General features: G+C 37.0%; 3 protein-coding genes across 4 annotated transcripts; all 3 read right to left on the bottom strand.

Annotated features, from left to right (window-relative positions):
- Positions 1–3669: 3669 nt before the first annotated feature.
- Positions 3670–13934, bottom strand: LOC127441372 (suppressor of cytokine signaling 6-like). The gene is made up of 2 exons (XM_051698706.1): positions 13620–13934; positions 3670–7496 (listed from the first exon to the last, which is right to left on the bottom strand). Exon 2 carries the CDS (start codon positions 7476–7478, stop codon positions 5772–5774), a length of 1707 nt encoding a protein of 568 aa, XP_051554666.1. The 5' UTR covers positions 7479–7496; positions 13620–13934; the 3' UTR covers positions 3670–5771.
- An 18679-nt stretch (positions 13935–32613) lies between these two features.
- Positions 32614–43475, bottom strand: LOC127441042 (cysteine-rich secretory protein LCCL domain-containing 1-like). The gene is made up of 15 exons (XM_051698188.1): positions 43317–43475; positions 42174–42481; positions 38442–38560; positions 37748–37880; positions 37225–37340; positions 37030–37130; positions 36064–36231; positions 35801–35861; positions 35640–35706; positions 35318–35448; positions 35190–35233; positions 35018–35090; positions 34830–34899; positions 33673–33806; positions 32614–33301 (listed from the first exon to the last, which is right to left on the bottom strand). Exons 2-15 carry the CDS (start codon positions 42429–42431, stop codon positions 33250–33252), a joined length of 1527 nt encoding a protein of 508 aa, XP_051554148.1. The 5' UTR covers positions 42432–42481; positions 43317–43475; the 3' UTR covers positions 32614–33249.
- Positions 43476–46095: 2620 nt separating this feature from the next.
- On the bottom strand, positions 46096–51956 carry LOC127441057 (peptidase inhibitor 15-like). 2 transcript variants are annotated; one of them, XR_007897269.1, is made up of 7 exons: positions 51460–51956; positions 50116–50234; positions 49704–49836; positions 49497–49612; positions 48332–49305; positions 47046–47121; positions 46096–46561 (listed from the first exon to the last, which is right to left on the bottom strand). XR_007897269.1 is itself a non-coding variant. In XM_051698214.1 (5 exons), the coding sequence occupies exons 1-5, from the start codon at positions 51727–51729 to the stop codon at positions 49170–49172; spliced, it is 774 nt and encodes a 257-aa protein (XP_051554174.1). In that variant the 5' UTR covers positions 51730–51956; the 3' UTR covers positions 48071–49169. The 2 variants fall into 2 exon arrangements, 1 of the variants encoding a protein (XP_051554174.1); XM_051698214.1 differs by lacking the exons at positions 46096–46561; positions 47046–47121 and having other exon boundaries at positions 48071–49305.
- Between the last annotated feature and the right edge of the window lie 5430 nt (positions 51957–57386).

The raw sequence follows: 57386 nt of genomic DNA, 5'->3' as shown, positions 1-57386 counted from the left end.
AAACCTAGCGTATCGATTTATTTTAAACCACCTTTGATTTGCGTGTCTTCCTTTCTGTGCGCCCGCTGCTGACCGCGCGCTCTTATTCAAGTGACCGCGAGAAAAAGGCACTTTTCGATGATAACACAAAACAAGCAACTCTGTTGTTAAGGTGCAGTTTACCCTGGCTGTGCACAAAGCTGATGGTTTATATTCATGAACGCGACAGAATCTGTGCAACAGTATGGAGGACTTTAAAAAGTTTAAGTCTTGCATCCATTTAATGTTTAATGATAAATCGAAAGATGCCTTAATACCCTAACTATGTGCACAGTAACCTTTTGTAATATTTGGTTAACCGCGAGAGGTCACGAACGGTTATTCTGTTATTTGAATTAAGAACGTTTATTGACATGGATGCGTCAAACACAATCTCAGATTAGCAGGGAATAAAGTGCACAGTGAGCTATGAGCCTAAATAGCACAATACATAGATCTTCAAATGATAAAATCACGTTCAATTCGAACAAAAATAATCTCTGTCACTGCCGGCAACATAGTAGGCCTATTCTTAATCAATGGAAAATGCGTAATTCTGCCCGGGCAGGTTCACTTTCCATGAGGCAGCGAACGCTACACTTTATAAGCCTCTTCGGGATGTTTTGATTTTGAATGATTCAGCATTTAACTTGTGTAATTATTGTCTGCCCACCAGAACACTCACTGTTTATCAAGCACTGAAACTTTGCCAGGTGAAAAACAATCTGGAGTCATGTGCAACAGTCACATTAAGTCCTCTTTGCAACCTGAACTTCATGAGAATGTCGATTGGTGACACCAGCGCTGAAAAAGCTTGATGCAGTGCAACAAATGGTGAAACAGAACACAGGTGTCTCGAGATGCGTTAATAATTATTGAAATTCTTTTTTAAGTTAACAGTGTCTAAAAAAAATGCAACGGTCCTGCGCGGTACGCTGAAAAAAGTGAGTTGTGGCACAACGATCAAAGACGTCCATCCAGTGCGCGTTTACATGTCCTCAACGCACGTGTGAACAGCCCATAACTTACCCTATAGACTACTTGAAGACTGATCCGATCCTGGCCCAAAACCTGTAGGTTTGTCGGGTACTGTCGGACTCAGATCGGGTTGAAGACCTCTAAACACATGCAGAAAAACTGAATAGTGATTTTGGTATTTGAATATCATGCACATCCTTATTAATAACGCATGATTTTGGATTGGTTCATAATTAAAAAGTACATATAACTGGCCATGTAAGACATTGCTTCAAACTTTTCTTGTCATTTGTTTCATTTAATATTTAGTCCTTTCAGATGGAAAACATTTATACATATACTATATGATGTAATCCAAAGTGCATTTGAACAGCGGTGAAACATTTTCTTATGATGTGTTACATTCATATGAGCAGACAGAGAAGTAAGTTTGAAGTAAGTTTGGAGCACAAGAAATAGAAATAAACCTTGTGTAAATTGTCAGCTTTACACTAAGCTAAAATGCTATTTCTATCCATTTTACATGCACGTTACCAGGCACGATATTATATATTTTTATCAAGAAAATTCACGTTGGATTATAATTTATTTTTTTCTAGTAAGACCTTTGATATTAGGGCAAAAATCTTATTCTTGATATTAATTTTTTTTTATTGTTTTCCTGTAAAAATATCGAAAAAATCCTTAAAACAAGATCAATTTGATTTATCTTGTTTTAGATACAACACTGCATAAGATATTTAGGCTTTTCAGAGAATGTATTTTCAACATGTGTATTTTGTCTTACTGTACTGGCAGAGTTTTTATAGTCAAAACAAGTGAAAAAAACAGTGCTGAAGAAGTAATCCAAAGTATTTAGAATATGTTTCTGACCTTGAGTAATCTAACGGAATAAATTACAAATTACATTTTACAGCATGTAATCTGTAGTGGAATACATTTCAAAAGTAACCCTCCCAACTCTGCAGGGGGCGATATGCATGAAGAATTTGAATCACCAAAAACACAAGAAGAATGTGAAAGTGATCTGTTTCTCACCCACACCTATCATATCACATCTGAAGATACTGGTTTAAACACTGGAGTCTTTTGGATTACTTTTATGCAGATTTATGTAATTTTTGGAGCTTCAAAATTTTGGCACCCATTCACTTGCATTGTATGGACCAAAAGAGCAATGCAATTCTTTTAAAAATCTTCATTTCAGTTCAGCAGAAGAAAGTTATACACATCTGGCATGGCATAAGGGTGAGTAAATGATGAGAGATTCTTCATTTTTGGGTTAACTATCCCTTTAACTCATAACTCTGCCTGGCCAAAAAAAAAAAAAAAAACATTTGCATACTTTAATATTTCATTGGACCGCCTTTAGCTTTCATTATGGCGTGCATTTGTCGTGGAATTGTTTCAACAACCTTATGCAACGTCACAACATTTATTTCCGTTGTTGCATTCATTTTTAGCCGAGATCTTGTACTGACGACGGGAGAGTCTAACCACTCCATAAAGTCCTCTTCAGCACATCCCAAAGACTTTCAATGGGGTTAAGGTCAGGACTCTGGTGTGTGAAAATGATTCCTCATGCTCCCTGAACCACAATCCTTTCACAATTTGAGCCTGATGAATCTTGGCATTTTCCTAGAATATGACCGTGCCAATCCATTGATGGGATAGCCTGGTCATCCTGTACATTCAGATAGACAGCTGACTTCATTTTATTGCCGCATAACGTTGCTGATCGTAGACCTGACCAATTAAAGCAACCCCAGATCCTAACACTGCCTTAAATCCAAACAGTGACTTTTTTTGGCCAGGCAGTGTATATGAGTGAAGATTTGTTCATAGAACATGAAAAGTAATTTAAAATTTAACAATTGACTATAACTAAAAACATAAGGCTTATACACATGTTGAGAAACTGAGGCACAAGAAAATGTATAATATATATATATATATATATATATATATATATATATATATATACACACACACACACACACACACACAGTTGAAGTCAGAAGTTTATATACACTTAGGCTGAAGTCATTAAAACTAACATGCACTACATATACGAAGTTAACTGTGCCTTTAATCTGCTTGGAAAATTCAAGAAAATTATGTCAAGCCTTTAGGCAATTAGCCAATTAACTTCCGATAGGCTAATTGGCATCAATTGGAGGTGTACCTGTGTATATAGGTGTTTATAAACTTCTGACAGCAACTGTGTGTGCATATATATATATATATATATATATATATATATATACACACACACACACACACACACACACACACACACACACACACACACACACACACACACACATACACCATCTTAATATAGAAATTTATCTTAAACATTTGCATGTTATTTTTTCTACTTTGCAACTCAAAAACAAAAGGGAGCATTTATCCATTTAAGAGGAAAGAGCAAATATAACTTTTAAGTTCACAAATTCTCCAAAAAGCACACAATTAAATCTAACAGAAATAACATGAAGTGATGGAAAGGAAATTAGTCAATGCAAAATCTGTGAAATATAGTAAATATATTGGTGTCACAATGAAAGTACATTGTTTAAATATGGGGTGACTGTTGGGTTTTTACAACAATAAATGCGGTTTAAAGTACAGCTAAAATAGGAATTTTACATTAGAAAGAATTGAGAACAATTTTGCATATACATTTTTATTTTGAACTAGAGAACAAATTCAAGTTACAACATATCAGTAATCAAATTATGTTCCCAAAAAGAATTGATTTAATATTTTAAACTGTACCTTAGTCCATAATAGGTAACATTTCGGTTTTCAAAACAATGATAAACAATTCTAATGAACACAATGCAATGAAAGGGGGGGAAAAAAGACAATATATGCCTGTTAAAAGGTGACTTGCTATAAAAGAAAAAATCATACAGCCCATAATCAGTTAACTCTACAACAAAGATGAGTTTCAGTGAGGCACAAAACCATCTAACCTTGGCATCACATGTCCTACCTAAAGAATGTAAAACAAAGGGGTGAGAATGTGATCTTACAAATATGGACAGCTAATATAGCCTTTTTAAATTCAATAGAAGAGTAACATCCTTGAAGTACATAGGGTAATGTGGTGACAGCTCATCAATTTGGCATACATGTACACTACCATTCAAAAGTTTGGAATCACTGGGACATTTTTGTTCTTGAAAGACACTGATGCTTCTGTTCACCAAGGATGCATCAAATTGATCAAAAAGTACTGCCCAAAACATTAGCAATGTTAAAAATGATCATTGCTGCTTGAAATGGCTTTTTTTTTTTTTTTTTTTTTTGCCCATGATGACAAACCCCCCATTTTCAGCAGTATAATCTGCTTTTCAAAAACCTTTACATATTAGAAAAGTTTAAAAAGGTTGTGATATTTGATGACATCTGAACATCACAATAGTTGCCTTTTTCAGTTGCTGAAGTACTGAGTGCACTTGCATTTCCTGCAAGATAGTTTACACTTTAAAGTCAAATTTCGGTTAGAAAAACGACCCAATAAGAAACAAATTTTTCTAAAATCGACCAGTCTATTGTTCTTTTAAGAGATGAAGGCTATTCTATGCACTACTGAAAGAAAAGAAAACTAGATCTGACCAGAAGAGACCGAGAAATGGATGGCCCAGAACACGACAACATGAGGACAAGTACATCAGACCCCACAGGTCCTTAACTGGCAGCTTCATGCCAAACAACTGTCTCATCTGCAACATTGAAGAGAAGACTCTGGGATGCTGGTCTTTTAGACAGAGTTTCAAAGAAAAAGCCACTTTTGACACTGACAAATAAAACAAAAGGTAGAATTGGCAAAATAACTTAATGATTAGACATTAGTATGGATGGATGAGTCTAAGTTTGAGGTGTTGAGCTGCTTGCTGTTAGAAGATTCTGATCATAAAGTCAGTGAAAAGTGTCCTATAAAAAAATTACATCTTTGTGAAGAGTTACACAAAGCATGGAAGGAAGCATCATCTGAATATTTCACTAAAATGACTATTCTAGAATGCCTCAGGAGACATTGTTGCAAGTGGAGGATTCGTGAAACATCAGAAAGTTTAAAGAATACAGCACTTACTTAAAGAGCAGCAGTCATTTGTAACATCAGAAATGTCTTTACTGTAATTCTTGATCAGTTTAAAGCATCCTTGAAGAAAAATCATCATTAATCCAAACTTTTCAATAATAGTGTAGGTAGATTTTCCCTTTGAATAAAATCATGTCATGACATAGCAGTTGCTAGTAAAACAAAAGTTATGCACTTAAAAATAAGGACAAGAAGGAATGTCATCTATATGCTCACCAAAACCACCTTTCATAAACCTACGGCCATTAAGGCCTCTGTGTATTGTTGCCAATAACTTCTTAATGCCCTACAATAAGATGGAGCTTGGAGTTCTGTGCTAATATTTCATAGTGTGGGATATGCATAAAAAACACATAACTCTGTATCTGGGCTTGTGTTCCTGTAACAAAAACAAAATGCTACAGTGCTCTATGAAAACATGCAAAAAAAGGCTCCAACGTTGAGATCAAAACACTCTAACAACAACATTCTGCCTTTGCGTCTCTTCACAACTTAATTATCTACTCAACTACAGAAAGACACTGTATTAAGCCAACAAACATCATCTTTTCTTTCAACATAATGTGTAGTTTAATGGTGACAAAACCCTTGAAATGCTTCATTGTGTCATCTCAAAAGTGCAAGTAGCAACCAAGTTCTGTAAAGTTTGGTTTTACTGTGTTCAGTAGTGCTTTTCCTGCAGGTAATCTTTCATTTTGTTCGGTAAAGGCAATTTCTGGATCAGATCGATCCTTGTGTATTGCCGAATGACAAATCGGCACAAGTACTGCAGGGACCGCACTTGCATAAACCTTGAAACAGGATTTGTCAGTCTAACCGGGTAGGTTGCAGACCCTGGTAAGCGGGATCTGGAATAACAGAATGCTCCATTCTCCGAATCTTTAACCGAATTGTCAATGAGATCCACAATTGATATGTGGCCCTCAATGTCAGGCTGCTCATAGAAGCTGAAACTGCCGTTTGAGTGTTCAATCCGCGTGTGGAGTGTCTTACCCTGCGAGCGAAAGCTCAAGCTTAAGAGATACCGGTCATCTGAACTGTCACGGACTAAAAAAGAGCCATCCGGAAGATTTGTCAGTTTTTCCTCTGCCTCCCATCTTGTGATGGGGCCCCAGTACCATCCTTGCTTGGCTAGCTTCTTCAGTTCAGCTGTGAGGCTAGTGACCACCATGGGACCGCTGCTCTGCACAGCATCATAGACCCGCTGCACTCCTGGGGCCGAGTTGGGGTCAAAGTTGAGATGGTGAATGACTCGCTCTGCAACCTGAGCATGTGTACCACCAAACCCAGCAAAACTTCTCTGGAAATAGCTATTGGGCAACGGAGGTAGCAAGGGGGAAAGTGGGGCTTCAAGTCTGGAGCCCTGCAGCAAGACATTTGCAGTGTTTAAAAAGAGCTGGTTCACTGGGGACTCCATGAAGATGTCAGGTGACAGGAGATCCTGATCAACAGGCTCCTCATCTGCATGAAGGGATCTGCAGCTCTCTGACTGGGGCACAACATCCATGGGCGTGGTGCTATCTAAGCAAAAAGAGTGTGAACCTTCCTCATCAGGATAGAGTCCATCATCTAAAGGCAGTGTGTACTGAATATAATCCTGAGTTGCAAGACCAAGGCCTACAGGCACGTGTTCATCCATGTCAAGATGCAAATCACCGTTCTGAGAGTCAGAATGGTGGTCTGGCACACATCTGGTGAGTTTCAATGAATCGCTTGATTCTTCAAACAGTCTGTCTCTCTGGAGGTCTAGGAAGTCTTGGCGCACACCGTTGAGAGCTGGGCTTGGATCTGAAGAGTTAAATAACGCGTTCACCTTCACGTCCATTTTAACGCATGTCTCCTCTGAGTTTGCTGGTCTGAGAGGCCATGGGGTGGGACTGTAATGGTGACTATGGACGGAGGTGGAACGGGAGGAATGCTGGGATTTTATGTCACTTAGACTAATGGGTGCAGAAGAAGAGGAGAAGGTGTCATCATCTACAGAGCATACAGATGGAGAACCACCTTTGACCTTTGGTTTCTGTTTCGCTGATAGTCTCCTTTTCAAGGTTCCCATGAGACCCTCACTCTTAGATCGGACTTTGGATCGTTTTTCATCCTCGTTATCCAAGTCACTGCTGACAAGATCTTTGCTGTAGCATCCTCCAAACAGAGAATCTTCAACAGAGAAATTGGCGGCCAGGTCTGGCTGTGATACGGCATATTCGCTCTCTTCTTTGCCTTTAATGTTAAATGACTTTCTTATTGTCTTCAGACTGATCTTCTTCATTCTGAAAGCTCCCCCTTGATAATTTGGAGGGGGATTATGCACAACACTCTGGGGATGAGGGAGATGATTGCGAACACTTATACATAGCTCATCACACATGCCCCACGACTGCCATACCTACAAAACACACAGGACAAAAAAATTGATATGCAATGAATTCTCATCACAGACTAATCTCTCAAATTATTTATTAAAGTCAACATGAAAAAGCATTGCAGCCCATTTTACTTCCATATATGAGATATTTCAGAGTGAAATAAGGGTTTTCAATGAGATTTTATCTTAGGCAAATGTCAGAAACATAATTTGAGATTTGACCGCACAATATAAGGAGACAAAGGCTAGTTGTCAAACTTTTTACTACAGTGAATATTTCTCAGGGCACAAATATAAAGAATTCACTGAACTTTTTGTCAATAGTAGAGATGTGCACGGCTAGTCGACATTCTGTTAACTGTTCGACATGCTTGTACTTGAATACCAAAATCACTATTCGGTTATTCTTCATGTAATAAAGGTGTCTGACAAACCGTCGGGTTTTGGGTCAGGTCCGGGACAGTTTATTTAGAGCCAAGTTCTGGCTGTTCACAGGTGTTTTTGCATATGTAACTCAAAGCACATGACAATACTAGCGTTCACTGCCTCACGTAGATGTGAACCTGCCCAGGCAGAGCACATATCAGGTTTGACACTTAAATTACATATTTTCCATCCATCTATGTATTGTGCTATTTAGGCTCATACCTGTAGCTCACTGTGCACTTTTTTCCCTGCTATTTAAAGCAGTGTTTGATGCACATATTGCAATAAACGTTCTTTATTCCTGAGCAGAATAACCATTCATTAACAAAATATTACAATCGGTTACCATGCACATCCTTAGTCAATAGTGGGGCATGTTGTAACCACTATATGAGGCAAGTTGTTACAATGGAATCTGCTATAGGCTTTTCAGCTAAATCTTAACAGTAAACAATTATGAAACTGCATTGTCTAGGCCAACAAATATAGTAATTGTAAAAACAAATTGTATGAATTTGTATGGAAATCCATAGGCCTAACACTTAAAACACATGACAACTTGCCATTACACGATATTTATAAAAAAAAAAAAAAAAAAAGATTCCTTTGTCCTGACCAAGGACGGATTAAGAACTGAGAGGCCCATGGGCTGGTACACCATGAAGGCCCCACATGACGTGTCATGTGACTACGTTCACCTTTATGTGTTACAGGACACTTGCCAGATTTGGCTGGATTTTTCAAATTGACGGAAGAAAAGTCTGAAGCAATATCTTAAACGACCAATTATATGTACTTTTTAATAATGATATAGCGATATTATCGGCCGATATTAGACTTTCACCGATATATCGGTATCGGCGTATATTTCACAGATATGCGTCGATATTAAAACTTTTTTCAGAACATATAATGCAGAAAACAATGTTTTAGAATTAGTGTCGTAGCGTAGTTTGTCCAGCAGAGCTGACTCTGAGCTGAGGGTGGCTCTGCAGACAGGGCGGAGTTAAACGGTGCGGATTTGAGGAGATCTCTTCTCGTTAAATTGCTAACTAGTTTGTGAAATACATACTGGAAAGTTAATAAAAAACGACCCCATCATTTTATATAACTAACATAATGTCCCCGACAACCATGTCACTCATGTTTATCACATCTGTTTGCTGTTAGCCAGCTATAGTTTGTCAGTGCAGTAAGTAATGTAGCAGATTGAAAAGGTAAACATCAGAGTATCTTTTTGCAGCTCAGAAGACAATGGTGCGGTGGTGGACTGTGTGTGGTAAGTGTTGATTTCACGCTTTGCTGTTACCTAGTTGGTGAGATACAATGCTGGAAAGTAAATAAAGTCCATCTTTTACTCTCCATGGCAACGAGCTTATAGCTAACTAGCTAACCACGACACGTAGCTACTTTTTACCTTGTCAGCGTGTAAATGTATTCACCAAACTGTTTTCTTCAGGATTCACAGTTTGGTATCCCCTTCAACCGAACAATACCAGTCATTGCATTTATAAAATGTAATATTTAAAAGTCTGGTTTTCCAGACATTAAAATAGGATACATAATAAATGTAAATTTAATAAGTAGTATATTTGCCCTGTGTAAATAATAATATAAAGGAACTGTATCTAAAATAAATGAGGGGTGATAAATACTAATACAACAGGCTGGAAAAATAGACATTTATTCATTTTAATATCCTATATATATATATATATATATATATATATATATATATATATATATTACACACACAGTTGTGCTCAAAAGTTTGCATACCCTGGCAGAAATTGTGAAATCTTGGCATTGATTTTGAAAATATGACTGATCATGCAAAAAAGCTGTCTTTTAAGGATAGTGATCATATGAAGCAATTTATCATCACATAGTTGTTTGGCTCCTTTTTAAATCATAATGATAACAGAAATCACCCAAATGGCCATGATCAAAAGTTTACATACCCTTGAATGTTTGGCCTTGTTGCAGACACACAAGGTGACACACACAAGGTGACACCTGTGGCTTTTTAAATTGCAATTAGTGTCTGTGTATAAATAGTCAGTGAGTTTGTTAGCTCTCACATGGATGCACTGAGCAGGCTAGATACTGAGCCATGGGGAGCAGAAAAGAACTGTCGAAAGACCTGTGTAACAAGGTAATGGAACTTTATAAAGATGGAAAAGGATATAAAAAGATATCCAAAGCCTTGAAAATGCCAGTCAGTACTGTTCATTCACTTATTAAGAAGTGGAAAATTTGGGGATCTCTTGATACCAAGCCAAGATCAGGTAGACCAAGAAAGATTTCAGCCACAACTGCCAGAAGAATTGTTCGGGATACAAAGAAAAACCCACAGGTAACCTCGGGAGAAATACAGGCTGCTCTGGAAAAAGACGGTGTGGTTGTTTCAAGGAGCACTACTTGTTGACCCCTCTCCAAACATAGCACTTATGGTTGTGACCATAAAGCTCTATTTTGGTCTCGTCACTCCAAATTACAGTGTGCCAGAAACTGTGAGGCGTGTCAAGGTGTTGTCGGGCATATTGTAAACGGGCTTTTTTGTGGCATTGGCTTCTTTCTGGCAACTCGACCATGCAGCTCATTTTTGTTCAAGTATCGTCGTATTGTGCTCCTTGAAACAACCACGTCTTTTTCCAGAGCATTTTTTGCATGATCAGTCATATTTTCAAAAGCAATGCCAAAATTTCACAATTTCTGCCAGGGTATGCAAACTTTTGAGCACAACTGTATATTTTGAATGTGTTGAAACTTGACACCGGGCGACGCACCCTAAAAACGGCACCGTTTGGTTTCATGCTGAAGAGTCACTTAAAAGTAAGTTTTTTTTCTCTCTCTCTTGTAAATGAGTGTAAATGCCAACACCATTTATGTCGAAAGGACTGAAACTTGTCAACCAAAACATGAGCTCATTGATGTCATTAAATGAGTCTGCTTTCTATTACCACCAGTTACTCCTGGTCGGAGGCTTCTGTAAATATTTAGTTTATACGTAGGTTTATGTTCTACCAAAGTTTGATGGTGCAACAGTCAAATACTTAGTAGAGCGTAAATTGTGACTTTTACGCAACAACTAGGCTAAGTTGTAATGTACGTATAGCTGGTGCAACTGGCCCCTGATGTTTATTTAGCCATTTATTTTATTTTTATTTATTTTAATGGTCAGTCATTGACTGATACTAAACAGTACTGATGTTTATTTAGCTATTTATTTTATTTTTATTTATTCTTTATTTAAATGGTCAGCATTTGACTGATACTAAACATACAGTACTGATGTTTATTTTATTCTTTAAGTGGTCAGCAATTGACATACTAACAGTACTGATGTTTATTAAGCTATTTATTGTATTTTTATTTATTCTTTTCTAAAGAAAATCTTTTCTAGAATTTGTTGACAATGTATAATAATGTCAAATGTTCTTTGATAAAAATATTTAAGAAAGCAGCCTCGAGTACCTTTGCATAGTCATATCGGTGCAAAATCAGAAAATAATCCTCATAGAAAAGGTCTGTTTCCATTCCAGCTAAAAAATGAGATATATCAGCCACCATATCGGTAATCGGTGAATTTTCCCTCTCTAAAATTGGTATCGGTCTCAAAAATCCCATATCGGTCAGGCTCTAATTTTTAATTATGAACCAATCCAAAATCATGTGTTATTAATAAGGATGTGCGTGACATTCAAATACCAAAATCACTATTCAGTTTTTCTGCATGTGTTTAGAGGTCTTCAACCCGATCTGAGTCCGACGGTACCCGACGAACCTACAGGTTTTGGGCCAGGATCGGATCAGTCTTCAAGTAGTCTATAGGGTAAGTTATGGGCTGTTCACACGTGCGTTGAGGACATGTAAACGCGCACTGGATGGACGTCTTTGATCGTTGTGCCACAACTCACTTTTTTCAGCGTACCTCGCAGGACCGTTGCATTTTTTTTAGACTTAAGTTTAAAAGAACTTTAGTATTTCTAACTGCATCTCGAGACACCCGTGTTCTGTTTCACCATTTGTTGCGCTGCATCAAGCTTTTTCAGCGCTGGTGTCACCAATCGACATTCTGATGAAGTTCAGGTTGCAAAGAGGACTTAATGTGACTGTTGCACATGACTCCAGATTGTTTTTCACCTGGCAAAGTTTCAGCGCTTGATAAACAGTGAGTGTTCTGGTGGGCAGACAATAATTACACAAGTTAAATGATGAATCATTCAAAATCAAAACATCCCGAAGAGGCTTATAAAGTGTAGCGTTCGCTGCCTCATGGAAAGTGAATCTGCCCGGGCAGAATTTCACATTTTCCATTGATTAAGAATAGGCCTACTATGTTGCCGGCAGTGACAGATTTATTTTTGTTTGACTTGAACGTGATTTTATCATTTGAAGATCTATGTATTGTGCTATTTAGGATCAAAGCTCACTGTGCACTTTATTCCCTGCTAATCTGAGATTGTGTTTGATGCATCCATGTCAATAAACTTTCTTAATTCCAGAGTCCGGTCAAATAACAGAATAACAATTCGTGACCTCTCACGGTTAACCAAATATTATCAAAGGTTACTGTGCACATAGTTAGGGAATAGAGGCATCTTTCGCTTTATCATTAAACATTAAATGGATGCAAGACTAAAACATTTTAAAGTCCTCCAAACTGTTGCACAAATTCTGTCACGTACATGAATATAAACCATCAGCTTTGGGCACAGCCAGGGTAAACTGCACCTTATCTTTGTGGTTGGAAGCATTTTGTAAATCAGATGCTGTTTTCTGTAGTCCTTCATATTAACGCACTGCACCTATGAGACGAGATTCCCTGAGTGTGCACTCGAGTGCCTGTGCTCGTGCTGCTGTCGTCCAGCATGCATTCAGCCGAACAAATGGTATTTCAAATAAGGCTGACTTTTATGTGGATTTATAATAGATATCTCAAAATAAATAATAATTTAGAGCTCGGGCCCCTTTGGGTTTAGAGGCCTCTGGGCAATGGCCCAATGTTTAATCCATCCCTGGTCCTAACAACTAGTATACCTTCATTATATAGTTGACCCTTGCCTGAATGTATGCTAGTGTGCTATGTATGCTTGTGTTCACTTGTTTACCCAACAGCTAACAAAAATATTATATTGGAATGGTAGTTTGGAGAAATTCTCAAAGTATTCTAATTTGAGAGGGTTTTGAATAAGGTGTTTGAAAGCAAGCAAATAAATAAATACTGCAAGAGAAACCACACATTTGTCTATTTGGACTTTTGATTCAAAACCTTAAAGTTACTGAGACGTAGCCATTGTGACAATTAGCCCCGGTCTCACCCATATCAAAATCCAGACATTGCTGTGTAAAAGGGGAAAACATTTATGTCAGATTGATGTCTAAGACCGAATCAAGCGTTTTTAAATGGTGCACAAAGAGACTCACCATCTGATTACAGCTTACTAATATGCATCTGCCACTCTAGAAATAAATGATACAGTTCCAGAACAATGCACATGCATCATCTAATGTTTAAAATACAACACTATCTGGGTTCAGTGTCATCCTAAAACAAGAGTCAGTCCTGAATGTGAGCGTGACTAACGTATTAAGAGCACAGTTAGCATTCAGGCTAACCAGCGCAGGCCCTGTGTATTAAAATCATTACTGTCTAATGCTACACAGCATCCAAAAAAAAAAAATATTTACACACAAAAATTAACCATACGTTACCTGTCGTGCCTTTAAGATACCGTCAACTAACAGGAGTTTTCATATCTGTGTCCGGAGAGCTAAGAAATCACATTAGGAGACATTATTACTTGACGGCTAACTAGATACCTGCACTTATTAAAACAGCTGCGAAACGCACTCAATTTCCACACAGCCGAGGAATAATAGGCACTTTATGACTGCGTTTTGCGATAAATTGATAACTCACGCCGTATACGTTTTGAATTTTGAGTATATTCGGCATTTGAAACTTTTCTCTAGCTAGCTGTCGTTTTTGCTCTACTGCCGTCTCTGTTCTCTGCCCTCTTTGTTTGCTGTTGCATCATGGGAGTGTGAGTAAAGGAGGGGTGGTGAAGATGTCTTTAGAAATAGGCTTAATATACCATTTTAAGGCAAGTAATCTGCATAAAACAAGAACTTTTGTTGTTGTTTTACTTTTAACTAAATGAAAATGTGATATTTTTATGTTAGTGTTTTAAAATAAAAAAAAAATCACAGGTTTCAATAATTCTACTAAATAAAAGTAAAGGGTTTGTTTTTTTTACACAAAATAATTGTTAGTTTTATGTATTTCAGTTTCATTAATAAATCATTGCTGAAATAAAATGAAAAAAGTGACATTTTAAGTTTTACTAATTTAATTCTGTTAAATGTTACACAGTACCATTTGATGGAATTTTATGAAATTTGAAATGCTTAAACCTTAAAAATAATCTGAAATATTTTATAAATGTAGTTTACGATTTTAACAATATTTATATTATTATTAATAATAATAATTATTCGTATGATATTATATATATATATATGATATTTATTATGCTGTAACTGAATAGTTTATATCTGAATTTATAAAAATTATGCTCAAGTAGACAGATATTTTTTTTCTTTATTTGATGGAAACTTAATTAGATTCATCTTGTGTGACACTGTAACAATAATTTTTGGACTGCTATCTAAATTAAAAGAAAAAATGTTCTTCTGCTTTAATAATTTCAAGCTGGCCATTGTCTTGAAGTGGCATAGAGAGTGAATACAATTGTTAAAAAAACACCTATTGGTAAGTAATTCTATTGAAGCATGGCATGTGACAGAAAGAGTATAAGTGTGTGTTTGCCGGGCACGCTCGATTTGAGTTGTCTTCTCTGCCGTTCTGGATTTAATTTCACAGTTTTATCTGATGTTCACATCCAAGGACCTTTAAAGGGATAGTTCACCAAAAAATGAAAATGTATTCATTATTTACTCGTCTTGTTCTAAACCAATATGACTTACATTTTTGGTACACAAATCTGGGGAAATTCTGAATAAATGTTCTGCTTAGTGATGTCATACAAAGGCAGTTTATGGTGACCACCTCTTCAGGCTTCAAAAAGGACTCAAAAGTATAATTCAGAAGTCTAAAAAAATTATTCAATGTGACTTGTGCCTTGTTCTGAAGGCATACCAAAAGATTTGGTAAAAACAAACAAAAATAAAAAAATGTATTTAGTGAAAATCTTGACCGACCATTGCTCTCCTGTGCACGTTCATGAGAGTGCACGAGAGCAGCAGTTACGCTGCCCCCGCTCGCCATCTCCTATCAGACATGTTTTCATTGGCTAGAGCATATTTACCTTACCCTGTGGCACGACTGAAAGCTCATTGTATCAGGAACATGTGAGACCTCAGTTCGGGTACCTTGTTGAAAACAGGAAGTAACTGCATTTGAATAATCAGTGACAAGCATGATTCAGAGGTTGTGTTTTTCCATCTAAAGGGGTTGTCACCCTAGGCTTTGAGCATGCAAATCTTTTTCGGACAAAGCAACAGGCAAGGATATGATGTCACACGGGAGGGCTACTGGTTTTAATAAAAACATTTCACAAATAACAAATAATATTATAAAAACAAATGTAAAATATACAATCTCACTTTCCAGCAACAATACAAACATGCAGCTTTGAAATATGTATCCTTTGAATTCAGCCAAGAGGTCAATGAGTGTCATTTCAATCTTCTATTGGTCACTCGTCCTCTTGTCATCCAGATTTGCGGTTCGAAGTTCACAAAACTTGAACTTTGGTATGCAGCGTAGTACAAATTTCTTTGCATGAGGTTGCATTTCCGGTCTCCCGCGTTCAGATGCGTTTGAATGTGAGTGAATGAAGCGCGAAGTGTAGTGTGACTGCCCCTTAACATAACATTTTTACTCAACTGATAGTTAGGTTTAGGTTTGGGGGTACAGTTTACAAAATATGCATTCCTCTTCATTACTACCTATACAGCTGAAAACAACTCTCTTCACAACTCGCTTTTGGCACCCCTCTGGGGATATTTCACCTGGAAAATGGATAGTGTCTTCATAGAAAGGGTAAATAAGTTAACATCATCTGTACCCTTAACCTTTGCTTTATACTGCTTTATGTACAGCCTCACTGAAAATTATACATAACTAATAATGGTTAAGTGCTGTAACCAACTTAATAAACCCAGCATTGACTAAAAGACAGCGTATTCTCTCAGAAATAATATATTTAATAGACTTTACATTATTATGACAGAATGTGACATGATAAAGTTAAAATGTTACAGATAGTTCTTTGAAAAGACTTAGGCAGCTCCCTTGAAAAAAGCAAATGCTCTTGCACTTTTGTTGTGTTTTTGCATATCAGACTTTTAGATGATTAACGTGTAGTCTAATTAATGTCAGTAATATTTTAAAGAGGGTGGCTATGCATGCCACAGCCAGGCTAATTGATGTCATACCCTTTCTCTCTGTGGTTTTTCTATCCTGTTTAACTGACAGAGCTGTGGGGTGTTGTGGTCATGTGTACTGAAAGATACAATGGGGAGATAGTTACTCTGCAGAGAAATAATTACCTTTCCCAATGAGTGGTAACCAAGTATCTCTCAAATGTTTCACTATGTACTCTTCTGTTCCTATAATGCATTTTAAAGCAAATTCAGAGATTAACTTAAAGAACAATGAGCTTTATTTTTTATTTTTATTTTTGAAAAATCACATCCTATTTAATATTTCCCTGCTTTAAGGCATGTACTATTATGGATGTTGTCATTGGACACAATGTCATAAATCACAACACGTATTAATAATTATATAGAAAATGTTAGAATTTCCATGATTTTTGCTATTTGCAACAAAATATTTCTGTAGTTTGATCATCTACTTGTACAGTAGATACATCTACTGTAGTTTCCCAAATCTTTTGTCTTAGGTACCCCCACAGCCCCATCTTTAAGGTTGAAAATGTGTTCCTTCTAATTGCACTGTATGTTATGAAAAAGAAACTGAATGTGTTCAACCAAAAATGAAAATTCTCTTATTAACTCAACCTCATGCCATCCCAGATGTGTATAACTTTCTTTCTTCAGCAGAACACACACAAAGAATTTTAGAAGAATATCTCAGCTCTGTAGGTCCATACAATGCAAGTGAATAGTGATCAGACCTTTGAAGCTCCAAAAATCACATAAATGAAACAAAAGTAATCCATTTGACTCCAGTGGTTCAGTCCATATCTTCAGAAGAAATATAATAGGTGTGGGTGAGAAACAGAACAATGTTTTAGTCCTTTTCACTCTAAAACTCCACTTTCTCTTTCACTTTCAAATGTGAAAGTGAAACTAAACAGGCACCACATGTGGATGTGGATTATTACTATGTTTCCTTTATGTGATTTTTGGAGCTATACAGGTCTGATCTTAAATCACTTGCATTGTATGGACCTACAGAGCTAAGATATTCTTCTACAAATCTTTGTTTGTGTTCTGCAGAAGAAAGAAAGTCATACACATCTGGGATGGCATGAGGGTGAGTAAATGATGAGAGAATTTTCATTTTTGGGTGAACTATCCCTTAAGACATTCATCCCGAGAATTCTGAAATGAATCATGATTATTTGTTTTAACCTTTTTTACAGCAATTCCCTTTACATTTCTATTTATAAGTATCAAAGCTATATCAAAATCTTTCCAAGTACCCCATGGAAACTGGTAAAGTACCCCCCATTGGATATTAATGGACCAATGAAGTAAATGCATGAAATTTTGTAACTTGTAAACACTTTTGGCCATGAAGATTAGACCTACATTTTGTTGTCTCTATGTCAAAGTAATCTCTCCAGTAGTTTTGAACATGATGTGACAAAACCCGTGATGACAGCTCGCATTACTTTCCCTTGATAGTATTAACTGCCTCAGAGTCAATGTCATCTGACAGGCTTTCATGCCTCAGTTGGTGGTGAAGCCAGATGGAAAACATGAGCAAGAGTGATTGACATGTTTGTGAGGGTCGAAGGTCATATTAAGCAGTCATGACAGGCCATCCTTTAGCATCCTTTAGCTTTAACAAGTGCACGTAGAGGGCTGGTGAGCAGCAGGACAATGAGTTTGATTGGGGGTGGTTGTGCCCAGTGTGAGGGTTACGTGTGATGACTCAACCAACAGGCTGATCTCATTCACTGCAAAAGTCTTCCCCATGTGAAGGAGTGTGGAGATTGATGAATCACAAAACAGTGCTGATTGTCAACATAAGGCTTTGTTTCGTTCTTCAAGGGAGAGAGCTGACCCGAGTCTCCTTTACCGGTCAAGCAGCACACCTCTGTTGGCATGAGACGTTAGCACTGGAGATACATAGCATTAGAGAAAAAATACTTTGTGTGCAGTTTCAGAGACACTAAAATACTTAGAATCTTTTAAATCTGTTGAGGATAGGATAGAAATTGGGGACTGTGGTGCCATGTATACAACATTTCTGTTATAAGGAATGTCTCCTCTGCAACATGAATTTCCATTCTTCCAAGGTGGTTTATGCTGGTTAGTGCTGGAGTAGATAATGGACCTGGTCAACCAGCAAAGGTATTTCTGAGGAAGCATCTTATGCTATGAACCATGCTGCACAAAAGACTTGGGTGCATTCTATTTTTCATAAAAAAACATTTGTCTTTAAATGGCTATTTTATAAATTCTGCTTTGTGTATCCGTGGGCAATATCAATTTTAGATTTCAACATTCCCTTTGCGAATTGAATTGAATGGAAGAAGAACAAGGAGCCCTACAAAAGATGGTGTGGCCCCCACAGAGACCGGATCTCAACACCATTGGGTCAGTCTGGGATTACATGAAGAGACAGAAGCAATTTAGGCAGCCTAAATAGATAAAAGTACTGCGCAAATTCTCCAAGAAGCTTGGAACATCCTATCTGCCAACAACCAAGAAAAACTGTCCAAGTGTACCTAGGCGAATTGGAGCTATCTTGAAGGCAAATGCTGTCATGCTAAATATTGATTTAGCTTTTTTTGTTTACTGGACTAGGCTTTGTATGTCGTTAATTGATAAATGAAAATTATTTATGGCATTATTTTTTGAAGACATCCTCACTATGCAACATTTTTCACAAGTGCCTAAAACGTTTGCACAGTACTGTATATACATACACACACCTGTATATAGTATATATAAAGTTCTGCTCATTCTGTATCTTTCATAATTGTTCTTAATTTTAAAGTGTATTTTGATAACTAAACAGCCTATTTTGTCTATTGGTCCTCTTCAAATGGATTGTCATTGTTGCTGCAATTGTAAGCTGAAGAGCTAAAATGCAGTTAAAATAATAGGGTCTGATAGTTGTCGGTGTGTTGCATTCATGCTGCATTCATACTACACTCTAGTGCTAAAACTATTGTTTGATGCAACATCCTCAACAAGACAATAATTACTGTGCCTTTACAATCAAATAAACTATCAAAGGCCTTAAAATTAAATGCAAATGAGAAACGCTACTTCAACAGCATCTAGTTGGCTGTGAAGACATAGAAAATATACTCACCCAGAAATTAACATATCCCTGAAATGCACCGAAGGATTCAGTTCATACTGAAAATGACTGCTTTATTATTGTGTCTCCCTTGTTAGCTTAATTACTTGTTTTCCACTTTGTCTGCAAGTGTAAATAATTCTGAAATTAAGATTTCACTGGTATCTCTCATTATCTCCACCAGACACCAAAATACCTCAGTCCCCTCCTACAGCTGTACCACTGCTTATTTTATTCAATCCAACAGAGTGTGCTTTAGGCTATAGTTGAAAGTAACTAACTTCAGCAGGAATGGACAAGCTTCATTTCCATAGCTTCCTATACCGGTTCCAGGGTTTGTTTGTTGTTTTGCCCCCCTTGTGTATCCGTTTCCTCCTAACTGGCACTGCTACCCTGGGGCCTGTCTGCTCTTGATATTTAAATATATTGGGAAAAGGGGATGCTGCCATCAAGAGGTCTGATAGCATCTCCGTGGAGGAATGAAATATTTAAGATGCAGAGGAAAAAGTTGTGTATGCACTGCTGTGAGACGGAAAAGCTTTTGCAAACTGTCCAGTTTTATCCAAAAATAAGTTACATTTGTGCTATTCAGGTTACCTGAATTTAACAAAATGGATATTATGTGATACGACATCTCAGCTTTTAGTCATATATCCATATGACCACAGTCAATATCTTACAGTAATATTCCATAAATAAACTTGCTGTAAATGTAATATGGAACTAACTGGAAAGCTTGTCCCTACAATGTAAAATGGGTTAACTGCAATCGTTACCTTATGGAGCTCTACCTGATTTGACACTTAAAATTATTTTTCTTGGTGTTACCTAATGTATTCAGGTTGATTCAGTGATGTTAAATAATATTTTTGACCTGAATAAAACAAGGTAATTTAGTTTTATTTTCTTCATTGCGCTAATGAATTAGGTTTCCAATCAGTATTATTGTACTTGTTCTTATAATGTGTGTTAAAGTGTCTTTTTATGCTGACAACTGAATTAAATTATCTTCCTGGAGAGAATAAATAAAGTTAATTCTATGTACCTGTCTCAGTACAAATGTAAGAATATATCTGTGCAGTTAGTGTGCATGTATATATCTGTCAACATAAAGTACATCAGTGTAAACAGTGGAGGAGTCTATGGCATTAATTGTGTATTTAACATCAACTCAAAAAGGAAGTTTTTAGCTCAAAAGAACACAATATTCATTCAAAACCTGACAAAATGAGTGACAGTAAATAATAGTATTTGAGACCTTTACATGTTATGCCAGGTTTAAATAAGATGTACAGAAGAAGTGTGCTCAGGTCACAACTGCTGAAACTGGCATAAGTTCAGGTGGGAACAGGCAGGAAAACATGTCAATCACAGAGAATCTGCTGCCAGATTTTTTTATCCTGGGGTGTAGCAGGCACACTGATGCATTGCCATCCAAAAACGCATGCTAAAATCCAGGTACCGTACGGCCATAACAAGTAAATAATCACAAGTCCTATGTGATTATTTTCGCTGTATGTCATGGACTGTTTGTGTGTGCAGTTACAACCTCAATATTTTTATTTTATTCAATGGCTGGCCCAGAATTGATTTACCTAATGTGATATAGTGAACTAAGCAAGCTGCACAAATAAGAACACTACATCTCTGTATTTGAGGGATTAGGAGAAGCAGAGAAAATGAGACTTGAATCCATATGCTTTTTTATTTTTATTTTTATTTTTTTTTTTAATAACAAACATTTTGCGAAAGCAAAGGTATCAAAAGATAGTCCCACAATTAATATATTTTGGAACTGGACAACTGCCACAATGTGTCTGCGAGGTCATAGGCGTCCAGTCTGTTGAAATGGGGTTTATTTTCTTTCTGCTTAGCTTGACCCCACTGGTTCCCTGTGGTCTACACGTACAGTTCTGCTGCATTTGCTCTTCTATGATTATCAGGAAGAAAGCAGTATATATTGTGACAAACTTCCCTGAAGTAAGAAAAAATTTGGCTTCTTCCACACAGACCTGCTTTGACTATGCCCCTTGTGTCCCCTTATAAAGGGCTCCCTTGTAATCCCTTGATGAGTCTAAATTTAAAAGGTTGAAATCAAGGGCAAAAAAAGAACGTACTGTTTTGTCAAGTGTATCATACACCTAAAAAATTAAGCACTTGCATTACGTTCCTTTGTAGAACAAAGGCATAAGAGCAATTAAATGAGATGCAGAAAACGAAATGACTTTTCAGTGTGACCGTACAATTTGAAACACACATAATTCTGAAATACACTGCAGTGCCAGTAAGATTCCCATTGTAACCATTTTTGTAACTATTTTAATTTTTTATGAAATGAGGTGTGAATTTATAAAATGTACAGCACAGTCACAATCTACTTATTAAATATTACTTGTGCGATTCAGATGGAATATTTCACAAGCACCCACTTAACAGCAGATAATGAGGCAAAATAATCCTGAAGAGGGCAGTGTTGCTTTTACATCAACTTGGCACCAACTAAATGGCAACACTAATGTTTCCCATAAGGGGACTTCTCTGTTCCAGGGTACATGTTCAGGGTCACAATAGTCCCTGAAATATACTGACAGACCATCAACAACTGTTTGTTTGTTCCTTTTTTACTGTCACATTATGAAAATTTTAAAAATACTATTAATAAATCAAATGAACAGGCTACGTTCCCCAAGTTCATACATTTGTCATGTGTTTTCAACTGCAGCATGAGCCTCAAGTACACACATTCACATTAGAATGAGCTGAAACCTGAAAAATCTGATCTTTCACTAATGACACAAACAAAACATCTTAAATGTATACTCTAGTTCTTTATGCAGTGGTCCCAAAAAGCATTTGGACACTGAAGCCACATTGTATGAATCTCTTTGCATTATAGCCTATAACAAAATATTTTTGTCCTTTTTTTACTATAAATCTCCACTTTCACTTTCATATTCTTCTTTTTCTGTTTTTGGCGATTCACATTCTTCGTGCATATTACCACCTACTTATACAGGGAGGAGAATTTATAGTCAAAAAGGACTTAAATATTGATCTGTTTTTTACCCACACTTACTGTATATTGCTTCTGACAACATAAATTGAATCACAGGAGTCTTAAGATTTACTTTTATGCTGCCCTAATGTGCTTTTTGGAACTAAAATATTTTGGTCACCATTCACTTGCATAGTGATGACCTACAAAGCTGAAACATATTTAGCACTTTCACACTTTTCAAGCAAAACATTTAGCAGAAGAAGTGTGTGTTCCAAATGATAAAATAATAGATACAGTTGAAGTCAGAAGTTTACACGTACTTAGACTGAAGTCATTAAAACAAATTTTTTTTTAACCACTCCACAGATTTAATATTAGCAAACTATAGTTCTGGCAAGTCATTTATGACATCTACTTTTTGCATGACATGAGTCATTTTTCCAACAATTGTTTACAGATGGATTGTTTTAACTTTTAATTTTAACTTTTAATCACAATTCCAGTGGGTCAGAAGTTTACATACATTAAGTTAACTGTGCCTTTAAGCAGCTTTGAAAATTCCAGAAAATTATGTCAAGCCTTTAGACAATTAGCCAATTAGCTTCTTATAGGAGGTGTACTGAATTGGAGGTGTACCTGTGGATGTATGTTAAGGCCTACCTTCAAACTCAGTGCCTCTTTGCTTGATATCATGGGAAAATCAAAAGAAATCAGCCAAGACCTCCAGAAGTCTGGTTCATCCTTGGGAGCAATTTCCAAATTCCTGAAGGTACCACATTCATCTGTACAAACTATAGTACGCAAGTATAAACACCATGGGACCACGTAGCCATCATACCGCTCAGAATATGAACATAGTTTGGTGAAAAAACTGTAAATCTACTTTATCTATGCAAATCTACTAAATCACTGGTTCTACTTTAAAGTGCCACAATGTGTCTGCGAGGTCACAGGCATCCAGTCTGTTGAAATGGAGTAGATTTGCATAGATAAAGTAGATTTGCAGTTTTTCACCAAACTATGTTCATATCCTGAGCGCTCAGGATATGAACATAGTTTGGTGAAAAAACTGCAAATCCATCCAAGAACAACAGCAAAGGACCTTGTGAAGATGCTGGAAGAAACAGGTAGACAAGTATCTATATCCACAGTAAAACGAGTCCTATCTTGACATAACCTGAAAGACTGCTCAGCAAGGAAGAAGCCACTGCTCCAAAACTGCCATAAAAAACCCAGACTACAGTTTGCAAGTGCACATGGGGACAAAGATCTTATTTTTTGGAGAAATGTCCTCTGGTCTAATGAAACAAAAATTGAACTGTTTGGCCATAATGACCATCGTTATGTTTGGAGGATAAAGGGTGACGCTTGCAAGCTGAAGAACACCATCCCAACCGTGAAGCATAGGGGTGGCAGCATCATGTTGTGGGGGTGCTTTGCTGCAGGAGGGACTGGTGCACTTCTCAAAATAGATGGCATCATGAGGAAGGAAAATTATGTGGATATACTGAAGCAACATCTCAAGACATCAGCCAGGAAGTTAAAGCTCGGTCGCAAATGGGCAACTTATTATGAGAAGCTTGTGGAAGGCTACCCAAAACGTTTGACCCAAGTTAAACAATTTAAAGGCAATGCTACCAAATACTAACAAAGTGTATGTAAACTTCTGACCCACTGTGAATGTGATGAAAGAAATAAAAGCTGAAATAAATAATTCTCTCTACTATTATTCTGACATTTCACATTCTTAAAATAAAGTAGTGATCCTAACTGACCTAAGACAGGGAATGTTTTCTACGATTAAATGTCAGGAATTGTGAAAGTTTTTAATGTTTAAATGTATTTGGCTAAGGTGTATGGAAACTTCTGACTTCAACTGTATATTGTTCAAAATATAGACAAAAGTATTTGGACACTTACTGGTTGTCAAACTAAGCGGAACATAATGTGATGAAATACACCTGCGTTTACTCTACCAGGACACCTGTTTGAACTTGAAGGGAACTGACTTCATGTATGTACTAAAAATCACCTTGGGACCAGATGGTTAAAAAAGTTAGAAGTTAGTTCTGGAGAAAATATGCCATCTAATCTCTGGTTCTAAACTCTTAGAGGAACAAATAAGTCACAGGACACACACTATAAAACAATGGGGCATGACATTTATTTTATTGGCTGACTGACTTAATATTAGTGGGCATGCTGTTGGTTGCATGCCATTCTTGGCTTTGCAGTTCTCCCCTGGTCTTTCACATCCATCGGATCAAAACAAAGCCACTATTTTACACTCACCCAATCTCCACAGTGGTTTATGTGTGAATGTAAGAAAAACAAAAATGAAATCAAATACCTCCTGCAAACAGAAAAAAAGGTCAGAGATGACGATTACAGTGAGTGCTTGCCCCTCTCCTGACCATACCATTTAGCAGCCCAGTAATATAAGCAGCACCTTGTGTTGTTTACCCTTGGTGAAAGAAACCCCAGCACCCACATAAACACCACGACTTGGATGAAATCATGTCAACACAGTGCACACACTGCACAGTGCACTTATGTGTGTACTGTGCAGTCAGCATTCAAAGTCACAGAGCATATATTTCAAGATAGAGCAACACTTCCACAGCTAATCATTTATTTAGGTAATACATTTCTGGTATGGAATCATTGATGTGTGAAGTATGGTTTGAAATGTTTCCTTGCTTTGCATACAGACTTTATAATATTGTGCCAGTGGTTTAGGTTCTTACAAATTCAAAACCTTCATATGACACCCAAGCCAATAATTCTATAATTAGTATTAGGCCTACTTGTACTGTATTTCCTAAGGGACAGCATATTCAATCCATATGGTTATTATGAGGGTAACAGTATTTAGAGCTGCACGGCATATGTATTTTGTACTTCTTGCTCTCATAAAATAACATAAAATAGTAATGAAGGTAATTCAAAAGACAAATGAAAGTGTTCTAAAATATTTCTCTTTTAAGCGGAGCATATTGCTGAATTAATGCACGATGAATGAATTGTGCATGAATTCGTCAATGCATGAATTATTCGAATAAGGTATTGGGTTAACACTTTAGAATACTGTTTCATAATAGGTTACTATGCAGGAATTAATGCAGGACAAATAAAAGGAGGCTACTATATTCACACATAGTAACTGCTATTAACTTATATAGAAACATGATAAACTAATCAGTAAGCAATAGTGATCTGATAACTGTGGTAGTTCTCTGTTGGCTAATTGTCATGTATAGATGTGTTTTGTTCATGTTTTTTTCATGTCTTTTATTTTCAAGTTTAGTTCCTGTTCCTGTCATGTCATGTGATTTCCTGTTCCCTCGTGTGATCTTGTCATGTGTTTTCCCCTGTTCATGTGTCTTGTTTCCATTGGTTCATTGTTTGTTTACTTTGTTATCAGTTCTAGTTTGTCATTGGTTTAAGTTTATTAGTCTTGCTATATTGTTTATAGTTCTGTCTGTTCATTGGTTGTCTTGTTATCCATGTCTGTGTATTTAAGCCCTCATGTTTGCCATTGTCTCACGTCAGGTATTGTGTATGTAACCTTGTTGTTTTGTTATGCCAAGTCAAGTTTGTGTATAACCAAGTTAAGTTCATGAGTCAAGTTAAGTTCATGAGTCAAGTTCATGTTTATTTTTTGTTCAAGTTCCTGTTTTTGTTTAGTTTACGTTTGTAGTTAGGGTTTTGGGTCCACGTTTGAAAAATAAAACTGCACTTGGGTTCATCACGTCATCGTCATCATTTCTTCGTTTACCACATCGTTACAGAATACCTGACCGCTAACCATAAACCCAGAGGTCCGACTACTGCGCCTATGTCAGGGGAATCGATCCCTGGAGGAATATGTGGGGGACTTCTGCTCTCTGGCCAGCGAGGTAGACTTTAATGAGGTCGTCCTCAAGGACTGTTTCCGTTTTGGATTAACTGAGCCAATTTCCTCCCTGATGCCTGGTGGTCACAGTTCCCTCAGCCTCGCTCAGTATATCGACCTTGCCCTGCAGATCACTGGTTCTACTTTCACTGTGGGGGAGGCGGATGCCGAACAGGAGTTCCACGTCATGGCTGCGAGCTGGAGTCCCACACTACGGCCAACAAGCCAACGCCCACGCCTGCCACGGCCAACGAGCCAACGGCCACGCCTACCACAGCCAATGAGCTGGAAGCTTCGTCCGTCCCAGAGCCTGCATTGCCAGCCTCGTCCGTCCCAGAGTACATGACCACAGAGGTTGTTTCCGAGTCTCAGCCCATGTTCATGACCAGAGAGGTAATTTCCGAGTCTCTGCCTATGTACACGACCACGGAGGTCGTCTCCGAGTCTCTGCCCGTGTACACGACCACGGAGGTCGTCTCCGAGTCTCTGCCCGTGTACACGACCACGGAGGTCGTCTCCGAGTCTCTGCCCGTGTACACAACCACGGAGGTCGTCTCCGAGTCTCTGCCCGTGTACACGACCACGGAGGTCGTCCCCGAGTCTCTGCCCGTGTACACGACCACGGAGGTCGTCTCCGAGTCTCTGCCCGTGTACACGACCCCGGAGGTCGTTTCCGAGTCTCAGTCCATGTCCACGACCCCGGAGGTCGTTCCCGAGTCTCAGTCCATGCCCACGACCACAGAGGTCGTTCCTGAGACTCGGCTCATGTTCACGACCACTGAGGGTTTTTCCCTGTCATCCAGGACTCTTAGTCTCGAGCCTACCATGGCTCCACCTGCCACGGCTTTGTCCCTTGAGCCTTCCATAGCTCCACCTTCCACAACTTTGCTCCACATCATGGCCGCCAAGCCAGAGTTCCACGTCATGGCCGCCAAGCCAGAGTTCCACGTCATGGCCGCGTCACAGCCACGCCAGAGTGAGCTCCAGGCCATATCACAGCCGCGCCAGAGTCAGCTCCAGGCCCCGTCACGGCCACGCCTCGGTCTTTAGCATGCCTATTTTAGCCATGGTGGACAATTGTCCCTAGGTACTTCGAGGACATACAGTGGAGGTACAGGGGAGTGGGAAGAAAGCTCTTTGATTTACTACTTCTGTGTGAACACAGAGAAAGCTTGCAGAACCACTATGCTGGCACAACCTCTGTGTGTGTGGGATCTTGACAAATAGATCTAAGAACGCAGACAACATCCCAACGGGAGGGTAAAGCACAGAAGATATAGGGTACTGACTCAAGTGGAGTGTTGTCAAAAAGTGTATGTATGGTGGTGAGGGAAAAGAAAAAGCACAAACATCTAAGGTGAATAATTTTTCTCCATATCATCAAATGATGTTGCCCTTATTAGAAAAGCTCTAAAATTTTGCGAAGATTAGAGCCTTCTTTGTGTTTTTGAAACAGATTACAATGTAAATGAGAAAACATGGACCTATGTAATCATAATAAACCCCACATTTACCACCCATCAGTCTTGGCGTCAACAGCTGCAACCAAAAGTGTAACTATACAGTAGTGTGTCTCTATGCTCAGATCAGGTTACTGCTCTTTTCCTGTAATTCTATCCCATACAAGCCCATGCACAATATCTTATTTTCAGAAATGCACTTAGAAAATAGATATATAGAATGAAAACATCTGGAAACAGATATGACACTTCTGTGGGATGTGAGCTTTAGCTGGAGTGGATATTTATGTATAGAAGCACTGTTAAAAATATTCCATTATCATTATAAAAACCAGCAATGCAAAGAAAAGCACCTCAACGGCGAATTCCCGCTATAAGTATGTTAGAAAAATACTCATTAAAAAATGCTGTGGTAGTATGCACTGGCTGCCTCTGCATGCACTTATGTGAAGGTACTTATTGTTGACCACAAACACATCATATAAGCCCACTCAAACTCCAGCCACATGACCGTGTTCTGAGGAATTCAAAATAATATGTGAGTAATTTCTAAAAACTAACCTATAATGACCAAGCTGTGGACATCAAAGATGGATTGGTCAAAAACAGACATCCTCACTGTGCTATGCTGTTATCTGTCTGTAAATGGTGAATATATAAACTAATTTGGTTAAGAATTTAGACTGCTGACCCAAAGTTTGCAGGTTAAATTCCAGAGGATACACATTTGCATATTGATTAGTACAGTAACTACATATAAGCAAGTTTGGACTGTTATGGACTAACTGGACTGAATACTGATAATGTTTTGTGATATGGTGTTAATAGTTTGGAGTGATAGCTTTAAAATACTCACCTCCATTTTTCTATTGAACACAAACAAAGACTTTTAGAAGAATTTCTCAGCTCTGTAGGTCCATACAATGCAAGTGAATGGTGACCAGAACTTTGAAGCTCCAAAAGCACATAAAAGCAGCATAAAAGTAATCCATAAGATTCTAGTGGTTAAATCCATTTCTTCAGAAGCGATATGATAAGTTTGAGTGAGAAACAAATAAATATTTTAGTCTTTTTTTTTTTTTTACAATAAATCTCCACTTTCACATTCATTGTGTTTTTTTTGGCGATTCGCATTCTTTGTGCATATCACCACCTTCTGGGCAGGGAGGATAATTAAATATTGATCTGTTTTTCACCCACACTTACTGTACTATCGCTTCTGAAAACATCGATTTAACAATGAGAGTCTTAAGATTTACTTTGGAACTTAAATATTTTGGTACCTATTCACTTGCATTGTGAGGACCTACAGAGCTGAAATATTCTTCTACAAATCTTTGTTTGTGTTCAGCAGAAGAAAGAAAGTCATGCAAATCTGGGATGGAATGAAGGTGAGAAATTGATGAGAATATTTTATGTGTACTGTGCACAGTACGGCAATGTTCTGTAAGACTGGAATATTCAGATGACCTACACTGTAAATGTAGGTTGCCAGAAATTCACCATAAAAAATACGGTAACCACGTTTTAGGCTTTACGGGATGTGATTTTGATGCCTGTATATTTTACGGTGCATTACCATCATTATATATTTATTAAATATTAAACTTCATATATTAAACTTCTGAAACTGTAAAAATCTGCTGTATATATATTATGTATTATTAATCACCATAGTAATTACAAAAGGGCACATGATGACATGAAGTTCATCAATAGAGGCCCTTCCTGGAGCAATGACCAATAAACATGTAGAGACAGTGCTCAGTGTCAATCACACAAACACTAAACACCATCAGGGTAACACATGTGAAATTAAAATAATGTAATAAACATTAACTAAACTACATCAGATATAACACAGAACACTCCAGTGTACATAATTGACATAAAAAATAAGAAGAAACATCTATTCCCATAAAATATAATGAAATATATATTTCACGCAGGGAATTCTGGGAGCGCCCGATTATTGTTTTTTACCATAAATTTAACAATAATTTACCATAAAAAGTACATGAACTCTCTTGTTAAACATAATATACATTTTTACTGTTAATTATACAGAAAATCTAACTTTTTACATAAAAAAAAATATTTTTACAAAATGTTACCGTAAAACTACATGTATTGTCTTTTTAAATATATATAAAAAATTACCATATATTTTAAGGTAACTGCCCATTAACCAATTAATTTTTTTTACTGTAGCATTATTACAGTCTTTTACTGTTAAAATTAAGATTTTTTTTTTAATTTTTTTTTTACAGTGTACTACATTTTCCAAAATGTGCAGTATACAACAGAGAACACTGCATGCAACACTGTATCTCACAATGCATGAAAAATGTTTTGAACTTGTCCTTCCATTCCCAGTGTGATGAATGAACAGTGAGTAATATCAGCTGAATTTTGAACATCTCTTTCTTGACTCATTATTTGATCGCACGGCCAAGTGTTAAGACATTTTTAACCAAAATTGAGATAAAAATACATAATAACCATATTTATTTATGAGATAATAACTAGATGTCACTCGTTGAATTAAACATTAAAACTGATAGTAATGTGACAGCAAAGTAGCATAAGTTTTTGCTACAAAAATTTTTGCCAGCATACAGTATGAATGCGCAGTACTCGGTAAGTAGTTAGCTAATATACTATTCCGAGCATAACTGTTGATATTGCAGGTAGTAAATAGAAAGTGAATATTTGACTTAAATTTTACAATTTCACTGTTGACCACAATATGAACAACCCAGATGCTTTATTACAGTTTATAAGCATCCAGCCAATACGTTGCTTGGTGCCAGTATAAAATAAAAGGTCACACTGTCTTCAGAACTTGGACCTTTACCAAGAAAACATGAGCATGTGAAACTTGTGCAGTTTCACAGTCACTTATCCATAACAGAGAATATAGAGAATACATCCACATATGTCCTGTAAGAGACTTAAGTTGTCAATATGCAAATAAATGTAGAAATAATACAACTTTGGCCACAATACCTTTTCATTTTTCATTTGCAACGCCACTTTGCTTCATGTACAAATGCAGAATCAGTTTGGCTGTTGTGGCTCCTCAGTGTCTGAGCACAGACATGTCCTTATCCCCTTCCAGCTCATACTCCTGCCACACTGGCCCGTGAATTTTGACAGAGCTCTGATGCATGCCTCTTCTCTCTGGAGATCATATACAGAGCACCTCTTATTACATTAAAGTTTTACCGGCCTTTTCTAGGAAGTTTCTCCGTTACACACAACTTGCAGGCAGATCCCCTGGCAACGGTTGTCTAACAGATCGGCCACTATTGTCCAGAGGGCTTCTATGAAATAACAAGGTTTACAAAAGATACGAAACTTTTATTAGCTACTGACTAAAAAAAAATAGTTCATCCAAAAATGACCATTGTCACAATTTAGTCATCTTAATGTAGTCATCATTCACTTTCAGAAAAGATGCAATAAAAGTGAATGGTGACTGGGGCTAACATTCTGCCTGTTATCTCCTTTTGTGTTCCATAGAAGAAAGAAAGTTGTACAGATTTGGAACACAATTCGGTTCACGATTCATGAACGATCCAGTTTAAAAAAGCCTTTTCTTTATAGATCTGACATTGCTAGAGAGCTATGGTGGATGTAAAGGTTTTCAGTGAACAATAGCATAATTTTGGTCTGTTTCTCATGCAAAGCTCTTGCATGGTTTCAGAAGACTTGAAAGATAGCGCATGTGTGTCTTGTATTCTTTTTTCATCTTGAAAGCTCCAGTCACTATTCACAGTAAATGCATGGGGGAAAAAAACCTTACTAGAACAGTACAATGTTTCTCTGTTTGTGTTCATCTATGAAAATAAATTAAAGCATACAGGCTTTGAAGGACGTGAAGGTGATCAAATGATGACAGAATTTTCCTTTTTGGTGAACTACTTCTTTAAAAAAACAGGAATGAGTTATATAATGTACTGCGGGCCTCAGATACTATAGAAAAGGTACTGTATGTTAGCATCTGTAGCTTTGTTTGCATTATATGATCTCATGTGGGAATGTGATTGTGAAATATTTAATGTTGGTTTTTTAAGTGCTTCAAGAACACTCTCACCTTACAAGTCTAAGTGTTTATGTGAATATACTGTAAATCTAGATATGACAGCTATGAATAAGGCAGAAAAAACACTTGTGATTTTTTTAATAAATTCTAGCGGCCTCTAAGCCTAAAGGTAATGATCTTGAGATCAAGTGACTTAAGAGAGGCATCTGAGGGGAGCCTGAGAGGCCAAACAGGAAATGAGAGAGGTCAAGGTGAGTGACAGAGAGCCCGTAATTACCTGCTCAAGAACATCTGTGCCTTACATGGAAGAAATGCACCCCAGGAAGTGAGATTGAAATCATCACTAACATACACACAATGTCCCTCTTTGTCTGTGGTGCCAGTGCACTGCCAGCAGAAGCTGAGTGTTTGAACATGAGGTGCTTTGGGGTTTCATTCTTCAAGGTGCAGAGGCACCATCTGTGATTTGTAGAGTCTTGGATTTGAAATAACAACACAGTTGTGTGTATTGGGACAGCCAAGAATACCAGAAATACCTCAAAATTGGCCATTGTGTGGGCACCATTGTAAAAGAAAATAAACAAATAATAATTACAATAAGATGTAAGAATCTCATGGATTACTTTAAGAATAAAGTGAAAGCATGATGCAAACAACATTTGTAACGGAAGAATAAGACAGAGTCATGTTTATGATAAAATAAATTATGTCTAAATGATAGCATATTATTATTTTGACATTTCATTATAATAAATAAGAAACAATGTATCTCCACTCTCCAACATGGCTCCTTTTGTGGGGCATTTTTCACATTCTTCTGAAGCTGTAAATGATTTCCTGGCCTGCCAGGTTGTTACAGTATCAAATTCTGAACATATGCAGCATGATATACTGTAAAGCACAATATACATCAATGAACAGCCTCTGGACACTGATATAAAAATATGGTGTACAAAAATAAAACTTTATAACTATAATATATGACATGTTCTACACATTTGGACAGTAACATTTGGACAGTGTTTGCATGCATAATCCCCTTTTCCTCATGACAAGAAATGCTTAAAATCTTTATATGTATAAAATAACTTGGATGAATAAGCAACATACTGTATAGTTTTCATAAAAACATGCAAGAAGATATGAAAGGATGAATTCACCATATTTACAATGTGTGTGTGTGTATATATATATATATATTACATGTACAAGCACACAAATAGAAAACATTGAGACTCAGTTTTCTCAGGACCAGATGGTGTCAATGTCTTTTTTCCCATGAGGAGATTTTTCATAACAGCACTGGCCTTAAATGCAGCTCAGCAAGACCAGCAAACCAAACGTGCAGTAATTACTGCCTGTTACATTACCAAGAGCTCTATTTCTTTGCATCCGTCCTTGGAGAATGGTTTCAAATGACCGCAAACACTCTGAATGCTTTGCCTCCTGTGGGATTCTGTAGGCTAAAAGGAAGAATAATGGCCAATATGAATCCAAATCCAGCACGACAGAAAGATACATGATTTAAATACAGTATGATTCATTAATCACCTTTAAGATACTCCTTATACCACCAACATACTATTTAACCAATCAAAATAAAACCAGACCGTGTAGGTGGTCTGGTTTTATTTTACAGAAAGTCAAAGTCTTTAAGATTTTGGTTCAGCCACCCACTAAATATAATGATTAGGTTATCCAACTGAGCTCATAAAGTGGGATATTAGATAATAAGTCAAGAGAGTTACATCCAGGCTGAAGCCAACATGGAAAGATTATCGAACTACATTGTATATGCCAGCAGTGACTCTGAGAAGCTGACTCAACTTAGTACCTCTCTGAGGTAATTCCATTTTGGTAGGAGCCCTTGTATTGCTTCCTCTTGTCCACAGGCATTATGTCCAGATAACCTCCCGAGTCACTCCGAATCACTCCTGCGTGGATAGCTGCCCTACATATACTGGACTTCTGCTCGGTGGGACAGAGACAGAAAAATATCTAATTTTTCTACAGTAATTGTAACAGAACAGTAACTTTTAATAGATGTAACAGAGCAACTCAGAGGAAAATTTCATTAATTCACAATTGTTGACATACTGTCAGAGAAAAAAGCTTTACAATTTATGTGGATTGCATAGATCTTATTCTCTTGGAATAATTTAATGAGAAATGTGTCTGACTACAGTAGTTCTAATAAAGCAGTAGGTGACTTCATAATATTTGTAATAGGGCAGCGATAGAACAATGCGCACTTCAGACTATTTAAGGTTTACGCATTTCAGTTGTGTGACAAATTTCCATCAAATTGAATAGAGTAATCTTTAAACAGTGTACATATTATAAATTCAAAGTATTGAAATAAAAATGAAGGGTTTTGCAGTGATTTTTTTTTTAGATTTTATTAAATGACATGCAGAAAACGTCCATCTAACCTGTCAGATATCACCAAAATAAGTGCCATAAAATATCACATCCGTCTGTACAACAGCCCTAGGCTTGGTAAACAGCAGCGAAAAAGAAGTCAGATTGTTTGATTCGCAGTAGACTTTCTGCCTGTCAATCATTGTGTGTGTTCACAGGGCAGCACATATATGCTCGTAAAAGTGTCGGTAAGGTGTCCTGCTCCCACAAAACACTCAGGGTCAGACAGTAAAAAGTTCAGGGGGACACTCCCCCCTCCATCTGCTTCAACACAACACTCACTCTAGTGTTTGTGTGTGCGCACGTGTCTTTGGAGCGCAAGGTTTTGGAAAGAGGGGGGCGTGGCTAATTCAGCAGCTGGTAGAAGTTCCAAAATGGCTAAAATCCCTTACAGAACAAAACAATACTGTCTGGTAAATGGCAAAACAACTACATTAAGAATATTTACAGTAAATAAATCTAATCTACACCATTTCTTTAGATCTTGTTTTTTTTCTGTTTTTTTTTTTTTTTTGCAAGTTCAAAATCATAGCCTTAGTTCAAATCAAAATAATATGCACAAAGACTTACATCTGAATAATAGCGGGTTCCAATTACTCGCGCAGAGCTGTCATACAAGCAGTTACGTGGACAATACAACCTGAAAAAATACATCTTGTTAGTTGTTGTTTTACTAACAATAAATTATTTATTTTTTTATTTACCGCCTGGTATTTTGTATAATCTGTCAGGTTTATTTCTGTATAACATAAATTTACCTGGGACAGTGCCTGACTGGTTTCTTAAAAGGACAGAATTGTGACACTGTGGTTTCACAGTTAACAGCTTTCACTGGAAGTCACAAAACATTTGTTATTCAATTTCTTTTCTGAAATCTCTGGCAACATTATCTCATAAAAAGAATGATCAGATTGACACACTCGCACTGACCTTGGACATTTGATACAGTGAAGGCATTGGCACTTTGATTTTTCCTGAGGAACAACATGACAATCAAAAATGAGAGCAGTGCTGAAACTGCCTCTAGCAGCATGAAACATGTGGGGTCTGTGACTTACGCTAGAGTCTGAACTCCATTCTTGAAGGACTTTGAGAATCGTTGCCTTCTGCTCACCCTGGTGACATCCAGCCAGCCTCCATCGTCATCTATTATTCCAGCATGCAAACCACTTCCACAGATACTGGATTGCTGGAAAAACAACAACATTAATGAGAGAGACCCTGAACTGACCACAATCTATCCATAATAGCACAGTATTTAAAATATGTAACTGGAAAAATCAGCTTATACATTTTATTTGATATCAGCCAATATGGGATGAAGCACCATACTGTGATTAAAAAAAATATATATTATACAAACAGTATGCATTAACTTACCATGTCATAATTAACTGATCCAATTACTTTTCCATAGTTGTGCAAGCAACCTGGTGGGCATTCATACCTGTTAAAAGATTTACCAGTCATGAAATAATTCATAGTACCATGATCCAGCCACATTCTATTGTAACTATAAACATAAGAGTCAACCAAATTACCTGTTACAGGTAGTTCCTTTGCACTGATCACGTAATCTAGTATTACATTCTACTTGCTGAGCTTCAAAAAAAACAAAAAACAAACAAGTGCTTAACGTTTGGTTATCATTTCATTAAACTTACACACTCAGCTTGTAACACATAAAGGTGCACAGTACAGGCAAAGTAATGCCTATGCTAAACAAATGAATACATGGAACTTTTGGATATCTTGATATCTTATCTGAAGTTAACCCATAAAATTGAATATCAAGTCATCTTACACATTTGGGAAGTGCTGATGACCTCATTTGTCTCAATGTTTTCATTGGGAGAAGGTGTTGGAGACTCATCTCTGTGGTGAGGGTCATGGCTTTGGACTGGCTCGGGTTCTAGCTCGATATAGTTACTTTCTTCTGTCTCAGGGGTATATTGTGTATGACTGCCATCATCTTAAAAGAGTACAGTTTTATTCAGTTTTTCAAAAGTTACAGACTGAAGCCTTCACAAATGTCTGTTAAAGGGATAGTTCATCCAAAAATTAAAATGCTCTCATCATTTACTCTTATTCATGCCATCCCAGATGTGTATGAGTTGTTTTTTTTTTTTTTCAGCAGAACACAAACAAATATTTTTAGAAGTATATCTCAGCTTTTTTGGTCCATACAATGCAAGTGAATGATGATCAGACCTTTGTAGCTCCAAAAATTACATAAAAGAAACATAGAAGTAATTCATAAGACTCCAGTAGTTAAATCCATATCTTCAGAAGCAATATAATAGGTGTGGCTATTCTAGTACTCTAAATCTCCACTTTCACTTTTACATCTAAAAGTCACCTGTGGTGCCGGTTTAGTTTCATATCTGAAAGTGAAAGTTAAACTGGAGATTTAGAGTAAAAACGTACTTAAAAAGTGTTCTGTTTCTCAGCAACACCTATTATATCACTTCTGAGGATATGGATTTAAACACTGGAGTTAAATGGATTGCTTTTATGTTATATTTGTGTGATACTTGGAGCTACAAAGGTCTGATAACCATTCACTTGCATTGTATGTACCTACAGAGCTGAGATACTCTTCTAAAAGTCTTTGTGTTCTTCCGAAGAAAGAAAGTCATACACATCTGGGATGGCATGAGGGTGAGTAAATGATGAGAGAACTGTCATTTTTAAGTGAATTATCCCTTTAACTTACTAATGAAAAAATTATATTTATGATATCGATTTAATAATTTAATCAAATTTCTACCTTTATAACAGAGATTGTTTCTGCAACCACCCCCATAGCTGGGAGGACAGGCAGAGCATGGGGTTCCGTGCTTGTATGGTGCATGTCCCCACCAGTTACCACTGAGAAAAAGATGCAAAATTACAAAAGCTAGGAATAAGGCATGTTTAGAAATATGTATATTGCAAAAGACAAAGCAGAGCTGAGTGTTCTTACGGAGGAGAGTAATTGCAGACCAGGTACACGGCTTTGGCCCAGATCATCCCCCAAACATTCATGTTGTAGCACACATTGATGGCACAGCCAATCTTGTTGCTTGTGGCCCAAACAAGCTGTGAACAAATCATAATACTGTATCACATTGGTTGACTTAAATGGACAGTTCTCCCAAAAGTGAAAATTCTGTCATCATTTACTCACCCTCATTTTGTTTCAAACCTGCATGACTTTCTTTCTACCATGGAACACAAAAGGAAATCTTAGGCATAATATTAGGGACTGACAGCATCAGTCACCATTCAATTTCAGTGCATGGAAATAAGATGTAATGAAAGTGAATGGTGACTGAGGCTAACATTCTGCCTATCTCCACAGTTGGGTGTAAATCACATGGGGTTTGAACAATAGAATTCTCATTTTTTGGGTGGACTATCCCTTTAAGAGCACATTATATACAGATGCATATTTTTCAGGCAAAGTTTTGGAGTTGGTGTTGTTGAGTTGGTGACTGTGGTTTTACCTGTGTGTAATGTGTGCAGACAGGTCCAGAGCATCTGTATGGGCAGTAAGGGTTACACTCCTGTGGATAGGGGTAGCTGAAATCTCTCACCTCATCATACCAGGCTTGGACATGAAATGTTGGAGGCCTGTCTCTAAAGACGAAACAATAACAGTTAATACATTGGCTGAGATCTGACAAAATCAGATGCAGTTCTTTTAAAAGTTTCAGAAGTAGCATTTATTGGGAGTGCTTTTTTGCTGATAATAAATGATGCAATTGCTTTTAGGTAGTTATTCTGGTGCAACTTCACTATCAAACATGGTGCATGTAAATAACAGAGCACTAGAAGTTACATTAAAATCAGCAACAATTGTCTTTCGGCACCCAGGCCTTAGTTTTTAACTCTGATGAAAGCCTGGGTGTCGAAATGCCAATCCACATGTTGTTGGTTTACCTTATACTAATGGAAATGGGTAGTTGATTCATAAAATGTCCATTAACTTTTTTTTAAATCAACATCAAGCTTTTATATAAAAATGTATATGAATGTTTAAGGCATAAATAAAGTGTAATATACATAAAGGTATACATATAAAGTGTATACTAATATATATATATATATATATATTTAGCACATTGCAGGACATGTCAACTTCTCAAAAGGAAGGATTGTCAACTACCCAATTGTCTTTATCAACTATCAATACAGCACCTGCCCCAGTGAGCTCCCAGGTTCTGGCCAATTTGCGTCAGTAGGTGAGAGGGTCCATGTTCCCACAGACAAGTGTGTGCCCAGTGCTCAGCACTCCTCTCCAGTTCTGTGTCCCACACCTGTCCCACACACAGCACAGAGTGAGGCTTATCAATGTTATGGCTGCTGTATATCTGTCATACTTTTTATGTTAAGTAAAGGTAAAAGGTCCAAACATTAAAACACAAAAGAGAATGTTCTGAAAGGCAAAACAGCACCTCCGAGAAACATTATGACAACATTTGATTGCTTGATTCTGACCAGAAGGTTGATATGGATCTAAAAGAGGGCCAGTTGAAGTTAAAAACCATAAAGAATTTGTGTTTCACTAGCTTGGGACAAAAGACGTATTACAGTAACACTGCATTTAGGATCTCTACAGGTTTACCTGGGGGAGTTTCAATTGTTTTGTTTAAAATAATAGGCTCAGTGTACTGTTCTGCACAGGGTTCTGATTATTTCACTACAGGTCAGGCTTAATTTAAAATTACAAATGCGTAGTTTGCTACACTGTGCTAATCTGTTCCATGTGTGCATAGCTAAGGTGCATTCCATTCTGGCAGTCCTCAACATGTACAATTCTTGAACTATACCATGATAATTCTGATCTTTTATATCGCACAATGAATAACCTGTAAAAAGAGAAGAATATTCATTTGAATCTTACCTGGGAGCCCAACATTGTCTTTATTGTTTGCAATGATGATATTAATATGAGTATTAAGTCGTGTTTTTCAATAGCATGACTACAGTAGGAACAGTACTGAGTAATGGCCTGTGACTGTTAACAACATGCACTCTAGGTGGCCTGGGTAGCTCAGCGAGTAAAGACGCTGACTACCACCCCTGGAGTCGCAAGTTCAAATCCAGGGCGTGCTGAGTGACTCCAGCCAGGTTTCCAGCCAGGGCCTGGTTACTAGGGAGGGTAGAGTCACATGGGGTAACCTCCTCGTGGTCGCAATAATGTGGTTTGCTCTCGGTGGGGCATGTGGCGAGTTGTGCGCTGATGCCGCGGAGAATAGTGTGAAGCCTCCACACGCGCTATGTCTCCATGGTAACGCGCTCAACAAGCCACGTGATAAGATGCATAAGAGGCAGCCGAGATTCGTCCTCTGCCACCTGGATAGAGGCGAGTCACTACGCCACGAGGACTTAGAGTGCATTGGGAATTGGGCATTCCAAATTGGGGAGAAAAAATTGAGAAAAAATAATAAAAACCCAACATGCACTCTAAATTTTTGCCAGAAACGTGCATGTAATAAATCTTTAAAGTCTTATAAATATATAAATAAAGTCTTTAAAGGAATAGATCACCCAAAAATTCAAATTCTCTCATCATTTACTCACGCTCATGCCATCCCAGGTGTGTACGACTTTCTTTCCTCTACAGAACACAAATTACGATTTTTAGAAGAATATCTCAGCTCAGTAGGTCCAAGCAATGCAAGTGAATGATGGCCAGAACGCTGAAGCTCCAAAAAGCACATAAAGGCAGTATAAAAGTAATCCAAATTACTCCAGTAGTTAAATCCATGTCTTCAGAAGTTATATGATAGGTGTGGGTGAGAAACAGATCAATATTTAGGTCATTTTTACTATAAGTTCTCCCTTCCTGCCCAGTAGGTGGCGATAAGCACGAATAATTTCGAATCACCAAAAACAAAAGAATGTGAAAGTTAAAGTGGAGATTGAACTGTTTCTTACCCACACCTTTCATATTGCATCTGAAGGGATGGATTTAATCACTGGAGTCTTATGGGTTGCTTTTAGGCTGCCTCTATGTGCTTTTTGGAGCTTCAAAGTTCTGGTCACCATTCACTTGCATTGAATGGACCTACAGAGCTGAGATTTTTTTTTTTTTTTTTTCAATCTTTGTTTGTGTTCAGCAGAAGAAAGAATGTCATACACATCTGGGATGGCAAGAGGGTGAGTAAATGAGAGAACTATTATTTTTGGGTGAACTATCCCTTTAAAGCACTGAAGACTGTAGTGAACTTACTGCATCTTAGCTGAATGTGCATAGAGATGCAAAATTTGTAGAGATTTTATGAGGCCTTTGAGACCTGTCTTGACATAGTTTATTTGTTGTAATGCCTAATTTGCTTTTACACCAACCATCTGGGTGCATCTGGGAGATGTGCATCCTCTGTGACTCCCTTCACTTCCTTTTCAGAGTAATTACCCAGAGGACTATGGAGAGTTGAGGTATCTAATGTCTCCTCACCTACCTGGGCCCCACACAAAGACACATTCTTTAAAACTTTGCTGAGGGATACTGGGTTCAGGGGGGTTGTCCCAGAGCACCACAGATGTTATCAAGTCAAAAGTAATTTACTAAGAAGAATATTTGGTAAATGTTCTTTTACAGCTGATTGTAAGCAGTCATATGGACTGATCCACATGCAGTCATGGAAATTTAATCATATTCATAAATTCAAGATTAAAGGAGAACCACTGTTTCGTTACACACTAAAGCTGAACCTAAGAACTAAATGAGTGTTATAGCATTGCAGAGTTTCTCCAAGATTCTTCAATATGTGCATTCACTGGGATTCAAACCCACAATGTTAATGGTCTAAGCACTATGCTCTACTAGTTGTGCCACAACAACATAAGGTTACATTCTATGTACATTCTATGTCTGAGTCAACATTTGCCTCTATTGTTGCCAATGATAATGCAGCTGGAAGAAGCAGCCATAGAAGGTTCTATGAATTATCAGGTCTCATTTGGTGAAGGCCCACTGCTCAGGAAGCAAAGAGAGGTCTGGCTGAGTGCCTTGAACAATAGGTGAGCCACAGTACTTGGGAAGGAGAAGCTGTGTTTTGGCCTTGTTGATGGACTGTTTGTTATAGACAACAAACTTGACTGGAGTTCAGTGTTCTTGAATGAATCTGTGCAAAGTGTACCTCATTTATCCTGGTGCAAAACTTGTGCGCCTTTTTGTGGTACTCAATATTGCTTTGCAGAGCCTTCCATATATTTACATCAATTATAAGAACCCCCATGACCCCCTCAAAAATGAAAAAATAAATAAATAAAATAATAATAATAATAAAACAACATTAAAATAGCTTTTTACTTTGCAATTCCAAGGGAAAGTTGCACCTGTTTTGTTGTGCACAGTTTGTCAATGTCAGGAGAAATCTTGAATGCTGGTAGCATAATTTTTACTTTCTGTTTGCTTTGGCTTCTTAAACTAAGGATCGTTATATGACATCTAATAAGAGGTTTTCATTACATGGTAGATATATTTAATCTATTCTTTCTGTGAATCTCATGCAGTTTGCTGTTAATAAAACTATTTAACCTCTAACTATTTGGCAAGTTTCCAATAAGGTGTCCATGTTTTGTCTCTAAGTACTGTTTTAAATCAAATTGGCTCTAAATTATCATTAGTCAAATTATTCACACACAGACACAGGGGGCCACAGTTTGAATACCACTGACTATTGCTAATGGTATACTACATGATGGACAATCATAAGAAATGTATTTTTGTATCGACTTGACTGTCTCAAATCAGGTCAAACCAAGTCTCATTTTTGGAATCAAAGTTCTTTTATTCAGCAGCAAATCTATATACGATCCCAAATGTGCATTGCTTGAAAGAGGTCAGAAGAGGAGGCAGGCCTCATAAGTAGCACCATGATTTACTAGGATTGTGACTGAGGGAGAATCATGCAGTCTTACCATGTATTCCATGTTTGAGGCAGTGGGATACACTTGACCCCTCAGCTTATTATGCAGGTCAAGAATGAGCTGCATATCGCTCTGTGAAATTGCTCTCTTGCCCCTTTGCCTGGATTGCCACCAGGCCTCATCTTTATCCATGTATTTTTCCAGCAAAGCCTCCAAGTGGGTGGCATTAGGAATCACCATGGAGACCACAGTTTGAACAATCAGAAGCAGAACAAGGCCACTATACCAGTCTTCACGTCCACACTTCATGTTTCCGTCCACTGTCAGTGACAAAATACAAAGCTGTATTTCTCCTCAGCCTGTGAAACCAAAATGGCTTTGTTTCAAATGTAAATGTAAATTGTGTTTACAAACATAAATGTTAAATATATTCATTATATATTATATAATATTTTATATCAGTTATTAATGTATATGCAATACATAATGCATATTATATTTATATAAAATAATAATAATAATAATAATAATAATAATTATTATTATTATTATTATTATTATATATATATATATATATATAGAGAGAGAGAGAGAGAGAGAGAGAGAGAGAGAAAATTCACTCAAAAATATTTTTTAAGATTTACACATTTCAGTTTCATAACGGACTGTGTTATGAAATTCAAATGTGCAACTCTTAAAAATAGGCTAAAAAAATAAATAAATAAAATAAAATTGTGTTCATAAATATAATGTTACATAAGACTGTGTAAGACTTAGGAAAATGGAATAATGATAATTGCATTTAATTTGTGTCGAGTCATTAGCGGGGACGCTCATTAATAGATCAGCTCATAAAAGTTTGACTGGAAAGTGCAGTGTAAGCACTTTCACATCTTAGTTGATAGTTTTCCACTTGTGAAAGATTTTTGAGTGTGCCTTTTGCCACACACATGCAATATTTCATACGGTCGTGTCCTGCATTAAAACTGACCGCAAAAGTCTTTGAAGTCACTAAAATCTCTTCAGCTGTATTGGAATAACTCTTACTTCTCGACTTGTGCTAGAGAAATGTATATGATCCTTGCAGTAGTTAACCCGTTCAGCAACATCAAATCAAACAACATAGTATTACACATATTTAACAGAAAATGATAAGTGTTCTTCTTTACATTTAACTGAAGCCAAGCAAGTTACCTTCAGCGTCCGGTCCCGTGTGTGGATGGGAAGTCAAGGTCCAGCGTTGAGTTACTGAAATAATGATTCGCTGCAATTTGGGGATTATTTCAAATACTCTTGTCCATCTAATTTCTTTCTCAATTTCAAATCTCACGAGTCACCATTAGTCATTGTGCAGTAAAATGATGTACGTTCAAATGTTTAAATTTGTGAGGCTGCTTGTCTCATTTATACTTATGATTTGAGGTCAGTGAGGCGTGACTTCCTAAACCACGCCCACTTCGAACAGCTCACAAGCATGTTTAGGAACAGTATATGTGAGTGAAGGCCATCTATCTATCTATCTATCTATCTATCTGTCTGTCTGTCTGTCTGTCTGTCTGTCTGTCTATCTATCTATCTATCTATCTGTCTGTCTGTCTGTCTGTCTGTCAGGGCAATCATCTGCAGTCAGCAACATATGCCATGCCTAATATTTTATGCATTGATGCATTCTAACGCTATACTATTCAAAACAATTGAGGAAGGGGCTGACCAAAAACCTTTCAATGTGTGATCATATCCTATAGAGATTAAAGGAGTAATTCACCAAAAAATGAAAATAATTTAATCATTTACTCACCCTCATGCCATCCCAGATGTGTATGACTTTCTTTCTTCTGCTGAACACAAAGAATTTTTGAAGAATATTTCAGCTCTGTAGGTCCATAAAATACAAGTGATTAGGGACCAAAATTTTGAAGCTTCAAAAGCACATAAAGGCAGCATTAAAGTAATCCTTATGACTCCGTTCATGAAACCTTGCAGTTAACTGAATGTTAAAAATGGTAACCGTGCAAATCCCTAGTTAAATCCATATCTTCAGAAGCAAGAAGATAAGTGTGGGTGAGAAACAAATCCACAGAGCTGAGATATTCTTCTAAAAATCTTTGATTGTGTTCAGCAGAAGAAAGAAATCTGGGATGGCATGAGGGTAAATTATGAACGATTTTTCATTTATGGGTGAACTATCCCTTTAATGCCTTATATATATATATATATATATATATATATATATATATATATATATATATATATATATATATATATATATATTTGCCATTTCTGCAGTTTTAACTCCACAATCGCAAAGATGCTTGAATTAATGTAACTCAGCAAGACCAGTGTGATATCTTCTAAGCAGCAGATGAGGTAGAATCAAATATTAAAGGGATAGTTCACCACAAAAATTCTGACATAATTTAGGCTTCTCATCCTCATGTTGTTCCAAACTTGTATGACTTTCTTCTTTTGTTCATTGAACACAAAAGGAGATGTTAGAAGCAACTTTAGCCTCAGTCACCTTTCACTTTCCATCGCATCTTTTTTCCATACAATGCAAGTTATTGGCGACTGATCTCCTTTTGTATTCCATGCAAGAAAGGAATTGATAGGGGTTGGGAACAACAGGAGTGTGAGTAAATGACAGCATTTTCATTTTTGGGTGAACTAACCCTTTAACTTTTATATGAAGTGAGTTGTGATCACAGTTTTTTTTATTAAAGGTCATATGTTCAGATCTTCGTCAGATGCTATCACTAGTACCACTAAATAAACTGCCTATATAATGAATGTAAAATCATAAAAAATACTTGTGCATAAGAAGGCGTGCATGTTGGTAATTTACAGTTTTTCTCAATCGCTTTGGCTCAATTCTCAAATGAGAAAGTTCAAATCTCTGAACAATTAGTTTCTTGTTCACACCAGATTTGAATTTCTTATTCATTTAAGCAAATTGCACGTGTTTTGGCACATGTGTTCAAAAAAGTACAATTGTCTACAATTTGCACAATAACTACATGTGCATGGCAAAACTGATGAGTTGATTCTCAGTGAAATTGTCATACTCTTCACAACTTTTAAACATTCTTTCATCGTGTGAGCCATCACATGCAAAATTATCATTCAATTATCAAAATCTGTCAGACATACATGTATATTCCATAAATATCTATGACATGGAATGTTTTTTCATTGTTGCGGGTTTGTTTGTTTTTTTGTTTGTTTTTTGCAGGAATGCCATTTTGTGGCAATTTTCTGTTCACTGTATATGACTTTACATGTAAGACATGTGTAAAAATGGACATGTGAACATGTAACACATTGCTACAAAAATAAATTCACTGTATACATACAAATGTGCATATCATTTTTCTGTGTACTGCAGTATTGTACAGTATTGACTTTTCCCAGTAAACTTTTACCTACTGTTGAAATCGTTATCTAAAAAGCTCAGTGTGATACACAATAGCATTCAGCTACACAAAACTGACATCTTTGTATTGTACAGTAAGCAGTCAGTGTCAACAAAAATAAGAACAAAAATGAAATTTGTATATAACAAACATATCCAGGGTTGACTGCCATGGTGAAAAAACATCTAAACATTCTGACCAGTAGGGTTCACAAGATGACGAAAAAGAAACTTTTCATTTTGGTGGCATTGGCCAATTTACTGTCACAATAACTAGGTTTTGAAGCATGAATTAAATGTTTTGGGTGAGTTACTACATTTCTGCAGACATGCAATAGAGTTGTGATGTCCCATAAAACAGCTGTGACAATTGCACTTACAGTTTAGAGAATGTTAAGACTTTTCATAAAATGAGCCAAAGCGATTAAGAAAAACTGTAAGACAACGAGTGTTACTGATATATTAGATATATGTGCTACATTCATTAATAATGTTCATAATATAAGATACATATAAGAAATGTAAATAGACCCAATCAACCAATCAACAAAAGTAAACAAGCAATCATTTGCCATAAGGCAAGAAAACACTAGATGGCGGCATTAAGTGGATACATAGATAGATACTTTGAACACCACGAACTGAGAATACTCCATGAACATGAAATTTGTACTGAATACATATTAACAATTAATTTCCAGAGCTTGCATTTAAATTTCAAGCTTTTCCTTACTTTATCACACAATAATCTGGTATTTCTCTTGTACTTTTAGTACAGAAAGAGTGAAACTTCCCTTTAGAGGCACACTTTACAATGTGCATATCTGCAGAACAGCCATGCAACTGGTAAAGGATCATTTTTCTTTGGTATTAAAACTGTAGACCTTTCAGCAGGCCCAGGTAATGCAGAGTGTTTGATCCACTGCATATTTTCAGGTGAGAGCTTAATTATTACAATTGTTATTCCGTGACGCTGAGGGGGAAGTCTTTCAGTTTCCTTTCCCTCAGATCCAATGCCAATATTAAGGTTCTGTAAAGTAAGAAAAATAAGGGTGTGTTATTTTCTTCCATGGGAACATACAATTGATTCACTATTGATGTTCCAGCTTGACCAACATACAAAAGTTCTGAGAATGTTTTCACCAAATCAGTCTTGCACAGTGATCAGGAATATGTTCAGGTGTCTCTGAACTATGATATCTGAGGCCTGCAGTTCCGAAAACAGCTTGAAATTATACTACTAACCAAATGACTCACATTAAAAATAATACTAGTGGAACATAAAAGAAGAAATAAAACACACACACACACACACACACACACGTGAAGAATGGAGATGAGGAGAAACTGTGGAGAACTCTCCAAGAAAACTGGAGCCATTTGGCTGGACATAGACACAAATATATTGACAAAAGGTTTCACAATCAGTAAACGTGATGTAGCGACCTCTGGGAGAAATAGTGAAACAATGAGCGGCATGTGCCAGGAAAAACTTCATGCTGTCATTTACTCACACTCCTGTTGTTCCCAACCCCTATCACGTCCTTTCTTGCATGGAATACAAATGGAGATCAGTTACCAACTTGCATTCTGAGGAAAAAAAGATGCAATGGAAATATTTATGCAAATGAAACCAATATATCTCTGAACTAAAATAAATGTCTTTCTGCCTTTGCAAAGAACAATGTTTTAAGTGTAATTCCCACCTAAACTAAACTTAAAACCTATAGTTTAAAGGAATAGTTCAACCAAAAATGAAAATTCTCTCATCATTTACACACCCTCATGCCATTCCAGATGTGTATGACTTTCTTTCTTCTGCAGAACACAAATAAAGATTTTTAGAAGAATATTACAGCTCTGTAGGTCCATACAATGCACATGAATGGTGGCCAGAACTTTTAGGCTCCAAAAAGCACATAAAGGCAGCATAAAAGCAATCCATACAGATTGAGTGGTGAAATACATGTATTCTGAAGCAATTTAATAGGTCTGGGTGAGAAACAGATCAATATTTAAGTCCCTTTTTACTATAAATCTCTACCTTTGAATAGCCCCAACCAGAAGGTGGCAATACGCACAAAGAATGCGAATCACCATAAAACAAAAGAAGAATGTTGAAGTGAAAGTAGAGATTTATCGTAAAAAAGACTTAAATATTGATAGTTTCTCACCCACACCTATCATATCACTTCTGAAGACATGGATTAAACCACTGGAGTTGTTTGGATTACATTTATGCTGACTTTATGTGCTTTTTGCTTCAAAGTTCTGTCCACCATTCACTTACGTTGACTGGACCAACAGAGCTGAGATATTCTTCCAAAAATCTTTGACTGTTCAGCAGAAGAAAGAAATCCATACACATCTGGGTTGGCATAAGGGTTAATAAATGATAAGAGATTTAAATTTTTTTATGTAAACTATCCCTTTAACAGCATCTCTTTTCACACACATACACAATCATATCCCAAAATACACATGCTCATAAGTAAAGACTTCTTTATTGGTATAATTCAACATATAACCTGTAGAAGGACTTAAACTACACAAACTGCAATTTGGGCTTAAACAAATAGTCTCAGTGCAATATGTAATATAATTAAGGGCATATGATCTTCCTTTCTTTCATAAAAAAATAAAAATAAACAATAACTATGCTATTGTCTGCTAGGAATGTACAGGTGTTCAATAAAGTTAATAACCATCTCAATGAGTCACTAATTGAGGAAACTGTTTGGTCAAATATGCTGGTAAAAAATCATGTTTACGTAAATGTTCACAAAGATTATATACTCACAACATAGCTTAACAGGGTTTGACAAGCTTAGATCTACTTCCTCCCCTCAAGAGAACTATAAAACAGACTTGGATGTGGGAATTAGGGAAGAGGTCACAATCTGAGATCATGTAAGTGTACTGTAACTAGTACGATATTATCATATAGCAATTATTATGTGAAAAGAAAAGCAAATCACATTCAGAGTAACAATATTTGGCACAGCACCGTTTCATTATCATTTATCATCAATTCCCAATCTATACAATTAAATGTTACATACACAAAAACACCCACACATAGACATACATCACAATTTATCAAAACAGAGGTATGAGAACTTTACATGCTTTCTGATGACCAAATAAAAATGCAGAAAATACATTCAAAGTTATCATTACAAAAACCACAGTGTGGCAGTTGCAACTGAAACAACACTGACAGCTATAATTGTGCCATTCCAGTCACCACTTCGTACGAAGTTATCTTTTCATTAAACAAAATATATCTTGAATTTTTCTATGTTTAAGCACCTTGGAAAAACATTGATGGTTATGGACTATAAAAAATGCATGTAAAAAGTGGAATATACAGTAAACTTTGTTGTATAACCCATAGAATGATCACCAGCACAGACTTGATCTGTTCACCAGAGGAAAATATAACTAATCTAATCCATGAGCATGGCTGTGTCTTAAACAGTGATGTTAAGATTGTATTGGCATTAGCACCATTTTTGGAATCTCACATACAAAAAGCAACATCTGCTGTAGAAAATGCATAGACGTTCCAAAAGAATACACAGTAAGCCACTGTAATACTCCAATCACTCAATAGCATTAAAGATATGGTAGGCATCTTATTTAAACCAGTACATGAAGTTTGAGTTGATGGCAGGAAAGCAAATGTTGTTGCTGCATGAACCTCCATAGCTAGGAGGACAGGCTGAGCACGGTACACCAACTCTGTAAGGTGCTTCACCAATCCAGTTGCCCCTGCAAAATATGATTTGTTAAAAATATACCACTAAAGCCTTTTTAGTAAGATGGGCATGCATAACGCCTTAGTCATATGCTGGCATTCAACAGACTGGAGAGAATGGTACACTCTGTGCTCAAATTAAGATCCTGTGCTCAGTGTGCAAGATCTGGCAAGAGTTGAAATAAAAGATAAAAACATGACTAACTTTGGTGAATAATTGCAGACCAAGTATGTTGCCTCCCTCCACACAGCACCCCACACAACCATATTGTAACAGGTTTGAATGGCACATCCAACTCTGTTTGTTGACGCCCACACCATCTGTATCATCCAAAGTAAAAAGTGCCATGTAAGAGCAGTGGAGTATCTTACTCTTTACTTAATTTGAATTATGACTTGCGACTAAACTCACTTGTGTGTAATGTGTGCACATGGGTCCATAACAGTGCATCGGGCAGCGGGGATTGCAGTCATGTGGGTATGGAAACACATAATCTCTGACCTCATCATACCATGGTTTAACCAGCTGAAGAATGGAGCGGTAACTGGTGAGAGAAGAAATTATTTGGCTGCAGTTCAGAAGTAGATATTAAAAAGAAAAAAGGAAAACAGCAGGATCCACTGGACTGCATCCAAAATAGAAAATTCTGGTCTGGCCCATTGCCTTGAATCTTGTTCAAATTTGTAATTTGATAATATTGCCAAAGTGACATTTTAAGTCTTAAATGAGCACCATTCTTCTTTATTCAAAGAACAACAATGATATGTGAGGGTGCTCTATAAATGGCAAACAACTGTTCACCTCAAAGCACTGCTTTACTTACTTGCCAGTTTGTACTGAGAGGTTCTGACCCAGATATCGGAGAAGGTATGACGGTCCATGTTCCCAAATACAGGTTGCTGCCCAAGCTTCTGCAGACCTGGCCAGGCCATCATCCCAAACCTTTAAAGGAATAGTTCACCCAAAAATAAAAATCCATTATTTATTCACCCTCATGCCATCCCAGATGTGTTTGACTTTCTTTCTTCTGCAGAACACAAACGAATATTTCAGCTCTGTAGGTCCATACAATGCAAGTAAATGGTGACCAGAACTTTGATGCTCCAAAAAGCACATAAAAGTAACATAAAAGTAATCCATAAGACTCCAGTGGTTTAATCCATGTCTTCTGAAGAGATTCAATTGGTTTTGGGTGAGAAACAGACCAAAATATAACTCATTAAAATATAAAATATAGATCAGTTTAAAATATAACTTCTCACTCTAAATCTTGACATCAGCAGTCTCTTGGTGATCACGATTTCAAGCTCGATTACACTTCCTAGCACTATCTAGCGCTCTACACATGCATCAAGAGCTAGGAAGTGTAATCGAGCATGAAATCATGATTGTGTCTAGAGACTGCAATGGCAAGATGTACAGTGAAAAATGTGTTACATTTTGGTCTGTTTGTCACCCAAAACCGAGTGGATCACGTCAGAAGACTTCTGGAGTCTTCTGTATTACTTTTATGCTTTTGGAGCTTCAAATTTTTGGTCACTATTTCCTTGCATTGCATGGACCTACAGAGGTGAAATATTCTTCTAACAATCTTAATTTGTGTTCTGCAGAAGAAAGAAAGTCATACACATCTGGGATGGCATGAGGATGAGTAAATGATGAGAGAATTTTCATTTTTGAGTGAACTATCCCTTTAATAGAAGCAATTATGTGCAATGAATAAAAGTTTTTTTTTTTTTCTCTGTATCTTTTTTTCTTTTTTTGCAGTTGTGATGATTAACAAAATATGAAGAATGCAAAATATGTTCATTTCAAGATCAGTATCCACTTGGCTCTTAGGGTTAAAGTAAATAACTTACAAAAAGTATACATGGAGGCACTTCTCATCCCAACAGTTTACAGACAACGAGGTCTGATTCTGAGACCTTTTGGTTATTGCACTTAGCACACGAGATACGTTGTACAATTACAGGTAACATTAGGTTATTGTAACATTTCATCGCATCCAGCAGGAGGAGCTCTCCAATGACTTACTGTAAACGCAGCAATGCGTGCCAATCTAATCAGCTAGGCTACATATATTTTTAATATTGAGTGGTAAAATGTTATTTATAATGCATACTCAGACTTTATTTAACAAGAGGCAACGGATGAGTGGGCTGCTTACCATGTACTCCATGTTGGCGGCAGGTGGGAAAACATTCGCTCGCACCTTATTGTGATAGTCCAGAATAGCTATCATGTCACGCTGCGAAATGTAACGTTTTCGCCTTGATCTGGGCATGGATGCCAATCCTTCATCCCCCACTTCCGATATATTGATATCGGTGATCTTGGCTCCAATGAGCTTGTCAGTCGCATTGTTGACGATCCACGCGCTCGCATCACTGGCTATGCATAAAAGAAGCAAGTCGGTAAAAAAGTTGATTTTCTTCATCCCTCTGTGGTGAGTGGTGACAAATATTTTATTATCTGCAAGTAAAAATTATACACGTGAACATTTACACCTTAGAGTGGCGGCAAAGATTTTTTTTTCTTTAAAAAAAGCTATAAAAAGTTTCTCAATCAATACTGTATAGTACCCTATACGTGTATTATAGATTAAATGTTTGCTGAAACAGCAGCTCTGTCAGATGCGCCTCTGAGCCTCTCAGTTAACCTGACGGAAATCTCCCAACCCCATCCAGTCCACTGCTGCCTCTGTCTTTTATACTGTGCTGTGATTCAGGAGGCGAGGGCAAGGTGCTTAGCTTCCCGCCGGTCACCTGAACACAACACTGTTTCCCGCCAACAACAAGCACAGGGTACGTGGTCAGCTTCTTGTTTTATTCTCTAATGATTAACTAATGTTGTTCAAAGATACATAAAAAAATGTCATTCACACAAAACATTTACTTCAATAGATCTCTACTATAATGACAGTTTTTCTCAATCGATTTGGCACATTTACTGAAACAAACTTACAATTGTCAAAACAATCCTCACATCACGTGGTACATTCACCACACCACTATATGACCTGCAAAAGGTGATTACTCAATCAAAAGAATGAACTCATGTTTCAAATGTAAATAAATCCATCAATGAATAAATCATTGTCATCAAAACAAAAGGTTCCTTTATCATTTCTTAGACCAAGACATCTTGTCAAATGACAGTGTACTCTGAAAGTGTGATAGTTACCTACTATGTAATATTGTACAATTGCTAACATTGTATATGTAGGCAGCTGAATAGTATTGATGTCAAAAAGTCATTGCACACACTATACTTTCAACAAAACATTTATTCAAACATTTCTCATCATTGTATGTACACACTTTACAGCCAACCGAAAATACGTAAAGAAAGTTTGTACAGAAAAAAAAAAATATACAACAGCAAAATTCAGGAACTACAATATGTGCAAGAAAAAAGAAAATATGCTGCAAGTTCATCAACCTCATGGGTCTTCCAGTCTCTCCTCTCTGTCTGGCAACAACATTTCATCTACATCACACCTGATATCCTCCCTTGCCATGCAACGATGGAAAAATCATTTGACATGACGCGGCCACCCCCTACAACAATCTGCTGTGATATCCTCACAGCCAGCATCCATTGCACCCAGTAAGGACAACTGGTCATGAGGACGGTGATCATAGACCTTCCATCTCCATGCAGAAAAGAACTCCTCAATGGGATTTAGGAATGTGGAGTATGGTGGGAGAAACTCCATCAAAAAAACGTGAGTGGGCAACAAACCATTCCCTGACTGTATTTGAACGACGGAAACATACGTTGTCCCAAACTATAACATACTGTACATTGGCAAGTCATTTCTTACCAACCCCCTCTCATTCTCAGGAATGAGATCCATGTAAAGAGTTTCCAGGAAATTGAAGAGACATTGTGTGTTATAGGGCCCAATGATGGGAATGTGGCTGAGTACACCATTCCCACATATGGCAGCACACATTGTAATGTTCCCTCCACGCTGGCCTGGCACAACAACAGTGGCTCGGTGACCAATAATATTATGGCCACGTCTCCTGACTTTGGTCAAGTTGAATCCTGTCTCATCAACATACACAAAAATGTGTGGGATTTATCAGCCTCCAGCTCCATTACTCTCTATAAACGATAGTAAAGCAATTTAGGAAATAATTTACAGTAGATATTGTAAATCATACAGTTACACATATCCCACATTGTGTAACATATTCTGCATATACAGGTTGTACTTGTCAATACTGAAAGACAAGGAGATTACAGCACTGTGTAGTGTACAATGATGAATTCTTACCTATACATTCTGGTACCTCAGCTCCTTCACTCTCTCAACATTCCTCTCAAAAGGTACCTTGTAGAGTTGCTTCATTGCAGTCTGATTTCTCTTCAGCACTCTATCAATTGTGGAGAGGCTGACGGTGTTGACATTTTGAAAGATGCCGTCATCTTGTATGACTGCACTTTGAATATTTTTTAGACTAATAGCATTGTTTGCTACGACCATATTACAAATTTCAAGTTCTTGTTGAGTAGTGAAAATTGATCATACTTAGGCCGTGGTTGATGACATGGTCTATAATTGTTACCCATATCCAGGGATGGGGAGTAACGGAATACATGTAAAGGATTACATATTTTAAATACAAAATATAAGTAACTGTATTCCACTACAGTTACAATTTAAATCATTGGTAATTAGAATACAGTATTTTGATTACTGAAGAGATTACTTTGCATTTTATTGTCATTTGTTTCATTTAATATTTAGTCCTTTCAGATGGAAAACATTTATACATATACTATATGATGTAATCCAAAGTGCATTTGAACAGCAGTGAAACATTTTCTTATGATGTGTTACATTCATACTAGCAGACAGAGAAGTAAGTTTGAAGTACGTTTGGAGCAGAAGAAATAGAAATAAATCTTGTGTAAATTGTTAGCTTTACGCTACGCTAAAAATGCTATTTCTAGCCATTTTACATGCACGTTACCAGCCACGATCATATTTTTTTATCAAGAAAATTCATGTTGGATCATTATTGCTTTTTTTCTAGTAAGACCTTTGATATTAGGACAATACATTTACATTTATGCAGATGCTCTTAACCAATGCAATTTAGAGCACCCTTATTATAGGGACAATCCCCCTAGAGCAACCTGGAATTAAGTGCCTTAATCAAGGACACAATGGTGGTGGCTGTGGGGATTGAACCAACAACCTCCTGCTTACCAATTCAGTGCTTTAGTCCACTACACCACCACCACTCCACAATAATTTTTGTATTGTTTCTTGTAAAAATATCAAAACATCCTTAAAACAAGATCAATTTGATTTATCTTGTTTTAGAAACAGCACTGCATAAGATATTTAGGTTTTTGAGAGAATGTATTTTTAACATGTGTATTTTGTCTTACTGTACTGGCAGAGTTTTTATAATCAAAAAAGGTGAAAAAATCTACCAGTGCTGAAGAAGTAATCCAAAGTATTTAGAATACATTACTGACCTTGAGTAATCTAACGGAATACATTACAAATTATATTTTACAGCATGTACTCTGTAATCTGTAGTGGAATACATTTCAAAAGTAACCCTCCCAACCCTGCCCTTATCTCATTTGAGATTTCTCTGTGCCTTTGCCTCTCTCTGGCTCTTCCTCGTCCTCTGTGACCCCCCTCTCCCTCTTCCTCTCCCCTTCACCATACCACCCCGCACTCTAATGCCCCTTCCTCTTGTACGAGCAGGCTCTTGCCCCTGTCTGTCTCCTGCCTGCTCCATATTCCACAGCTGTGAAATTCAGTCTTACCCTTGCAGTATAAATGTGTTTGAAAACTGATAGGTTATGAGTTTCACCTGTCAGCTAAATTGGACAGCATTTGCATTTGGTTGCTCTAAATTGTGAGGAAATTGAATTGTTCCCCATCTAGCCTAAGTCTATCCATCTGACAACTATTACAACAATACCACATAACTATTATGTATCTAATATATGTGTGACAGGTTAATGTGATTATTGGTTGTTCTATTTAGCATGTAGGGATTTACATAATGAACATGTGTATAATTGCATTTGAGAGTAATATCATTCATTAGCAAATGAATGCAAACTATTTTGATCTACAAGGCTTACTCTACAATGATCTACAATGCATTATGTGCCAAAGCAATTATAAATGACTATAGTCATGTGAACAAATGACCTAATGTTCATATAGTTAGTCATATAGTTTGACGAAGTTTAATAGTCATTCGATGATTGTGCCAAAGCAATTGAGAAGACGGTAACATGTTTTCAAATTCTGAGTTTAATGTCGCTTTGACATTTTGGTCATAACAAGCTGAAATTCTTGAAAGAAAAAAGTAAAGAAAAGAAATGTTGGCATAAGTAGTTTGGAATAATCTTCAGTATTTTTTCTTTAACAAAAACTAGCAACCATTTTGTTTTAAAATATTATTAATGAGTTTAAAAAATATTTGTCCACTATTTGTAACCAACATGCAGGTAGCAATTCTGTTGTAATGTGACAAAAAATAAAATTAAAAAATAAGACAGCGAAAACACTTTTGGGACTGTTTGTGAGATATACACCGATCAGCCACAACATTAAAACCTCCTGCCTAATGTTGTGTTTGTCCCCCTCGTGCTGCCAAAACAAGGCGTTTCAATCTGCAGAACTGCCCCTCACTGGATGTTTTTTGTTTTTGGCACCATTCGGAGTAAATTCAACAGACTGTTGTGTGTGAAAATTCCAGGAAATCAGCATCCAGTGAGCAGCAGTTCTGCGGATGGAAATGCCTTGTTGATGAGAGAGGTCAACAGATAATGGCCAGACTGGTTCGAACTGACAAAGTCTACGGTAACTCAGATAACCGCTCTGTGTAATTGTGGTGAGAAGAATAGCACCTCAGAATGCTATTATGAGATGCAGGTTGGCACTGTTTTGGCAGCACGAGGGGGACCTACAAAATATTAGGCAGGTGGTTTTAATGTTGTGGCTGATCGGTGAATATCCATTTTTATAAAAATGCACATTTTGTTGTTCAGGGACAGAAAGATTAAATTTCTAGGACCCAATTTATATTAGGTGTCTTCAACTACTATGTACTTAAGTATTTGATACAATGTAGCCTTACTTTTTATGTACATACGTGTTGTTGCATTGTACTTACATTTAAAGTACCTGCATTTAATTACATCTGTAGTTACACTGTTCACCTTACCGCTAATCTTAAACCTATCCCTACCGCTAAACCTACCCTTACCTCAACATCAGTAGCAGCAAATGTGAATCTTGAGAGAATTTTGCAGAACAACATGTAGTTACACAATAAATACGTTTATTTTATGCATTTTAATGTTACTACATAGTAGTTAAAGACACCTAATATAAAGTGGGACCCATTTTGATGAACTTGACATATCTAGATTGTCAAGATCTAGATTTTAAAAGATTTCTCATTTTATCACGTCGGACAACCTTATTTGTCAATGACCCTTAAATTGAAATTTAATTGGCAAAAAGGATAGGATAGCACGGTGAGAAAAGTAACCTTATCAGTTGTTCGTTAGAGCAAAAAAGTGTCAAATCTTGAAATGTTGTGGTCATTTCTCATGCTTCTATAACATATTAATTGTAAGCAAATGTGTAAATGAGTCAAAATTATGGACCCATTCTCATTATGCTTGATGCATTTTGCATGCTGTCTCATGGAAACATTACAAAAACATTACATGATGATATATTGCATAATCATTATATGACGAGATAAAAGCGTTTTTATATACATAATAAGCTTTCGAGTGTAGCCAGTAACTCTAATATCTAGTTTAGGTGTAGAAAGTATTTTTTAGATAGTAAGATATGGATTTTGTGTTTGTTTTTATTGACTTATTCATTATACAGGTGCACCTGTTCAGTGATTGAGTCCAAATAGCCTTTTGCCAGCATGTGTGTGGAGCCAAGTTAAGAAGCCCTTCAGAGGCATATCATTTTCTTTGGCAGGTGGAAACTGAGTAAGAGCAACGTGACGCACAGATGACCCCACTCCCCCTTCAGCTTTACTTCCAGCTTCCTCTGAACTGTGAATTTGCTGGTTTTCT

Source organism: Myxocyprinus asiaticus, chromosome 5 (assembly GCF_019703515.2).
Source record: "Myxocyprinus asiaticus isolate MX2 ecotype Aquarium Trade chromosome 5, UBuf_Myxa_2, whole genome shotgun sequence".
Classification (NCBI taxonomy): domain Eukaryota; kingdom Metazoa; phylum Chordata; class Actinopteri; order Cypriniformes; family Catostomidae; genus Myxocyprinus; species Myxocyprinus asiaticus.
Note: the sequence above shows the minus strand (reverse complement) of the source record. Positions and strands in the feature narration are given on the sequence as shown.

Coding starts and splice junctions, on each gene's coding strand:
- LOC127441372 (XM_051698706.1), bottom strand. CDS start 7,478: ATGTGTGATGAGCTATGTATAAGTGTTCGCAATCATCTCCCTCATCCC.
- LOC127441042 (XM_051698188.1), bottom strand. CDS start 42,431: ATGAAGTGTGGACGTGAAGACTGGTATAGTGGCCTTGTTCTGCTTCTG. Junction 33,807..34,829: donor GAACCCGCTATTATTCAGAT/GTAAGTCTTTGT, acceptor CCCACCGAGCAG/AAGTCCAGTATATGTAGGGC. Junction 33,302..33,672: donor AATGGAATTACCTCAGAGAG/GTACTAAGTTGA, acceptor TCTTCCTTTTAG/CCTACAGAATCCCACAGGAG.
- LOC127441057 (XM_051698214.1), bottom strand. CDS start 51,729: ATGAAGAAAATCAACTTTTTTACCGACTTGCTTCTTTTATGCATAGCC. Junction 50,235..51,459: donor CCGCCAACATGGAGTACATG/GTAAGCAGCCCA, acceptor ATTCCTTTAAAG/GTTTGGGATGATGGCCTGGC. Junction 49,613..49,703: donor TGTGCACACATTACACACAA/GTGAGTTTAGTC, acceptor TGGATGATACAG/ATGGTGTGGGCGTCAACAAA.